This window comes from Heptranchias perlo, chromosome 43, assembly GCF_035084215.1.
Source record: "Heptranchias perlo isolate sHepPer1 chromosome 43, sHepPer1.hap1, whole genome shotgun sequence".
NCBI classification, from domain to species: domain Eukaryota; kingdom Metazoa; phylum Chordata; class Chondrichthyes; order Hexanchiformes; family Hexanchidae; genus Heptranchias; species Heptranchias perlo.
Window position 1 is genome coordinate 4,874,870 of NC_090367.1, and position 72,089 is coordinate 4,946,958.

At 44.6% G+C, this 72,089-nt stretch overlaps 1 protein-coding gene across 2 annotated transcripts; it reads right to left on the reverse strand.

The window, feature by feature from the left end:
• Positions 1–4,141: 4,141 nt before the first annotated feature.
• On the reverse strand, positions 4,142–50,523 carry ahnak (AHNAK nucleoprotein). 2 transcript variants are annotated; one of them, XM_067975673.1, is made up of 5 exons: positions 50,415–50,523; positions 27,014–27,120; positions 25,418–25,571; positions 22,760–22,950; positions 4,142–20,843 (listed from the first exon to the last, which is right to left on the reverse strand). In XM_067975673.1, the coding sequence occupies exons 3-5, from the start codon at positions 25,569–25,571 to the stop codon at positions 5,631–5,633; spliced, it is 15,558 nt and encodes a 5,185-aa protein (XP_067831774.1). In that variant the 5' UTR covers positions 27,014–27,120; positions 50,415–50,523; the 3' UTR covers positions 4,142–5,630. The 2 variants fall into 2 exon arrangements, with proteins under 2 accessions (XP_067831774.1, XP_067831775.1); XM_067975674.1 differs by lacking the exon at positions 50,415–50,523 and adding an exon at positions 49,625–49,785.
• Positions 50,524–72,089: the final 21,566 nt, after the last annotated feature.

The window sequence follows — 72,089 nt, forward strand, 5'->3', positions numbered from 1 at the left end:
GCTCACAACACGTTTGCCTTACGCTGCCTACTGCACATATGTGATGCATGCCCTGTGGCTGCAGCACAGGTAGTGGCAGGTTGAGTGAGGCTGACCATGAAAGAGATGCATGAGAGGGTGAGTATGTGATAGAGCCATGAGATTGTATGAGGATTGGGTTGAGTGGTAGTGGCGGGATGAGTACTGGCGAGGTGAGTAAGTGCAGGTAAGATGAGGATGAGCTTTGAGTGGGTGTGAGGGGTGATGTAAGAGTAGTGTTGGCAGTGCAAAAGGAGGTGTGGGGTGGGGGCAGTGATGTGGCAGATGGAGTGTAGGGGAATGAGTAAGTGTACTCACTTTGGCTGACCTACTTAGGTCATTGCAGCGCCTCCTGTATTGTATGCAGATGGGCGATATGTTGCTGGTGCAGGTGACCTCCTTTGCCACCTTGAGCCAGGCCTTCTTGGTGGAAGAGGCAGGCCGCTTCCTCCCGCCCGCCTGGGGGGAAGATCTCTGTCCTCCCCCTCCTCCTCACCCCATCCAGTAGGACCTGGAGTGAGGCATCATTAAACCTGGGAGCAGCCTTCCCCTTGGGCTGCTCCATGCTGTAATTTTTCCTATTTCTTGCAGCATCAGTCAGTGGAGGACTGCCCCTTTTAATAGAGCTCCTCCAGCTGACAGACCTTACTGCGCACGCGCAGACCGCCCGACGCGCAGCTCAGCAGCAGGGAACCCGGAAGACCAGGTAAGTGGATCCAATTAGGCTGCGATCGCACGCGGGGCAGACTGATTTCACCAGGCGCGTTACTCACGCGCCCAATCGCCCCCCCCCCCCCCCCCCCCGCCGCGAACCCGCAGCCCTGGTAATATCGAGCCCAAAGTATTTGTTTAATTTCTCTACCATTTCCTTATTCCCCATTATAAATTCTCCAGTCTCTGTCTATAAGGGACCCACATTTGCCTTCACCAGTCTTTTCCTTTTTACATACCTATAGAAGCTTTTACAGTCTGTTTTTATGTTTCTCACTAGTTTACTCTCATTCTATTTTCCCTTTCTTTATCAATTTCTTGGTCCTCCTTTGCTGAATTCTAAAATGCTCCCAATCCTCAGGCTTACTGCTTTTTCTAGCAACTTTATATGCCTCTTCCTTAGGGTTAGGGCTAATGGACGTTGCCTAGAGATTGGAAAAGGGTTGAAAGTGGTTTACCTCAGGGTTGGGTCCTCTCTTGTTCTCAGTAAATAAAGATAATTTGGACTTGGGCATAAGGAGCATGATAAATTTGCTGATGACACAAAAGTAGGGGGTTTGGCAAACAGCGAGGAGACTGTAAACGACTTGAGGAAGACAGGTTAGTGGAATGGGCAGGCAGTTGGCAGGTCCACTTAAATGCAGGGAAGTGTCAGGTAGTATGTTCTGGGAGGAAAAACAAGGAATGGGAATGTATCCTCAATGGTAAGACCTAAAGGCTGTGGATGAACAGAGACCTAGGGATTCAAATACATAAGTCCTTGAAAGTACTTGTGTGGATAAAGTCATAAAACAGTCCAAGGCAATTCAGGTTTTATAAATAGAGATATAGAATACAAGAGTAAAGAAGTAATGATAAATTTGTACAAGACAGTGGTTTTGCTATAGAGTACTGTGTGCAGTTTTGGGTACTCCATTATAGACAGTGTATGGCATAGATTCACCAGAATGATGCCAGTGATGGGAAACTATAGTTATGAGGAGAGACTTAAGATATTGGGGCTATTTCCACTAGAGTAGAGAAGGCTATCGGGAGATTTAATAAAGGTTTTTAAAATTATGAAGGGTTTTGATAGAGTGAATAGGGAAAGACTATTCCCTCTGGTTGGGAGTCATTGATGAGGGGACACCAATTTAAAATTGTCACTTAGAGCGAGGGGAGAGGTTAGGAGAATTTCTTTTTACACAGAGGATTGTTGGGAGCATGGAATGCTGTACCTCAATGAATGGTTGAAACAGAGACCTTTGAATCTTTTAAGGGAAAACGGCATAAATATTTAAAGCAGAGGTAGATACCGGGCTATGGGGATAGAGATGGAAGTGGGATTAGTTTTAGATTGCTCCAGCAAAGAGCTGGCACAGATATGACACGATGGGCCAAATGGCCTCCTTCTGTACTATAAACTTCTGTGGTTCTAAGTCAACAACAAATTACATTTATATAACACATTTAATATAGCAAAATGTCCCACGGTGTTTTGCCTTCATGGGCAAAGGGTAGGGGATGTGTGGAAAGGAAGTCAGTATCTGGTGCATGCACAGGTCCTGGGGCTTTGTTGATTATAGCCTAATTTTTCAAGTATGCTCCGGTGGCGGGAAATCTCATTCCCTGCCAGTGCTTATTGGAAAATTGCAGGAGCGTATACAGCTGGCAGGCAGGCAAGGTTCTTCGTTGCAGGCGTTAACTTGAAAAATTATCCCCACACATAAATTGCAACCTTACTTTTAGATGTGTTCTCTGCATTGATTAACCACTCAACTGCTCTGTTGTGTCGGGTGACTGAATCTTTATATTGTTGAAAATCTTGTGTATGCATGCACATCTTGTCCAACTTCCTGTTGTCACAATTTTTTTGTCATGCATTAATGTCAAAATTTAACATTAAAACTGCCTATGTAAACACAGAATGGAAAACCTGTATGTAAACAATTGCCTCTAATGATAGGCTCTGACGAGTAGGCGAGTGAGTTTCTGAAGTCTCTCAACTCTGTTATCTCTTGTCTATCAAAACAACTTATAGTCATCAACACCACTAGCAGTTTAGTTTGGAGATTCTTAAGTACGATAATGAATTTCTGCAAGTGTCAAGATATCTGGCTGATCAAAAACATACGTGGCACGTTGCTTTTGGAGTCCAACCATGGTGCCATCCCTTTCTGCCCCACTTTATAGCAACGTTGAGCTCCCTCGATTGGTCAATGGGTAAATGTATTTCCTGATGGGGTGTGGCACTGAGCTAAGCGGACGAGGAAGAACCCAGGTTTACGCTGAGATAGCTGATCTTAGCTAGAATTGGTCTCAATGAGGGCAACAAAAAAAATCAGCCAGGGTTCCTGTTTCTTGCACAAAGTTCCTGATCCTGATCTTTATCCAATGACCTCTGTTGGAAAGTGAGTGGAGGTCAGCTTATGGGCAAGATTGGACTTGGCCACAATGCCCTTCACAATAAAATAGCCTGCCAGTGCTCACTGTCTAGAATCACAGCTGAAGCGTGGCCAGGTCCCGAAGAGCAACCGTACCCCTCAAGGAGAAGAGAATACGATGGTGCTCCGCTTCACTTTTCTCCCTCAAATGGATACAACTTCCTTCTAAATTTATTATTCCCGCTGCACAGATATATCAGACATTTGCAACAGTCGAGTAGGGCAGTGCTGGAGCAGGTTCCAGTCTTCAAGCAGCCTTTCTTCAGGTCTGAGAGCGGACATTAGAGCCCTGAAATTCCTGGCCCTGAGAGGGCAGAAGAAGAATGCAGCTCTGGCAATGAGGGAAGGATGTCAATTAGGGGTGGGAACTGGTTTGGTGAGTCTCCACCCCTTCTTCCTCACGTTAGGAAATTCATGCCGGAGAGGTTGGGTACTTAATTTGTTTGTTCCATCTGTTGTGACGTCATTGAAAGAGACGGGACTGGCGGGATGACATTCGACCAGTTCCGCTGTTCTTGTGGCCAGCAAAAAGTATGCCTGCGGGATTTTTTCTGAAAAGATGACTTTTCGTCCAGAACAGTCAATCCCCCCACACACATTCTGGATCCTCCACATGGCAGATGTGGGTCCCTTTTATGTTCTTGACCCCCTCTCAGGGTTTGGGTTAGGATCAACACCGTGCCATGCCAGATGCTGCACTTCCGGTGGTGGAGTGGGGCTCCAGGAATCTCAGGGCCTAGGTGTTGGAAGGCACCTCATGAAGGGCACCACAGCCAACCCAATGCTCCCCTCATCCAACATTCACACGTGGATACACACTTTCCAGCAGAACTCAATGAATAGTGTTCAGAAGCAAGGGACCCTGCTTAAATTATTTTTTCCACACTTCATCCCACAGGACAACTGTCGCTTTCCTGCCACTCAAATCAAAGATTCATCCTTTTTTTACTTTACTTGGATAAAAACCGAAAGAGGGAAACACACCATCCTTTAATTCAGGGTAATGAACAATTTATTTGATTTTTACAAGGTACACACTTGTCTTACATTCCCATCGTCTACTGTTTGCCGCAAAAGTGCAGACAGAATTATGAAAAAAAGTTCTATTAACAACACTTGAGTGGAACAAAGAAATGGTAAGAAAAACCTAGCAAAGTCACAATTCTCGTCATTCATAACCAAAGGAAATTGCTTGTTATGTTACAAGGAGTATTGGTGCTATCTGTGGACTCAGGCAAGACAGTGCTTTACTGCAAGACAATGAATCCCCGTCATCCATACAGGAAGGTATGCTCTCGCATTCTGCTTTACAGCACTAGCAAATCGATTGTTACAGGCTCCTTTGCTGGCACGCTCATTCGTGCGATCAGCTAACTCTGCTCAGACCAGGCAATGAAACCTGAAATCTCCTTTGTTAGGCTCAGTTCCACTTGAGGCAGTGCACTTGTCAACTGAACCATACAGGGTGGAGGGGAGGGCGGGGGAAGAGAGGGTGGAGGGGGGATGGGGTATTTGAAATGCAACTAAATTGGATATTTAATTTAGTGTTTCAGATGTTTTAATACCTGTGGCTCACTCCAAACTACATGGTTGAGTATTGAGTAATTTCACACTTGTGGCTTTGGGAGAAAGGTCATGGGGATAAAAGATTACAGCAGCAGCACCACCGCCACGAGTTATGGTGGGGTGGGGGGGGGGTGGTGGTGTTAACACTCAAATTCACAGTGGAAACACGCCCTGACTAGATCCACAGACGACACGTACACATTTACAAAGCAGAAGAATTTAAGCTACCCAGAATAGTTTTTTTTTGCAGCCCTGTTAATTTACAGAGAAAGGAAATCGGCCAGACTGTTAACTGTACTTATTGCTGTTGGACCCTGGCAATACTGCACCGATCACTGGACGAATTGAATATATTTTGGCTACTGCCAAGTTTCACCGTATATAGATAGTAGGATGGCATCTATTTGTCTAAAGACAGCTTAAACTCTTCCTCTCCCACTGTCTCCATATCTGTTTTCCTCAGAAGTCAATGTTCAGTAAAACGTCTCATATATTAGCTGCAACTCTATATTGAATAAAGTAAGCTAGAGAGAGCACCAGTGATTACATGTCTTAACACCTCCATTTTACCAGTATATGAAAATAATAAACCGCTACATAGAAAATGTATCAAAATAGGTTTTATTTTTCCTGCTAGTAGGCTATTGCTCTCAGCATATAATAATAGAACTTTAGTTTGTTTCTTAGCTGGTACAGAAGTGTACTGAAATATCCGCAGGTCAAATCTGACTATGGTTCTATTCCTCGCATTGTGTAAAAAAAAAACCAATAGCTCAACACTTTAAATATTCCATCCTATTTTTGACCTGCAAATGAGATAGGGATGAAGTCTAATGATCTCCATGCCTTGGCTTATCAGTAAAAAGTAATGCAGTTAATTTCTATTTACAAGTATCAGCTCTATTTACAAAATTACGCTTTGTTTTTGTTGATATTTAGTTCTACTTTAGGAAGGCGGAATCCTGCTCTGGAACCGCTCTCATTGCTAGAAGAGGAGGACATGCGCGACTTTTTGGAAACTAGAGAGATTCCACTGCCTTCTACTTGTGCTGCCTCTCCTTCATTTAAAGTGACCTCGTAGGAGCCCTTTGACTTGGCCCCGAAGCCTCCAAACGTTCCAAATTTCAGCTTTGACTTTTTGCCTTTTGCACCCGCTGCCCCTTCTCCAAATTCTATTCTACCCTCTGGGGAAGAAGGTGAAAGTTCATGCTCATCACTCAGAGATGACGATCTGTGACGTTCTGACTTTTTGCCTTTAAACAATGAGAAATCTAGTGTGCCTGACTTCCCTTTTGGGGAAGTGCTTATGTCCAGACCAGAACCTTTCCCAGATGCTGACATTTCTGGTCCTCCTATCTCAATGTCACTGAAACCCAGGCTACCCTTTGAGCCCTTAATATCAATCTTTGGTGCAGATGCACTGAACTCCCCTCCTGATCCTTCAATGCTACTTTTCCCTTTAGACTTAGAGAAATTAAGTTTGGGCATTTTAATTTTGCTCTTTTTTATTCTGATCCCTGAACTTGCTACCTCCCCTTCTGGCAGGTTGACACTTGCCTGTGGTCCTTTAATGTTGACACTTGGACCTTGTGCACCTGAAATTAGCTGAGCATCTGGAACACCAACGCCCACTGCCATTTCTGGTCCTTCTAGATTCGGCCCTTTTATTTGAAATTGAGAATGTTTGAATTTAGGTATTGTCAGTTTGTCCAATGGAACATCAAAGTCAGCGATTGCTGCTTTAACATCTGCACCTATGTCAGGAGCTTTGAGATCTAACTCTGGACCTTTCAGATCACCTTTGGGACTGGACACCCCAACACCTCCTTTTATTGTAGGGCCTTTTGCATCAAACTTCACATCAGCTGTAGGGATTTTCACTTCAGGTCCCTTTACTTTAGCACTTAGATTGCCCAGGTTCACATCTGGTGCACTGACGTTTATGTCTCCCTCAAACTTTGGTTCAGAAAATCCAATGTTGGCTTTTGGTGCATTAAAATCAACACTGGGTCCTCTTCCTTTCAGACCACCAAAGCTGATGTCTGGACTGTCCATTTTCACATTTGGCCCTGTAATGTCTACTTTAGGGCATTTTATGTCAGTGTCTATCTTTGGGCCAGAAAGATCAGCAGCCAAATTCCCTTCTAGTTTAGGTCCCTTCACATTGATGCCGAAATCAGGTGCAGAGCCCCCAAATCCTGAAAAGTTGTTGCCTTTTATCTTCTGTCCTGCAATGTCAATATCAGCTTTTGGAAAGTTGATCTGAGGCATCTTTAGCTTTCCTCCTACACCTTTAATGTCAAAATCTGCAGCATCACCATCTATACTAGGTCCTTTTACATCCACATCTAGTCCTTTAAAGTCTCCTTTGACATTTGGACTGGAAATATTGACTTTACCTTTTAGTTGTGGATTCTTTAAATCTTTGTCCAAATTAGGTGCTGAGATGCCAACTGATGGCAATGCAATCTGGGGGCCTTTGAATTTACCATCAGCATTTATGTCCACACCGGGTGTCTCAACATTTACATCTAACCCTGGTGTCTTAAAGTCACCCACTATCTTTGGTGCATTTATGCCAAGATTCAGATCAGAACCTTGCAGTTTAGGACCAGAAATGTTAAATTCACGCATTTTCAGCTTTCCTTCTGGACCCTCAATACTAACATCTGGAGCCTTAAGATCCAACTTTGGTCCTTTCATGTCTATTTTAGGTCCTTTGATGTCACCTTTTAGATCAAAGTCAGGTGAGCTGATTTTGGGTCCTGAAATCTTCCACGATGGCATCTCAAAATTTGATCCTTTTACTTTAGCATCATGACCATCAATATTTACATCAGGAGCACCAATTTTGATATCTGCTGTAGGTATGTTAATGTCACCTTCTAGCTTTGGTCCTGAAAAATCTGCTTTTGGAAGGTTGACATCCATATCTGGCACTGCTGCTTTGTGGTCTATCCCAAAACTGGGGAGTTTCAGTTTAGGCATTTTCAACTTTCCTTCTGCACCTGCGATGTTAACATCGGATGTATCTAGGTTTACATTCGGCCCTTTGATGTCACATTCCATTGTTGGACCAGATACACTAACATCACTTTTCAGATTTGATCCTTTCAAATGTAGGTCTGGAGCAGAGATCTTGGGTTGAAGATCAATACTGGATGCATCAATGTTAACTTCGGGTCCTTTAATTCCACTCTCTAATTTTGGTGTACTAACATCAATGTCCACACCTGAACCTTTGAATTTAGGCCCTGAAATATTAAACTTTGGCTTCTTCATTTTCATTTTAAATTTACCTTCTGGTTTTTCAATGTCAACATTTGGCGCATCAACGTCAAAATCTATTTCTGGTCTCTTTATGTCGATCGTTGGCCCTTTTACATCTCCTGATATTTCACCTTTCAGGTTTGTGCCCTTCAAATTAATATCCAAATCTGGCTCAGACATTTTAGGCGACTTGATGTTTACTGAAGGAAATTTTAATTTTGTGCCTTTCGCTTTGAAACCAGATCCTTCCAAGTCAACATCGGTGTTGACATCTATTCCAGGTGCTCTAATGTCAACATGTGGACCTTTTATATCTGCAGATGAAAAATCAACATCAGGGGCTTGTAAATCTCCTTCAATCTTTGAACTAGGTAGTTCACCTTTAATTTTTGATGGTGCCAGATCAAACTCAACATCTGGAAATGACAATTTCATTTTTCCAAATAATGGTTTCTTTACTTTTGATGGCTTGATATTTAACTGCCCATCTGATGATCCAAGGCTTACATTTAGATCTGGGGACTTAATATCTACATCTGGCTTGGATAAGTCAAGGTCGCTCTTTGGAACGGTCACCTTCACATCTCCTGCGGGTTTTTTCGATTTAATGTTGAATTTAGGCATTTTAAATTTGCCCTTTTTTCCCTTCGTGCTAACATTTAAGTCTGGTGAATCAACATTTAGATCTACATTAGGACCTGTTACATCCAGAGATGGAGCATTTATGTCTCCTTGTGGCCCTTTAATTCCAAATCCAAATTTTGGCTTCTTCACTTTTGGCATTTTCAGATGTGCTCCTTGACCATCTATGTCCATCTCAGGTGCACTAACACCGATGCTAAAACTTGGAGATTTAATATCTGCAGCACCTTCCAGTTTTTGGCCTTTCAAATCAAGATTCATGTCTGGTGAAGATATGTTGGGAGCTGAAATGCCCAGTGAAGGCAATGAAAACTTGTGCCCATTTCCTTTTGCATCAGGCCCCTCAATGTTCATGTCAGGACCTTCGATATCTACTTTGGGACCTTTAAGATCAAAATTTGGGCCTTTGATGTCACCCTTCATGTTAATGTCAGGTGCACCAACACCACCTGTCAGCTCTGGACCTTTAAACCCAAGATCCAAATTGGGAGCTTTAACTTTTGGTAATGAAATATTGAATCCTGGCATTTGAAATCCAGGGCCTTTTATTTTACCATCAGTATCCATATCTACGTCAGGTACTTCAACCCCGCCTTTTATTTTTGGTCCAGAAATATTAATATCTGCCTCGGGAAGATTGGCATCAATGTTCAGATCTGGTCCTTCTACTTTCTGTCCACCCATTCGGAACTTGGGCATCTTGATTTTTGGCATGCGTAACTGTCCATGTGCACCCTCCAAGTCAACGTCTGGTGTTTCTACATCTACCTTTGGTCCTTTGACTTCTCCCTCTATATTTGGTGAAGAAACGTCTATATCCTGATCCCCTTTTAGTTTTGGGCCTTTAAAACTCAAATCAAAGTCTGGAGCCTTTATGTTGGGCATATGTATCGAAGGCTTTGAAAACTTAAGCCCACTCCCTTTTCCATCAGGCCCCACGATATCTACTTTGGGACCTTTAATATTCAAATTTGGGCCTTTCATATCACCCTCCAGATTGATGTCAGGGACGTCAACATCACCTGCCACGTTTGGACCTTTGAATTCCAGATCAAAATCAGGCTTTTGGATCTTCGGTGCTGAGATATTGAATTCTGGCATTTTAAATTTAGGGCCTTTGATTTTACCAGAAGGTCCTTCAACATCCACATCTACATCTGGCATTTCCAGACCGCCTTCTATCTTTGGTCCAGATAGCTTAATATCTGCCTCGGGAAAATTGGCATCAACGTTCAGATCTGGTCCTTCTACTTTAGGTCCACCCATTCGGAACTTGGGCATTTTAAATTTAGGCAGGTGGAACTTTCCTCCAGGAACTTTAATGTCAGCCTCTGCCGCATTTATATCTACCTTTGGTCCTTTGATCTCTCCCTCTATACTTGGAGAAGGAACATCGAAATCATGATCCCCTTTCAGTTTTGGGCCTTTAAGACTCAAATCAAGGTCTGGAGCCTTTATGTGGGGCATTTGTAGTGAAGGCATTGAAAACTTGAGCCCACTTCCTTTTCCATCAAGTCCCCCGATATCTACTTTAGGACCTTTAATATTCAAATTTGGGCCTTCGATGTCCTCCCCCAGATTGATGTTAGGGGCGTCAACATCACCTGTCAGTTTTGGACCTTTGAATTCCAGATCAAAATCAGGCTTTTGGATCTTCGGTGCTGAGATATTGAATTCTGGCATTTTAAATTTAGGGCCTTTGATTTTACCAGAAGGTCCTTCAACATCCACATCTACATCAGGCATTTCTATACCGCCTTCTATCTTTGGTCCAGATAGATTAACATCTGCTTCTGGAAGATTAGCATCAATGTTCAGATCTGGTCCTTCTACTTTAGGTCCACCCATTCGGAACTTGGGCATTTTGAATTTAGGGAGGTGGAACCTTCCATTGCCACCTTCAATTTCAGCCTCTGGCACATCTACATCTATATCTACCTTTGGTCCTTTCATCTCTCCCTGAATATTTGGAGCAGGAAGGTCAACATCATGGTCACCTTTCAGTTTGGGGCCCTTAAGACTCACATCAAAATCTGGAGCCTTTATGTGGGGCATATGCAGGGAAGGCATTGAAAACTTGAGCCCACTTCCTTTTCCATCAGGTCCCCCGAGATCGATTTTGGGTCCTTTAATATTCAAATTTGGGCCTTTCATGTCACCCTCCAGGTTGATGTCAGGGGCATCAACATCACCTGCCAGTTTTGGACCTTTGAATTCCAGATCAAAATCAGGCTTTTGGATCTTGGGTCCTGAGATATTGAATTCTGGCATTTTAAATTTAGGACCTTTGATTTTACCAGAAGGTCCTTCAACATCCACATCTACATCAGGCATTTCTATACCGCCTTCTATCTTTGGTCCAGATAGATTAACATCTGCTTCTGGAAGATTAGCATCAATGTTCAGATCTGGTCCTTCTACTTTAGGTCCACCCATTCGGAACTTGGGCATTTTGAATTTAGGGAGGTGGAACCTTCCATTGCCACCTTCAATTTCAGCCTCTGGCACATCTACATCTATATCTACCTTTGGTCCTTTGATCCCTCCCTCTATACTTGGAGAAGATAAATCAATATCGTGATCCCCTTTCAGTTTTGGGCCTTTAAGATTCAAGTCAAAATCTGGAGCCTTAATGTGGGGCAGTCCTATTGAAGGCATTGAAAACTTGAGCCCACTTCCTTTTCCATCAGGTCCCTCGAGATCAACTTTGGGACCTTTAATATTCAAATTTGGGCCTTTCATGCCACCCTCCAGATTGATGTCAGGGGCGTTAACATCACCTGCCACTTTTGGACCTTTGAATTCCAGATCAAAATCAGGCTTTTGGATCTTGGGTCCTGAGATATTGAATTCTGGCATTTTAAATTTAGGGCCTTTGATTTTACCAGAAGGTCCTTCAACATCCAAATCTACATCAGGCATTTCTACACTGCCTTCTATCTTTGGTCCAGATAGCTTAACATCTGCCTCAGGAACTTTAGCATCAATGTTCAGATCTGGTCCTTCTACTTTAGGTCCACCCATTCGGAACTTGGGCATTTTGAATTTAGGCAGGTGGAACCTTCCACTGCCACCTTCAATTTCAGCCTCTGGCACATCAACATCTATATCTACCTTTGGACCTTTGACCTCTCCCTGAATATTTGGAGCAGGAAGGTCAACATCATGGTCACCTTTCAGTTTGGGGCCCTTAAGACTCACGTCAAAATCTGGAGCCTTTATGTGGGGCATATGCAGGGAAGGCATTGAAAACTTGAGCCCACTTCCTTTTGCATCAGGTCCCCCGAGATCGATTTTGGGACCTTTAATATTTAAATTTGGGCCTTTCATGTCACCCTCCAGATTGATGTCAGGGGCGTCAACATCACCTGCCACTTTTGGACCTTTGAATTCCAGATCAAAATCAGGCTTTTGGATCTTGGGTCCTGAGATATTGAATTCTGGCATTTTAAATTTAGGACCTTTGATTTTACCAGAAGATCCTTCAACATCCACATCTACATCAGGCATTTCTACACCGCCTTCTATCTTTGGTCCAGATAGATTAACATCTGCCTCAGGAACTTTAGCATCAATATTCAGATCTGGTCCTTCTACTTTTGGTTCACCCATTCGGAACTTGGGCATTTTGAATTTAGGCAGGTGGAATTTTCCACTGCCACCTTCAATTTCAGCCTCTGGCACATCTACATCTATATCTACCTTTGGTCCTTTGATCCCTCCCTCTATACTTGGAGAAGATAAATCAATATCGTGATCCCCTTTCAGTTTTGGGCCTTTAAGATTCAAGTCAAAATCTGGAGCCTTAATGTGGGGCAGTCCTATTGAAGGCATTGAAAACTTGAGCCCACTTCCTTTTCCATCAGGTCTCTCGAGATCAACTTTGGGACCTTTAATATTCAAATTTGGGCCTTTCATGTCACCCTCCAGATTGATGTCAGGGGCGTCAACATCACCTGCCACTTTTGGACCTTTGAATTTCAGATCAAAATCAGGCTTTTGGATCTTGGGTCCTGAGATATTGAATTCTGGCATTTTAAATTTAGGGCCTTTGATTTTACCAGAAGGTCCTTCAACATCCACATCGACATCAGGCATTTCTATAACACCTTCTGTCTTTGGACCAGATACCTTAACATCTGCCTCAGGAACTTTAGCATCAATGTTCAGATCTGGTCCTTCTACTTTAGGTCCACCCATTCGGAACTTGGGCATTTTGAATTTAGGCAGGTGGAACCTTCCACTGCCACCTTCAATTTCAGCCTCTGGCACATCTACATCTATATCTACCTTTGGTCCTTTAATCTCCCCCTGAATATTTGGAGCAGGAAGGTCAACATCATGGTCACCTTTCAGTTTGGGGCCCTTAAGACTCACATCAAAATCTGGAGCCTTTATGTGGGGCATATGCAGGGAAGGCATTGAAAACTTGAGCCCACTTCCTTTTCCATCAGGTCCCCCGAGATCGATTTTGGGTCCTTTAATATTCAAATTTGGGCCTTTCATGTCACCCTCCAGGTTGATGTCAGGGGCATCAACCTCACCTGCCACTTTTGGACCTTTGAATTCCAGATCAAAATCAGGCTTTTGGATCTTGGGTCCTGAGATATTGAATTCTGGCATTTTAAATTTAGGACCTTTGATTTTACCAGAAGGTCCTTCAACATCCAAATCTACATCAGGCATTTCTATACCGCCTTCTATCTTTGGTCCAGATAGATTAACATCTGCTTCTGGAAGATTAGCATCAATGTTCAGATCTGGTCCTTCTACTTTAGGTCCACCCATTCGGAACTTGGGCATTTTGAATTTAGGCAGGTGGAACCGTCCATTGCCACCTTCAACTTCAGCCTCTGGCACATCTACATCTATATCTACCTTTGGTCCTTTGATCCCTCCTTCTATATTTGGAGAAGATAAATCAATATCGTGATCCCCTTTCAGTTTTGGGCCTTTAAGAGACAAGTCAAAATCTGGAGTCTTAATGTGGGGCAGTCCTATTGAAGGCATTGAAAACTTGAGCCCACTTCCTTTTCCATCAGGTCCCTCGAGATCAACTTTGGGACCTTTAATATTCAAATTTGGGCCTTTCATGTCACCCTCCAGATTGATGTCCGGGGCGTCAACATCACCTGCCACTTTTGGACTTTTGAATTTCAGATCAAAATCAGGTTTTTGGATCTTGGGTCCTGAGATATTGAATTCTGGCATTTTAAATTTAGGGCCTTTGATTTTACCAGAAGGTCCTTCAACATCCAAATCTACATCAGGCATTTCTATACCGCCTTCTATCTTTGGTCCAGATAGATTAACATCTGCTTCTGGAAGATTAGCATCAATGTTCAGATCTGGTCCTTCTACTTTAGGTCCACCCATTCGGAACTTGGGCATTTTGAATTTAGGTAGGTGGAACCGTCCATTGCCACCTTCAACTTCAGCCTCTGGCACATCTACATCTATATCTACCTTTGGTCCTTTGATCCCTCCTTCTATATTTGGAGAAGATAAATCAATATCGTGATCCCCTTTCAGTTTTGGGCCTTTAAGAGACAAGTCAAAATCTGGAGTCTTAATGTGGGGCAGTCCTATTGAAGGCATTGAAAACTTCAGCCCACTTCCTTTTCCATCAGGTCCCTCGAGATCAACTTTGGGGCCTTTAATATTCAAATTTGGGCCTTTCATGCCACCCTCCAGATTTATGTCAGGGGCATCAACATCACCTGCCACTTTTGGACTTTTGAATTTCAGATCAAAATCAGGCTTTTGGATCTTGGGTCCTGAGATATTGAATTCTGGCATTTTAAATTTAGGGCCTTTGATTTTACCAGAAGGTCCTTCAACATCCAAATCTACATCAGGCATTTCTACACCGCCTTCTATCTTTGGTCCAGATAGCTTAACATCTGCTTCTGGAAGATTAGCATCAATGTTCAGATCTGGTCCTTCTACTTTAGGTCCACCCATTCGGAACTTGGGCATTTTGAATTTAGGGAGGTGGAACCTTCCATTGCCACCTTCAATTTCAGCCTCTGGCACATCTACATCTATATCTACCTTTGGTCCTTTGATCCCTCCCTCTATACTTGGAGAAGATAAATCAATATCGTGATCCCCTTTCAGTTTTGGGCCTTTAAGATTCAAGTCAAAATCTGGAGCCTTAATGTGGGGCAGTCCTATTGAAGGCATTGAAAACTTGAGCCCACTTCCTTTTCCATCAGGTCCCTCGAGATCAACTTTGGGACCTTTAATATTCAAATTTGGGCCTTTCATGCCACCCTCCAGAGTGATGTCAGGGGCGTTAACATCACCTGCCACTTTTGGACCTTTGAATTCCAGATCAAAATCAGGCTTTTGGATCTTGGGTCCTGAGATATTGAATTCTGGCATTTTAAATTTAGGGCCTTTGATTTTACCAGAAGGTCCTTCAACATCCAAATCTACATCAGGCATTTCTACACCGCCTTCTATCTTTGGTCCAGATAGCTTAACATCTGCCTCGGGAAGATTGGCATCAATGTTCAGATCTGGTCCTTCTACTTTAGGTCCACCCATTCGGAACTTGGGCATTTTGAATTTAGGCAGGTGGAACCTTCCACTGCCACCTTCAATTTCAGCCTCTGGCACATCTACATCTATATCTACCTTTGGTCCTTTGATCTCTCCCTGAATATTTGGAGCAGGGAGGTCAATATCATGATCACCTTTCAGTTTGGGGCCCTTAAGATTCAAGTCAAGGCCTGGAGCTTTTATTTGCGGCATTTGTAGGGATGGCATTGAAAACTTGAACCCACTTCCTTTTCCATCAGGTCCCTCGAGATCCATTTTGGGACCTTTAATATTCAAATTTGGGCCTTTCATGTCACCCTCCAGATTGATGTTAGGGGTGTCAACATCACCTGCCACTTTTGGACCTTTGAATTCCAGATCAAAATCGGGCTTTTGGATCTTGGGTCCTGAGATATTGAATTCTGGCATTTTAAATTTAGGGCCTTTAATTTTACCAGAAGATCCTTCAACATCCACATCTACATCAGGCATTTCTACACCGCCTTCTATCTTTGGACCAGATAGCTTAACATCAGCCTCGGGAAGTTTAGCATCAATGTTCAGATCTGGTCCTTCTACTTTAGGTCCACCGATTTGGAACTTGGGCATTTTGAATTTAGGCAGGTGGAACCTTCCACTGCCACCTTCAATTTCAGCCTCTGGCACATCTACATCTATATCTACCTTTGGTCCTTTGATCTCTCCCTGAATATTTGGAGCAGGGAGGTCAATATCATGATCCCCTTTCAATTTGGGGCCTTTAAGACTCAAGTCAATATCTGGAGCCTTTATGTGGGGCATTTGTAATGAAGGCATTGAAAACTTGAGCCCACTTCCTTTTGCTTCAGGTCCTTCGATACCTACTTTGGGACCTTTAATATTCAAATTTGGGCCTTTCATGTCACCCTCCAGATTGATGTCAGGGGCGTCAACATCACCTGCCACTTTTGGACCTTTGAACTCCAGATCAAAATCAGGCTTTTGGATCTTGGGTCCGGAGCTAATGAATCCTGGCATTTTAAATTTAGGGCCTTTGATTTTACCAGAAGGTCCTTCAACATCCAAATCTACATCAGGCATTTCTACACCGCCTTCTATCTTTGGTCCAGATAGCTTAACATCTGCCTCGGGAAAAGTGGCATCAATGTTCAGATCTGGTCCTTCTACTTTAGGTCCACCCATTTGGAACTTGGGCATTTTGAATTTAGGCAGGTGGAATTTTCCACTGCCGCCTTCAATTTCAGCCTCTGGCACATCAACGTCTATATCTCCCTTTGGTCCTTTGATCCCACCCTCTATATTTGGGGAAGATAAATCAATATCGTGATCCCCTTTCAGTTTTGGGCCTTTAAGAGACAAGTCAAAATCTGGGGCCTTTATGTGGGGCATTTGTAATGAAGGCATTGAAAACTTGAGCCCTCTTCCTTTTGCTTCAGGTCCCTCGGGATCTACTTTGGGACCTTTAATATTCAAATTTGGGCCTTTCATGTCACCCTCCAGATTGATGTCAGGGACGTCAACATCACCTGCCACTTTTGGACCTTTGAACTCCAGATCAAAATCGGGCTTTTGGATCTTGGGTCCTGAGATATTGAATTCTGGCATTTTAAATTTAGGGCCTTTGATTTTACCAGAAGATCCTTCCATATCCACATCTACATCAGGCATTTCTACACCGCCTTCTATCTTTGGTGCAGATAGCTTAACATCTGCCTCGGGAAGTTTAGCATCAATGTTCAGATCTGGTCCTTCTACTTTAGGTCCACTCATTTGGAACTTGGGCATTTTGAATTTAGGCAGGTGGAATTTTCCACTGCCACCATCAATTTCAGCCTCTGGCATATCTACATCTATATCTACCTTTGGTCCTTTGATCCCACCATCTATATTTGGGGAAGATAAATCAATATCGTGATCTCCTTTCAGTTTTGGGCCTTTAAGAGACAAGTCAAAATCTGGGGCCTTTATGTGGGGCATTTGTAATGAAGGCATTGAAAACTTGAGCCCTCTTCCTTTTGCTTCAGATCGCTCGAGATCTACTTTGGGACCTTTAATATTCAAATTTGGTCCTTTCATGTCACCATCCAAATTGATGTCAGGGGCATCAACATCACCTGCCACTTTTGGACCTTTGAATTCCAGATCAAAATCGGGCTTTTGGATCTTGGGTCCTGAGATATTGAATTCTGGCATTTTAAACTTAGGGCCTTTGATTTTACCAGAAGATCCTTCAACATCCACATCTACATCAGGCATTTCTACACCGCCTTCTATCTTTGGTCCAGAAAGCTTAACATCTGCCTCGGGAAGTTTAGCATCAATGTTCAGATCTGGTCCTTCTACTTTAGGTCCACTCATTTGGAACTTGGGCATTTTGAATTTAGGCAGGTGGAATTTTCCACTGCCACCATCAATTTCAGCCTCTGGCATATCTACATCTATATCTACCTTTGGTCCTTTGATCCCACCATCTATATTTGGGGAAGATAAATCAATATCGTGATCTCCTTTCAGTTTTGGGCCTTTAAGAGACAAGTCAAAATCTGGGGCCTTTATGTGGGGCATTTGTAATGAAGGCATTGAAAACTTGAGCCCTCTTCCTTTTGCTTCAGGTCGCTCGAGATCTACTTTGGGACCTTTAATATTCAAATTTGGTCCTTTCATGTCACCATCCAAATTGATGTCAGGGGCATCAACATCACCTGCCACTTTTGGACCTTTGAATTCCAGATCAAAATCGGGCTTTTGGATCTTGGGTCCTGAGATATTGAATTCTGGCATTTTAAACTTAGGGCCTTTGATTTTACCAGAAGATCCTTCAACATCCACATCTACATCAGGCATTTCTACACCGCCTTCTATCTTTGGTCCAGAAAGCTTAACATCTGCCTCGGGAAGTTTAGCATCAATGTTCAGATCTGGTCCTTCTACTTTAGGTCCACTCATTTGGAACTTGGGCATTTTGAATTTAGGCAGGTGGAATTTTCCACTGCCACCTTCAATTTCAGCCTCTGGCACATCAACATCAATATCTACCTTTGGTCCTTTGATCCTACCATCTATATTTGGGGAAGATAAATCAATATCGTGATCCCCTTTCAGTTTTGGGCCTTTAAGAGTCAAGTCTAAATCTGGACCCTTTACATGGGGCATTTGTAATGAAGGCATTGAAAACTTGAGCCCTCTTCCTTTTGCATCAGGTCCCTCGAGATCTACTTTGGGACCTTTAATATTCAAATTTGGGCCTTTCATGTCACCCTCCAGATTGATGTCAGGGGCGTTAACATCACCTGCCACTTTTGGACCTTTGAATTCCAGATCAAAATCAGGCTTTTGGATCTTGGGTCCTGAGATATTGAATTCTGGCATTTTAAATTTTGCGCCTTTGATTTTACCAGAAGATCCTTCAACATCCAAATCTACATTAGGCATTTCTACACCGCCTTCTATCTTTGGTGCAGATAGCTTAACATCTGCCTCGGGAAGTTTAGCATCAATGTTCAGATCTGGTCCTTCTACTTTAGGTCCACTCATTTGGAACTTGGGCATTTTGAATTTCGGCAGGTGGAATTTTCCAATGCCACCTTCAATTTCAGCCTCTGGCACATCAACGTCTATATCTACCTTTGGTCCTTTGATCCCTCCCTCTATACTTGGAGAAGATAAATCAATATCGTGATCCCCTTTCAGTTTTGGGCCTTTAAGAGACAAGTCAAAATCTGGGGCCTTTATGTGGGGCATTTGTAATGAAGGCATTGAAAACTTGATCCCTCTTCCTTTTGCATCAGGTCCCTCGAGATCAACTTTGCGACCTTTAATATTCAAATTTGGGCCTTTCATGTCACCCTCCAGATTGATGTCAGGGACCTCAACATCACCTGCCAATTCTGGACCTTTGAATTCCAGATCGAAATCAGGCTTTTGGATCTTGGGTCCTGAGATATTGAATTCTGGCATTTTAAATTTAGGGCCTTTGATTTTACCAGAAGATCCTTCAACATCCACATCTACATCAGGCATTTCTATACCGCCTTCTATCTTTGGTCCAGATACCTTAACATCTGCCTTGGAAGGTTTAGCATCAATGTTCAGATCTGGTCCTTCTGCTTTTGGTTCACCCATTCGGAACTTGGGCATTTTGAATTTAGGGAGGTGAAACCTTCCATTGCCACCTTCAATTTCAGCCTCTGGCACATCTACATCTATATCTACCTTTGGTCCTTTGATCTCTCCCTGAATATTTGGAGCACGAATGTCGATATCATGGTCGCCTTTTAGGTTTGGACCTTTAAGACTCAAGTCAAGGTCTGGAGCCTTTATTTGGGGCATTTGTATTGAAGGCTTCGAAAACTTGAACCCACTTCCTTTTCCATCACGTCCCTCGAGATCTACTTTGGGACCTGTAATATTCCAATTTGGGCCTTTTATCTCACCCTCCAGATTGATGTCAGGTGTGTCAACATCACCTGCCACTTTTGGACCTTTGAATTCCAGATCAAAATCAGGCTTTTGGATCTTAGGTCCTGAGATTTTGAATCCTGGCATTGTAAATTTAGGGCCTTTGAGTTGACCGTAACCTTCTTCAACATCTATATCAGGCATTTCAACACCACCTTCTATCTTTGGTCCAGATAGCTTATCATCTGCCTTGGGAAATTTGGCATCGATGTTCAGATCTGGTCTTTCAACTTTTGTCCACTTATTCGTAACTTGGGCATCTGGAATCTCTTTTGCATTGGAACCTGAAATATTGTAGTTTCGTGTCTTCATTTTGATATTTAGTTTCCCATCTTGCGTATTGAAAGCTGATCCATCAATATGTATTTTTGACGTTTGAGCATCAATCTTTGGACCTTTTAAATCATCGTGATTTCCAGATACATTAAAGTTGGCATCGATCTTGGGACCAGAAATATCTGTTTTTGGTGCACTTGTGTTAATATCAACAACTGGACCTCTCACTTTTGACCCAGAAATACTGAACTCTGGCATCTTGATTGAAGGCATTTTGATTTTCCCACCTGTACCTTGAATATCAACATCTAGTCTTGTTGTTCTTGTATCAATAACAGGTATTTGCATATCTGTTGTAACTTCTGGAGCGGAAACATCAATACTTGCATCAGGGAATTTGACATTAGACGCCGCGAGATCAACATTTGGTGAAGAAATATCCACATTTGTCTTTGCAAGTTTGACATCAAGATCGGATGTTTGCACTGTTGCTCCTGATAAATTGATCTGTGGCATATGGAAAGTAGCCTGTCCATGTTCTGTATCCGGTCCAGATACTTCTACAACTTTTGTTTTCACAATATGCATTGTCTGCGTTGTCCGTTGGCCGTCACCCATTTGAAATTTCCGACCTTCAGCGCCTGAGAGATTAACATCTACATCCATCTCTGACTTTTCCAGTTTTGGTCCTGATCTCTCAATGGTGACTTGCTCATATCTTGGAACTTTTATTTTAAATTCTGGATTCTGGATGTCCATGTCTGTTGTGACTGTGGGGCTAGACGTGTGAACTGTACGTGTAATGACCTTTCTGGTGATGTGTACACTGGAAGATCTGTCACCTTGATCTGATGCCTCTATGCCATCTTCTGACTTCAGACGAGGCTTGATTTTCGTTCTATAAATCCTCTGATAATCTTCATCATCTCCACTCTAGAGGAAATATAAGATCTGTGTCATATCCAGCTTCATGCTTTAGTTTTTATTTAAGGGGAACTGTAAGGCTCCCCTGCTGGCTCACTCTGTGGTACTGAGCCATGCTGGCCAGGAAAGACCAGTCTTAGGCCTGTGCTGAGCTAAACGATCTCAGCTAGTGCGGCAGTACGAGCGCTATGAAGGGGATAGAAGATCAAGCAGAATACCTACTTCTGATCCCTGACCAGTATTTCTGCTGAAAAGCGCTTACGTGCACATCCAATGAGGATAGGATCAGGCTTATCTGTGACGCCCTCCCTTGCCCACAGTTGAACTATCTACCAATATTCATTGCCTAGGCTCACCCACCCTAACTCTGCAACCTCCTCCAGTCTTATGTCCCATCCCATTCCCTTTGTGTTCCAAATCCAGTCTCTGGTGCTTCCTCCCCTACCACCTCTCCCCTTTCTACGATTAGTGGCAGAGCCTTCAAGCCTCCCAGAGCTATTCTCTCCTTACACCCCTCTGCCTTACTACCTCTCTCCACATGTAAAAGCCTTTTTAAAACCTATGTATTCGACCACACTTTCAGTCAGCTCTTCTAACTCTCCCACTGCTATTTGGCATCTGTGTTCTCCAATGTGAATGAAGTGCTCAAGACGTTTTTTGCATTAAAGCTGCTTATATAAATGCGGTGTTGCTGATGTTTTTGCTGTCTTATATGTGATGAATGACCACTTGAGATAGGTACTGAGGATTGCATATGGTAGGAAGAGTCAGTTGTTCAAAGATTGTAAAAGGTAAATATGATATTGTACTAGTTGGTCACCCATGATGCTGCAGCACCTCCATTGGTGGGAGGGTGTAATTACAGTGTGATAAATTTACATTGGCATTTTCCCGTTTAAATGTGAATTTAGGAATTTATAATAGAAAACACTGATGTGAAGTATGCATGGATGTTAGTGAAGTGCTATAAGCAAAGTGGGATTAGTCAGGGATTTTGTTTTTACAGAGAAAGATATATATGTGTTATATTATGTTACCTTTAACTCACAGCTCTGACATCTGTGGTAGCATTGTAAGGCAAATGAGGAGGTGCAACCACCTGTGTGAGCACTGAGACCCCACTGAAGAGGTAGTTTTCCCTGGTGCCTCCAGAGGGCAGCATCTGGAGCAGAGGAAACAGTAAGCCCTTGCCTCCCCAGTTATTGGGAAAGAACATAGGAATTTTTAAGGATAGGATTTTAGGCCATAAACTCCATCCTTTTAGTTCTTTTATTGTTTGTCTCTACAATTTTCTCCCCGCCCTTCTTCTCCAAGAGGTGTTGTGTCCCTTACTGGGACTCAAGTGACCAATTAATATGTTTGTCTAGCTGTGGGTGAGCAGACTATACAACTGTGGATGGCATCACAGCCAAGCCCGATCCTGTCCTCATGCACATGCTCACTTCTAGTAGAGGTTGCATATTTCCATCAGGAGTAGGAATCCTGGCCAATTTTCCCTCCCCTAATCGAAGGCGCTGAGACCAACTGAGCCCCCTACCACTGTCCCAGTTCAGGTCAGCTAACTCAGCACAGTCAATGATGAAATCTTGATTCTTCCTGGCCTGCATCACCTCTAAGTCATTGGGGAGTCGACCTGTCCTTTATTTCATAGATCAACTCCACATTCTCACCAGCTACATCCAGCTGTCAGAAAATAAAGCTGCCAAATGCCGCTTTCAAACTCTAGGCCTGCGTGTGCTGGCTACTCCTGTGCCATGGAATGTGTCATACAATGTAAATGGGCATATTCCACAACACCAGTAGCCCTGGAATGTTCCAGATCCACTCTTTCTTGAAGCAGTTGAAGGTGGCATCATTCTGTAATTCCAAATTGTAAAAAAAAGTTCCTTTTAATGTGACTTTACTCAACACTGCACTACACGTACCAGTACAGCATCTGGACTTGTGGCTCCAAGCCGTTCTGGGTCCCAAGAATAACTGCCCCCAGGAGAAAGCTTTTCTCCTTTCCGGTGTAACTTCAGTCCCACCGTGTGTCGGTCCACAGTCTGTAGTATTTTCTGTGCTTCTTCGTATCCCATTTCATCAAAGTAAATTGTTGCACTCACGATTTGGTCACCTAAAAGGAAGGGAAAAATAGCTCATATTCATATAGCGCCTTTCAGGTTCTCAGGACATTTAAAACACTTCAACGGCAATTAATTACTTTCTGAAGTGCAATCACTGTGGTTATGTAGGCAAACGTGGTAGCCGATTTGTGCAGAGCAAGGTTCTGCAAACAGCAAATGAAATGAATGACTAGTTAATCTTTTTTGGTGGTACTGATTGAGGGAGGAATGTTGACCAGGACACCTGAAGAACTCCCAGCTCTTTGAATAGTGCCATAGGATCTTTAGCATCCACTGTCAGAGCCTTGGATAATGCCTCATCTAAAAGACGGCACCTCCAACAATGCAACACTCCCTCAGTACTGCACCGAAGTGTCATCCTAGATTATGTGCTAGAGTGGGGATTGAACCCATCACCTTTTGATTCGAGATAAGAGTGCTACCCACTGAGCTGGAAGAAAAAAGTGTTGAGACTTGAAATAGCGATGTAAAAGCCAAGCTCAGCCATGAGTTAAACAAGAGCGGGCTGCACAGAAAGAAAGAGGGCGCTATGGACAGAAACACAGTTGTCAATCCTGCAAAAGCTCATCTGGTACATGCACAGCCCAATGTGGAACTGAGGCATACAGTAATGTCTCAGGTTTGATCCCTGGTCGGTGCTGAGTTAGCTGATCTCAGCTGAGGCAGCAGCAGTGATGCTATAATTGGCCTCAGTGCCCCAGTATTTGAGTGGCTGAACTCTATTCAGTGACCCCTGCTGGAAAGTCCATGTGTTTCTGGACATTGATTGTGTTTGGATTCGGGCTTGGCTGTGATGCCCACCCATCACAGTAAAATTCCTTGCCGACACTCATTGGGCTTGATTTTACAATGGTGGCAGGTTGGCAGCTGGGGGGTGAAGGTGTGTGTGGCAAACCCGCATGAACAAAACTTACCGTTTCTGACGCAATCGCACGCTGATTGATAGTGATTGACGTCCTCTCCAGGTTGCGCGCCTGGCAGCTAGCCTGATTGACAGGTTGGATGCCGTCAGGAGCTGCAACGCAAGGGGGGGAGGGGCGAGAAAGAGAGAGCGAGACGTCATCCGGCACTGGAACAGAAAACCGGGGTGGGGGAGAATGGACCATCTGGTGCTGGACTGGAAGACTGGGGGGGGGGGGTTGGAGATCGGGAGGGTGAAGATGGGGACCATCGTGGGGGGCGGTGGTGAAGAGGGGACATCGCAGCGGGAGACAATGGTCACCGGAGCAGGTTTCAAAGGTAGGTTCATTTAGTGATTTCACTTCCTTCCATGGTTCTTAATTTATTTAGTTTCTTTCTGCCTGATCCGGCCCTCATGTTTCACCAGGCGTGAATCAGAAGCAGTGGATAAGCCACCCAGATAAGTTAAAAATCGTTCTAATCCCTTCATCTGTCACAGGTAAAGTGTCTTAAGTACCTCAGGTACATTTGGCTCTATTACTGTCATCCCGCCAGCTTTAACTGCCGGCGGTACTTCCGTTTTTAAGTCTCCCGCACGCACACAGGTGGGTCCCTGGAAAACTCAGAAGTCAGCAGGTTGGAGCCGGCTTCCGAACCCGAATGGGATTTCCGCGATTTTCGGAGCCCCCAATGCACCCGCAATTGCCTCCTAAAATCACCCCCATTGTCTGAGTGCACTCATGTAAAGTCGCCACATGGGTAAGTTACTGGAGGCAGCCTGGTGCCGTTGAAACCTGTACCTGAGCAAGAATCAATGTCTTCAGGAAAGAAAATTGGCCATGGAAATTAAAAAACAACAGTGCATCTGCTAACTCGTAATTATTTCTGACACTTTGACAAAAGAACTTAGCTCCTTTTGTCCATCAGCAGAGGAAAATGAATAATTTAAACTTACTGATACAGGTGACATGGAAGCCGATGTATAAAACAATTTTATAATGATGCGTATCTTTGAGCTGCAGCCTGAAACTGACTTAACACGTTTCAAAGTTCCCTGACCAAATAGCAATTACACTCTGAGTGACCTCAGCCGCATTTACCTAACAACAATTAGCCTTTGTAGCCTTAAAGGGACATAACTACCGTAGTAAAATAACATGTTGTGTAATGTATGTATAACAGCCCTGTTCTTATAAAGCAGTGCATCATCCAACTTATGGTAAGCATAGCCATGGGAGATGCATCAATATATCTTAAATTCTGTAATGGTGACTATGGGACTGTATGAACCTGGAAGACTAGGTTTCTAAGCGCCCTTCCTGCACTTAGGGGATTTTAAATAAGCTATTTTTAAATTAATCACAGCAAGTTTTCCAAGAGTGAAGGTAATTGTGAATTAAACATTTTTTTTTTACAAATTGCAAAATAAAATATGGGACTAGGAGGCTGCCTTTGTTTAAGAATCAGACCATCAGTTCAGAGTGTTACGGTTCAACCTTAACTACTGGGGTATAGTGTGCGAAAGGAAGAAGACCAATTGAGAGGCAGGGACCATACCTTCCTTCATCACCCCACTCTTTCCTACTGGAGAATTCTGCACCACGTCCTTGATGAAGATCCCATCATCGTTACCACTTATACTGAACCCGTGTGCAGCAGCTCCTGACCAGTTCGGGAGCAGCACGTCTAGATCATCGTCCTTTTTAGCCATCTGTCGAAATCAGCAGAAAAGTATTAGTCAACCCTTTTCCACTGCAGGAAGAATGCTGACTGAAAGGTCAGAGTTTATCACTGTCAGGATGTCACCAGCTCGGTGAAGCAGTCTGAACTCTAACAATGGATTGTCCACTGCTGCATTGTTTTTTAGAAACCAAATTCAGCTCCCTTCCACCTAGATGGCTCAGTGGGTGAATGTGCCGCCTGTGCGGTACTGAGCCATATAGACCAGGAAGGTCTTAGGTTCCAGTCCTGCCTGAGCTAAGTTAACTTATCTTGGTCATGGTGACAATAGTGGTATTACATTTGGCAGTAGTACTCTTGAACTAGGGTGGAGGGAGTATCCAACTGCTGATCGCTATGCAGTTGATAGTGCACGTTTGTCGATACTGGATATGGACAGTTATCAGGCTTGAGAGTGATGCCTCCACGATTGAAAAGCCAGCCAACACACAGCCCCTATGCTTAAACATGAAGAATGACCACTTGGACAAAGTGCCAGAGAGTGTCAATGGTTGTGCAACAACACCCTAGCAACAATTGGCACCTTCAACAGAGGAAAGGACAAAGAGAAATTGCAGAGTGACAAGTTTACATAGGCAGTTTCCATTACAAATGTGGACATAGGAAATCATAAAGGAGAAAGTTAACTCAAAAGTATGACAAAAATGTGACAACAGGAAGTAAGGTTTTGAGAACAGGAATTGCACACAGATATTAGATATTACATGGCATTTCAAATGGGGAATCAAGACCAAGTATGGTCTTCGGGTAAAGTGGGATTAAAGGGCAGGCTGCACAGACATAATTCAGTCCCCATTTTAAAGGATACTTTCTAGCTTTGTTTTGTATGATTTTATATTATTACTTATAGTTAATTAGCAAAATTTAAAGGAATTTTGGAAGTAGAGTTGGTTGAAGCACCAGAGTTTCTGTCCAGTACAGGCTGAGGAGCCAGGAGACATAAAACTGAGGCGATACAGCAACACCACTGACAGGAGGATGCATCTGTCTCTCTCTAGTTTTGAGATATGTCTGTTACAGTTCAGATATTATGCTTTGCATCACACATTTTACAAATTTCCCCAGCAACAAAAAATACTCTCTAATTGGCTTCAGGGTGTTCCTGGAGATGAGCCATTTTCAGCAATTAGACTCCGGGGACTGATCAGGTACACACAGATGCTCGTTAGCAGCAGAATAATACAATGTGCATCACACGGAACAATGCTTCTGTTCTTCTTAGGCTGTGCATCATCTGACTTACTGTATGCAAAGCTACAGGAGATCCACTGGAATTTATTAATTATGCAACGACTTTAATAACTATGTGTTCATTTATTAACTATGCAACTACTTTAATAACTATGTGTTCGCAAACTCTTTTCTGCATCACTACACTTACAGGGTGGTGGGTGACAATGAGAAAGGACATACCTTTGTGTAGATTCCCCGTCTCTGAAAGTATAAAACAAAATCGCTGCTGTTTCTTTGGCTGGTGCAAGGTCTGTTACTTCACTTGTGCTTGCTTCAGGCTCACAGCACTGGAAGAGAGAAGGAGCAATAGTCAGACTCAGCAAACATCAGGAGCTGTGAGGTTTATTCCAAGCCCTGTGCACCATCCATAAATCTGGTCATTTGTGGGCTGGCACCAGAAAAATGACTGCGAACATAAAACCCAACCAGTTCAGGAAAGGGAACCTGCCACCCCTGCCCGGTCTGGCCGACATGTGACTCAGTCCCACCCTACTTGGTACTTGATGCTCTCTGAAGTGACCTAGCAAGTCGCTTAAGGAGAAGATCCACCATCAATTTCTCAGGGGCAATATGACAGATCCTAAGTTTCAAATGGTTTCCTTGTACTGTACAATTCTCCTGGTCTATTAGAAAGGGCACTGAATTCTCTGCCGGATCCTGGCACCGCAAGAAAAATTTCCCAACTGAGCTGTCCCACTACACCAAAAGAGCCAAAAGAAGCAATGACTTGTAGGCTATAAAATCTGCATCTGACTTTCTGTCAGATTAATGATGATAACTGATGCCCCCCTCCCTCGATGGCTGAGTGATTAAATGAGCCAAACAGACCCAGGTATGAACTCCAGGAAATACTGAGTTAACTGATCTCAGCAGTTAGGCTTCTGCGATTGGTCTCGATGTGCCCAGCCAAGGGAAGGCTAAGTCAACCAAGGATCGTTTTCCTACGTGTTATACTTCTGGAATGTGAATGAGGACAGGATCAGGCTCGGCTACAATGGCCACCACGGTTTATTGGCCTGCTGATAGTCACATCCATAGGTTCTCTTGTAAAGAAAAGCCGCTCAGGTGAAGCGCGATAGGTGGAAGAACATCCAAGGAATCGTTCGCCAGTATGAATCAGTGCCTGCGGGAGAAGGAAATGCTTGATGTTGACATTGGGTGGGGGGCTAAAATTCCATGGGAGTTTCACTGGACTCCTGCCATAACTCTGGTGGGAGATTGGAAAGCCCTTGCAGATTTCAGCATCTGGGTATCTGAAATGGCAATTGTTGTTTTCCCTAGTTTGAACATCCCTCATACTGATGAGCATAAAAGTTTCAAAAAGACTCTAGACCAGAACAATCTGCTTTGGAAACATAATTATTTTTTGCACTAGACATATTCTAAAGCATAAAAGGCTTGTGTTTTGACAGCTGTGAAGGAAGTGCAGTTTTCAAAGGGTCAAATCCAGTTCTATCCAGTGATTATCCAGCAACTCATCCCTCATACACAACGTGCTGGGGCCAGTCTCACATTACTGCCAACATTAAGTCAACGACTGCTCTTCTAATGTGACAAAGCTATGCTTTAATCTGATTTGAAACCTCTTTCTGACTATCACAAAAAGAAAAAGAACAATCTTTCAACAACTAGTGAGTTTGCAACCTCCCAGCCAAGTCACTGATTTGAGATCTAGGGCTGCCTCACTCTCTGATTAGTTTTGTCAATTCCTGCCTCTCCAATCTGCCAGTCTCACCCAGTGAATTTTATCACGCTTTTGAAAAACCCTCCACTACGGAGGAGATCGGCCTTCCCCGGAGAAGGAATGCGTGCTCAGTGGCGAAACATATCTTGCTCATTCAGTTCACTCCACCAGGATCTGCAATAGTAAGCGTGTGTCCCTTTTCACACCTGTTAGTTTGCAAGCAGTCTTTGAGTGGTGAGGAAACTTGTAGCAAACGGACAGAAACAAAAAACAATCTAAAAGGGCTCCGCTCCCTCAATCTTTCAATGCACTGTCTAGGTGTGGAATTGGGCCATGTAGACCAGGATAGTTCCAGAATCGATTTGCAGTCTGTTCCGAGTTAGCAGACTTCAGCCGGAACAACAGTCAGCACTACAACCAGCCTCAATGGCCCTGGGTAGGAAGGGGGAAAAATTAGATGGGATTTCCACTCTTGATCTCTAATCAGGAATAGAAAGTGCTGTGTGGATATCAGGAGAGGACATGATCAGGTTTGCCTCCCTGCAGTCAAACAACTTGCCAACACTCACTATCTAGGCCCATATATGAAGAAGTAGTTGAGGTATCGAAGGGCTCCCTGTGGATCTGTACCTCGGCACGAGAGGGGGAGAAGAGCCTTGAAATGTTTAAGAAGTTTAAAAAAAACTTAATGTTGGCAAGCATCAAAATAAATAAATAAAAATGGTTTTGTGGCTGAGCTGCCCAGAATCTTGTTCCCAATTATTTTGGGAATTGTACAAGATTGGTTTTTACCCGTTTCAAATGGGAAAGGTCACCTGAGTCGGTATACCTTCCTACCACTGGGTGGCAGTTTGCTTTTCTTGTCAGCCTTGGCTCGGTGGTAGCACTCCCACCTCTGAGTCAGAAGGTCATGCTTTCAAACCCCACTCCGGAGACTTGAGCCTACAACCTAGGCTGACACTCCAGCGCAGGAGTGTTGCATTGTCAGATGAGACGTTAAACCACCTGTTAGGTGAAAGCAAAAGATCCCATGGTACTATTTGAAGAGCAGAGAGTTCCCACTGGTGTCTTGGTCAACATTCCTCCCTCAATGAACTGCACCAAAAAACAGATTAACTGGCCATTCATCTCAGTTGTTGTTTGTGGGATCGGTCTGTGTGTATTTGACTGCCATGTTTGCCTACAAAACAACACTTCTAAAGTAATTCATTGGTTGTGAAGCGCTTTGAGATGCCCCAAGGGTGCGATAAAATGTTACATAAATGCAAGTTTGATCTTTATTATGCTATGTTTGCTTGTCCAGCCTTGTCAAGGTCCCACCTGCTAACATAGGATTTCAGTCCGTCTGCCCTAGGACTACAAATCCACCCAAAACCACATTCCTATAGAGTGACCAAAGCCTTAAAGAGCTTTAGTCATGCATCAGCAACAATGAATTATCTCAATGGAGCATTAAAGGTGCAACAGCTGTAAGGGGCTGGCTCCTTTCACAACAAGGCATGACCAAATGCCCCTCCCCCTTGACTGTGACATGCACAAGAGGACAAAGCACGTCCAAAGCCATACTCTGTGTACAGTATAACTGAGGGGTTCTAAACCACACAAAACAATGCTCCAGGTTTGTTCATCCCTCTCCCCCCCAAACCTCGGTCTGTGCTGAGTCAGAAGATCTCGACCCAAGTGAATGTTGTGGGGTGGTGGCTGCTACAGTTTTCTTCTAGGCTAGGGAGGAGGGGAAAAACATCCAGGGCCCCACTACTGATCACTGGTCCAGTGATCCCATGGAGAAAGTGCATATGCGTAGAGGTTGGGCGATGACAGGATCAGGCAGAACTGTTATGCCCTCTGCAGTCGAATATCCAGACTTAAAGAACAAGAATGTCCACTTAGGTGAGGGGGGAAGCAAACAGAGTGGAAATTCGACAAATAGTAATTCCTCTTAGGACCTATTATGGATTTGTTGCCTCTGCCTCTGGCTGAGATAAAACTGCATTGTTCCTGTAAGGTGGGTGTGCTCTCACAAAGGCACTACTATACATACAGGGTGCGGCCACCACCTGAAAAGAAACATAGGCTGCTGCTGAGCGACGGTTCACTCAGGTAAAATATCTTTCGCTGATCAAAGATAAACAGAACAGGAATTTGTTGATAGGCCTGTGTCAACATGAGGCACAAAGAAAAATAAATGAAACAGCAAAAACAAGTGAAATCGCGAACAATGGCATGGTCTCCAAGATACTCTGGTAGAAAGTGAACAGATCAAAGTACCCAGCACCCACCCCTCCCCATGCATAACTGTACTTTCTGGTGTGAATACTGAGCCATACAGACCAGAGGGGCCCCAGGTTCGAATTGGTGTGAACATCTGGTCGGAGGGCTTGCTGTGATCCCCACCCCATGGATGAATTGCCTGCTGCCACTCGCTGCCTGGGCTAATGCTTGGATGAGTTACTTGGGCTATTAAATAAGGTGTGAAATGCATTCAATGGCTTCAAAGCTGATCCAGGCAAATGGTTCACATTAGCGAAGGGTTCAAATCCCAGGGTATATGAGTTTGAAAATGAGGAAGTTAGGAGTAAGAAGAGAAGTCAATTACCTTAAGAGTAATAGAGTTGTGGAGTAAGTTATTAAAGGACAATATCTATAATATATTATGTCTGTCAACTTTTCCCATATAAATTTCAGTGTCCACACTTATAATGGAAACTGACTATATAAATCTTATCAGGCTGTAAGTACATCATCCCAATGGAGGCATTGCAGCACGACTACTGCCAGGAGGGTGCAATTACAGCATGACACACTTACACAGGCAGTTTTCATTAAAAATGTATACAGAGGAATTTATAATGGCATTACAAAAATATGAACAGAATGTGTGACTTCAAAATGGGGACTGAATTATATCTGCGCACCCTGGTCCAATTATCCCCCACCCTCTAACCCTGCTTCAACTTGAAGACTACACTTGGTCTTACTCCCCAGGGCTGATTTTAACTTTCGACTTCACTGGAAAGAAAAATTGGGCAGGTGTATAATGGGCGGCCAATTCGCTATCGCCAGTTTTCCGCCACCGCTGAGAGTTAAAATCAGCTCTCCCTTGTGCAATGCCACTGGTAATTTAAAATATACTTTCACTGAAGTGGGTGGAATAAATGTTTTTTTTAATTATTTTTTTTTGCTAACTCTCTCCCTGCCTATGCTGAAAGTGCCAGCTCTTGCTGGGACGTGGTCCTATGGACGCCTGCATTCTTCTGCTACCTCATCCAAGTGGCAATCATTCTTCGTGGGTGAGTCTAGGCAGGCTGTTTGATCATGGGGGAGCCCAATCTCCTGACATCCACTTTCCAGCAGGAGACACTGAATAGCAATACAGAGTGGGAACCTTGGGTGATTTTTCCCCTCCCTAACCCACCCTACCCTCCCTGGCTGAAATCACCTAGCTCAGTACAGAATGGGAATCAAACCTGAGTTCCCAACAAAAGTTCTAATGTTCTTATTTGTTTAAAAGGAGTGGATGACAAATCTTCATTTGGCTTACACCTGTACAGTCTGCTGGAAATTCTGAGCTTCACCTATCAAATAGACTTCAGAGCAAGATTTCTTGCTGAAACTGTAACAGACAAATCCAAAAACACACAGAGTATGGATTGCATAGTGATCTGGGGATATAAAATGGTGTTGAATCTGGCCAGGGTACAACCCTGTGGATGCCTGCCACCCCCTCAAACTTCAGCCAACCGGCCGTTCCTTCTATGTGTGTAGGCTATTCAACCATGGGGGCATCAGGTCCATGCCCAATTGAGCCCTTAGCAATACATACACACTTGCTTTCCAGCAGGAGTCACTGGATAGCAATCAGGAAGCCTGGTTGATTTTTCTTCTCTCTAGACCAATGGTTGGTTCTAAGGCCACCCTGACCAAGATCAGCACAGACTGTATGACTCAGTACCACACTGGGAATGGCTTTACTCACTCATCCTATCAGGAAATTCCAACTATAAAATTGGGTGGATTGCATCAAGGTCTCATTGTTTGCTGTGAAAGGTTATCTCTTATTCCTCTAATTGTTTAATAACTGATTGTATAGACCTTTGAAGAAGTAACTGCAAACAACATAATGACTGCTTTATTGCACAATCATGTTGGTGAGGATGAAAGATATCCGTGATTAAGACACACTAACCTTCATGGCATCAAAGCATATTACACTGAGTACTCATGGAAAACCATCATAGCTATAATTGTCAAACACACAGCCACTTATTGCTTAAGTTATTATCCACTGTGCCAGCTGTCCCAATGTGCTCCAACATGCATGTCCTAACAAATCTACCTTAAGATTTGAACACTGATGCCACATTGAGAGGCTCTTCAACACCCCTCTTGCATTCATCATCCGATAGGTCATCCATCCTTCCCTCACCTTGCACCCCCGATGCACCTTTCTTGTCTGCCTACCAATGGTGCTGTGGTCATTGCATTTCCGCATGTTCCGCTCTCATTCCTCCTAAGCTCTGAACACACTGTCGCACCCTTCTTCCATCTTGCACCCTTGCTGTGTTGTAATTAAGACTCGTTGCATTGCTTCCTTTTCTAACTCTTCACTTCCTAGAACCTCAAAACTAGGAACTCCCAATGTTATCCAGCGATCAGCTGAGCCACAGACCAAGAAGGTCCCAGGGTCCATCCCCGACCAGTGCAATGGACGTAGCTGATCTCAGCTTGTGGGGTGGTACTGCTGCTATAATTGGCCTCAGTGCCACAGGGGTTGGGGAGGAAATTTAGCCAGCGTTCCCACTCTTGAATGTTATTCAATTAAACCCTCACCCACCCCCCACACACACAATTGAGTGTGCCCATGTGTGGAGATTGGGCTCAGCTATAATGCCCCAATAGTCCAACAGTCTGGCCGTGCTTCCTTTTCAGACTCACATGTGAATGATGGCCACTTAGGCATGGTGATAAGGGACAAGCAAGGCTGCTAAAACCCTAACCCAGCAAGGAGTCAACATCTTTAGAGCAAGGGGGAGACAGTTGTTGAGAAAAATGTCTTCCCTTCCTCCTACAATCTATAAGCCTTTAAAATCAAAGCTTGGCATCACCTAAGCACTACTTCTTGATTTATGTTGTCTTCTCTTTTGAACCTTGATGGTGTCCTGCCCTGTGGCCCTTGGCCTTTCACCTGGATTTCTCCTTTCCTTTCCCCTCTTCCTCTCCTGCAGAGACTGATCCTTGCTGCCAACAGTCCCACCAGCCTCAGGTACATCCATCATAGGTAACCCTAGACAATTGAATGTTGACTGGCTATTTGACCACTGAGAGCATCACAAACAAGGATGATCCTGTTCTCACCTGATCCTGTTCTCACACATGCATTTTCCAGGGATGGATTTGGGTCCTCTGGTCACTATAGCTCAATGTTATACTGGACAATATGTTTGCTGTGCTTTGATATAGTTTCCTTAGGTATACAGTCACTCTCAACATAACCATATAGCCACCTCCATTAGCTGTTCTCCTCCCTCTCTGCTCACCTTTATTAGACTGTACTCCCTGAATTCCCTTTCCACTGACACATGCAAAGGACAGCAGTTAACACTCAGTATAACACTCTCTGAAATACCCCACATCCCTCACTATAACACTCTCTGAAATACCCCACACCCCTCACTGTAACACTCTCTGAAATACCCCACACCCCTCACTGTAACACTGATATTTCCCACACCCCTTACTGAAACATTCCTCCATATACACCACAACCTTCACTGTGACTCTGAAATACCCCGCATCCCTCAGTGTGACACTGTAATACACCCCACACCCCTTACTGTAACATTCCTCCATACACCCCACAACCCTTCACTGTAACTCTGATATAACCAACATACCTCACTAACATTATGAAATACCCCTCACTATAATACACATATATTATACACCCCTCTCTATTACACTCTGATGTAAGCCACACCTCTATATGTCCTAATTAACAAACTGTTTTTCAATATTGAAACAAGTTACTTTGTTTTTGGGTTAAAAGTAACTTTCAAACCAGGTTTGGACCCTTGTGACAGGGTCTGTTAGGTTTAATCACAAAGCAGATGGTCTGTACTGTAACACAAGATCATTGTGTATGTTAGAGAGGCTTATTAGCCACATGACCTGAGGCACTGAGTGTTTAAAAGTAAGGATTGGGAACAAAACCTCCAAAAAGAGAGACAGGAAAAGAAAAAGTCACAGCAAGAGAGATAAACAGATACAGAGTGATAGAGAGAAATAGAGAAACACAGACAGTGAGCTAGAAATAAACAGATCATGATAGAGAAAAATAGAAAAACAGACCGTGAGGTACATGGATAGTTAAACATTGAGAGAAAGATAAACAGATAGACAGTAATAGATAGAGAAAAAGAAAAAAGATAGTGAGAGAGAGAAAGATAAACAGAGGAAAAGAGTGAGAGCCAGACAGCAGGAGGGGAAACGATCAACAGAGGGAGATGGCAGGAATAAAACTGAGGCAGTAAAACAAGGGGTGGAAAGGAAGAGGGATAGGGGATAGGATAGAGTGCTGTAAGAGTGACTTGGTTTATGAGTGGGAATGTTAAAGAATGGGGGAGATAGTAAGGAGGGGTCAGGGAGTAGGTGAGGGAGAGAGGAAATAGACACGGTGGTTGAGAGGGAGATGTTTTCTGACCTCAAAAGCACTACATCCACAAGAGACCGAAAAACAAGCTTCTTTTTGAAGAAGAGCAGGTCTGATAGACCCCACGTGTTTCTCTGATGAATCATCTGAATTGGTTTCAGGGTCTCATTATTCCAATTAATCTCATTCTGTTTCACATGTCCCAGAAAAATGCCCACATTAGCTTCTCTTGGGGTAACACAGAGGCCAATCTGTCAAAACAGTTCCATGCATTTGCTCTGGAAAAGTCAGTAGGACAACAGCAGGCTTAACCAGAGAGTATCCTCTTTTGTTAGCAGATAATTCGTTGAATTGAATTTTTTTAATTCTTTTTAAAAACAGGATATGTATCACCCGCAGCCCTCAATTCAATATCATTTGACACACAGCATTCTGTCACTTTTATTTATTTTTAGATTTTCTCCCCTTCTGCCCCAAAATCACAGGTTCTACACCTGGCAGCTGCCCTCCAGTACCTCCCCCAATGTGGTCATTCTTCTCCTGCATGACTAGACGATTAGTATCAGCAGACTATTCCACTGTGGAGGGCATTGCAGCTAGGCTAATCCTATCCTCTCTTGAGACTCACACATAGAGACTCATAGAATTTTACAACATAGAAATAGGTCATTCAGCCCATCGTGCCTGTGCCAGCTTTCTGAAAGAGCTATCCCCTTACTGCATTTGCCTTGCCCGTTCCCCATACCCTTCAAATATTTATCTACTTCCCTTTTAAAATCTACTATGGATTCTGCACCTGCCACTGTTTCTGATTGAGCATTCCATGTCCCAACAACCCACTGCTTAAAAAAATTTCTCCTATCGTCTCCCGTCATTCTTTAGGTGATGATGTTAAATTTATGCCCTCTACTTACTGACTTACAACTAGTGAAAATAGTTTTTCCCTAGTTACCCCCATAATTCTGAACACTTCTAGCATATCTCCAATGACAAGAGCCCCAGTTTCTCTAGTCTCCCCTCTTAACTAAAGCCTCTCGTCGTTGGTATCATCTTAATGATTGTCTTCTACTCCCTTTCCACATGCACTTTCCAGAAGAGGGGCACTGAATGGTGATTAGAAGCGAGAACTGTGGCCAGTTATTCCCTCTCTCTAGGCCAGGCTGTTATAGCAACCGTTACTGCAGGCAGGGTTGCTGCTCCTGATCACTATCCAGTGACCCCCGCTGCATGTACGCACACGTGAGTGTCAAGTGATTTGATGTTTGATTCAAGGACACGGTTTTGATGCCCACTCCAATCAAATAGCCTACTGACACTCACTGTCTAGGCTCACACTTGAAAAATGGCCAGTTAGGTGAGGGACAGGAGATGTGCTGATGTCCATGGAACTGCACCCCAGCCCCATTTAGCACCTTCAGAAGAAAACCTAGCAGTGAGGGGCTGAAAATAGCTCTGTTTAGACAATGCCCTGGAAATTGGTCCGCCGGCCTCTTTAGGATAGTACCGGCAAGCTGCAGGCATCACTCGCGGCCCCAGAGACAGCGCGCCGATAGCGGGAGGAGTATATTTGGCTGGGTAGGAAGCCAGCCGAGGGCCTCAATTGAGTCCGAGAGGAAGGTTTTAATGTGGAGCCAGGAGGAGAACTCCTGCTCCTCCCCACTCCACATTCAGGTACCTTTTTTTAAAACTTACCTTATTGGTAAGGTCCCTTTGAGGACGGCTGGTTAGGCCGCCTGAAGACCAGGTAATCCCGAATGCCGCAGACCCGACAGCTGATGCGTTCAGGGTAAACCAATTTCTGGACTGATCCCAAAATAGGCATTAGGGCCCGGAATAGTATATTCAAGGAACCTAATGCCTGTTTTAGGTGGCCGTCAGGAACGCCTCTACAGCTCCAGAACCAATATCATGTCAGACATGTTTCCGACACTATCCCAGAGTGGGAGATTGGCCTCTTTAATTGGACCTCTTTGCACCTGTTTTCCACGAGGTCCAATTTCACCTCCAGTGAGTTTCTAGTTGAGAACTGATGGGGGTTTTAACTGAATGTAGCCAAGGGTTTGATTTAGACTCAGGATGTGATTTTCCTCTACTGTCTGCTCCTGTGTAAACAGCAAGGGCAATCAGTAGCTTCAAAGGAAATCAGCAGATCTGGAACCTGCACTCATAACATTCTCTGCTGCATTCCACAGATTCTTGGGCCTGTCTGAAGGATGCCTCAGGCAGATGGGGGTCTTTGCCTTCTACATTGAATAGCTGCGCAGATAAACATAATCCCATCAAATCAAAGACTTTCTTGTCTCCTCAATCCCTGGATTGGATAGTCCCACTCACCTTCATTGACTCCCGGTCCCCTAACGCAGCAAATATAAAATTTTCATTCTCGTGTTTAAATCCCTCCATGGTCTCACCCCTCTTTAGCTCTGTAACCTCCTCCAGCCCTACAACCCCCTCCACCCCGAACTGTCCGTTCCTCTGATTCTGGCCCCCTATCCACTCGCTTCTCTTTGCCCCATGATTGGCGGCTGTGCCTTCAGCCACCTAGACTCCGCACTCTCAAATTCCCTCTCTAAACCTCTCTACCTTTCTTTTCTCATTTAAGACCCTCTTTAAAGCCCATCCCATCTCTTGATCAAGCTTTTGGTCACCTCTCCTAATATCTCCTTCTTTGGCTTAGCCACCATTTATTTCTTTACGGCTCTGTGAAGCGCCTTGGGACCTCTCTGCGTTAAAGGCGCTTATATAAATGCAAGTTGTTGTTTTGGTTACACACAGAACTGATAGTGGTTTATGATAATTAAAATAAAAGCAAAATACTGCAGATTCTGGAAATCTGAAATAAAAACAGAAAGTGCTACTCAGCAGGCCAGGCAGCATCTGTGAGGAGAGAAACAGAGTTAACGTTTCAGTTCAGTGACCTTGTCAGAACTGGAAGAAATAAATATTTAACAGTTTTAAAGCAAGTACAGAGCCAGGGAAAGAGGGTGGTGGGGGGGAAGGAGGAGAGGGGAGGAAAGAACGAAAGAGAAGGTCTGTGATAGGGTGGAGGGCAGGAGTGATTAAATGACAAAAGGGATGATGGTGCAAGGCAAAGGGGGCGGTAGAGGGACAAGTAAAGAAACAAAAGATGGGTCTAGAGGAGCTCTAAATGGCAACAGCAGAATCATTACCAGCACCTGCTGTCTGAAAAAATAGGAGCAGTGGTTATGATCTGAAGTTATTGAAATCAGTGTTGAGTCCGGAAGGTTGTAAATTGCCTAACTGAAAGATGAGGTGCTGTTCCTCAAGCTTCCGTTGAGCTTCAATGGAACAGTGTAGGAGGCCGAGGTCAGAAAGAACAAAGCGGGAGTGGGACGGAGAATTAAAATGGCAAGTGACTAAAAGCTCGGGGTCATGCTTGCGGACTGAACGGAGTTGTTCAGCAATGCGATCAAGCAATCTGCATTTGGTCTCCCCAATGTAGAGGAGACTGCATTGTGAGCAGCAAATACAGTATACTAAATTGAAAGAAGTACAAGTAAATCTCTGTTTCACCTGGAAGGAGTCTTTGGGGCCCTAGATGGTTTATGGTGTTCGGGAAGGTTATCGAGCAGACAGCATAGCTACATTTGATGAAGACTAGTAATGAGTTGATTCAGATCACGACCAGTTCCAATGAAAACGCCCACCTTTGTGGAAATACACAGAAGCCATGATGACCATCTAAAACCCCAAGGCTTCATTGGATTCAGCCAGCTTGGAGGAAGATTTAAATTGCAGGATTCACCCCAACAGGTCATTATCCTCAAACACGTAATTGTACCAATCCCAAAACAATGAACGATTCTTTATTTCTATCAAAGGAAAACAAATCTTTTCCCTGCACTCACACCAGTAAGAGTGATTTTCTCCTTACATTAGGGAGCAATTGTAAAACCGGCCCTACTCTAGACCTAGGCTGACTCCAGGCCTAGCCTGGCTTCAGAGCCCAAGGCTTAGACCAATTCAGTTTAAGACTCCAGAATTATCAGGCCATGCTCACCCTACTGTAGGTCTCATGCCATATATGTGATGCAGGGCATCTTAAGTGCCATCTCCCATTGCCAGAAGGGATGCTCGAGAAGGGAGAAATATAGCAAGCTGGAGTAAGACCACAGGAGCCAAAGGGGCGAATCTTCAATCCAGTAAAACAAACTCATACTGCGCAGCTCACTTTAACATGGAGTCACCAGAACTGCACCATAGCAAGAGTCTGACCTTTCAGGAAAACAAAATTGAAGGGGGTGGGGGGGCGGAGAGACATTATTTTTCCTTCATTTTTTTTTGTTCCTCATTGGAAAAAGTCGGTGTGAGCCATGTCACGCGGAACAGGAATCTCCTGGCTCTGCGCACGAGAAAAAAAGGTGAATAGAATTCAACGACAGCCCGTTAATAAAAAAAATTCCACAGAAAAAGAAACAACTTTCTTCTTCTCTGCTTCCTCAGAATTATGAGCTCCTTCTCTGCCAGTTTCCTAAGCTCCCCCTGAAGGGAGAGCAAACTGCACTCCTCCAGCTAATATCAACAGGGATTTGAGCGATGGAGCCAAGAAAAATAACACAGCTCCTTTCAGTTTAGCCGAGCCACAGACTCCCTTGACCTACATACAATTTGGGGCAGAGCGGTTACTTGTTTACTGCATTTTAGACTTAATTCAAATTGAGAGCTGAGTTGAGCAATTAGCCAAATTCTATTAAGGAAAAGCAATCTAGCTGTTCTTGCAATCTACTATGCTTCCCCTGTGAAGGCATCAATTCTTGAGAAGTTTTAGTTCTGCCAGCTGTCTCCCAGTATCTCACCACAGATGATCTAGTCATTATCACATTACTGTTTGTGGGAGCTTGCTGTGCGCAAATTGGCTGCTGCGCTTCCTACATTACAACAGTGAACTACACTTCAAAAGTACTTCACTGGCTGTAAAGCATTTAGGATGTCCTGAGGTCGTGAAAGGCTCTTTATGAATGCATATTCTTTCTTTTCTTTCACCCAGATGCTTTCACATTGGCCAGGACACTCAGATTCCGGGGGAAAGGCGTCTGTGAGCTGACTCCCAGCTCCCTCAAGCCGGAGTCCAAACTACATCGCATTTAAATTTAAAAAATGGTTTAAGGCTTATCTTGCTCAGGCAGTGCTGGGGCGCCAGAATTTGCCCCAACACTGCATAGGAAAAGCAGCCCGGGGTTCCTGCTCCCGAAAGGTACGATTGTTGAAAAGTGCGAAGGTGTGGACTTTGGGTTAGTTGGGCAATCAGACTAGGCCGTGCGCCCCATAACCTCCCCCCCGCCATACATTATTCATAGTCTAGCCTCACACATGAAGAATGGGCACTTATGTGAGACACAGGGGGTTGGCCAGCGCTCCCAGAAGCCAAACCTCAGCGAGAGACAGGATCTTCAGGCGTAAATTGAGGGAGAAACACACCTTAAACGCACTGAAAGCCAGTCGGCAAAAGACTTGGAAAGTTGCAATTAAAAAACACAGAAAATACATTGTTCATGCAAATATTTGTAAGCAAATATTCAGATGGTTTACATCTTAGCAAGTTATCCTTTTTCTCTGCCTCAGCACTAAAGCCCAGAGATTCTGCCAACATCCAAAGCAGCAGCAGCCAAATGGTGCATTGTGTTCCCACACAACTTTTCAAAGGCTCTTAATGAGACCCCACAGGAAAGTATCAGATCCCAACCAGAGATGGGGGATGGAAATCAGCCAGCATTCCCAGTCCAGATTGCCATCTAGTGAACACCTGGCTGGAAAGTACGTGTGGATTTCGGGTGAAGACCAGGATCGAGCTATCACTTTCCCATGTGGATGAATAGACACGAACACTTGTTGTCAAGGTTCACACACGAGGAGGAATGATTCCCTTGGGAGAGATACTGCCTGTGAGGCCAGACATCGAGGAAAGAGTCAATGTTCTCAGAAGAGAAATACTAATGGACAAAAACGACAAGGAACAAGGGCAGGAATGTCATTGGAACACCATCACCTCCAGTTGCCCTCCAAGTCACACACCACCCTGACTTGGGCATATAATCGCTGTTCCTTCAATGTGGCTTGGGTCCATATCCTGGGATTCCCTATCTAATACCATATTGAGAGCACTGTCACCAAAGGAGTGCAACAGTTCAAGAAGAAGGCCACCACCACCTTCTCAGGGCAACGCAGGACGGCCAATAAATGCGGTCCTGCCACATCTCGAGAACAAATAATTAAAAAAAACCAAATGGATTTTATGTAAACAGGTGGACGCTCAGTATTCCAGCCATATGCCCCATCCCAACCAAGCAGTGGGAATTGCAGGCAATGGCCCCCAGGATGATCTTAAACACCTCCCATTGGATGGCTGAAGGGCAGGACTTCAGGAGCAGATCATCCACTGTCTCATTTAGAAAACTGACAAACGATTGGGTTAAAAAAAAAGTGCCTTCACTTTTATGGCTTGGCGGCTTCATCCAGCTGAGCCGCGCAGACCAGGAAGGTCCCAGATTTGATCCCCAGTCTGTGCTGAGTTTCCTGAGTACCCCTATGGCAACAATTGGGTGCAGTGCTCACCAAGTTGGGAGGAGAACAAATTCAGCTTGGGAGCTGCTCCCAATCACTATACAGTGACCCCCTGCTCCAAAGTGCATATACACAGATATTGGGTGAGGACAGGATTGCAATGCCCTACAGAGTAGAATAGCCTGCTGTGTGGCTCTGATTCCAACCGCCCCCATTTTGGGGCAATACATTTATTGCTGAAAAAAACTAGTGAAGCTGGGACCCTCCAAAGGGCCCAGTATGGTGACGCTCGACTACATCACAGCTCTCCCAAACAGACTTTGTGCTTGCAAGTAAATTTCAGGACACAGCCCCAAGCCCATACAGGCAAGCAATCTTGAATTATCTGTGAGTTAACAGTACTCCAGTAATAGCATTAGCCGATGGACTCTCTGTTACTGAGATAATGACTGCAGCAGCTGCATTTTGCAGTTTCTCTTGGTCTCTCTTGTGACTTGTCGATATGTTGTCCCAATTTCATCTCCTCCTCTCCTGAAGGTTCTAACTGCTGCTCAGGTGCAGGTCCCTGGGCCCCGGCTGTACCCAATGGGCCATTCTTCATGCTTCGGTAGAGTATACCATCATGGGGGGCATCACAGCTGAGGCTAATCATGTTCTCATCCCACATCCACACACATACATCTTCCAACATACAGTGATCAGGAGCAAGAACTATCCCTAATGTTTTCCCCCTCATTAGCCAGGCTGCGATGAGCTAACTAATCACATACCAGGAACTGAACCTTGGATTGGTCTTTCTGTATGGCTATAGCATAGATTCTCAAACTGGAGGTCCCTGGAACTTAGGGGAGTCTGTGAACAGATCGAATGGGATGTAAATATTTGAATGGGATCCACAGGAGAGTGTCATTATGTACAGAGGGTCTCCAGGTGTGTGTTGATATTTGAATGGGGTCCACAGAAGGATGTCAGCATTTGCTGGGGGTCCCTTGGAGGGTATCAGTTTTATCAGGGGGTCCTTCGGAATGCATCATTATTTGGAGGGCATCATCGGGAGTGTGTCAGTATTTGCAGGGGGTCCCCAGAAGGGCATCAGTATTTGCAGGGGGGTCTCCAGACAGAAAAATTTGAAATCACTGGGCTATCATGTAAAATATAAACTATCACTGTTTGTTACTGTGTGTTATTAACGGTCTTACAAAGGCTCTGAATTGCATGTGCACTTCACCTAGTGCACTGTGTGTGCACAAGTCTATCAGTGCTTATACACAATTTGTCACCATTCCAGGTTACTTAAATTATTCAATAAAGGATTATATATTCATTATACAAATTATTTTGTTAATGAATTATAATTAATTATTTATAAAATTGTGTCTATTATAGGGCTGTCAGTTTATGTTTAACATTCCCTGCACCGAGCTTTTACACAACTTTACATAAGTTGCATATATATAGCACCTCATCTTTTCTCAGAAACTTGTCAGTGTTTTGTATATGAGTTCCTTTTGAAGAACAGTCACTGTTGGTATGCAAGCAAACCATGGCAGCCATTTAGTGGACAGCACTAAAATGAATGGCCAGTTAATCTGTCTTTGGTAATGTTTGTTGATGGAGGAATGTTGGCCGGGATACCAGGAAAACTCCCCTCCTGTTCTTCCAATAGTGCCATGGGATCTTTAACATCCACACGATCAGATAGATGGGGCCTCGGTCTCATCCGAAAAACAGCACCTCCGACAATGCAGTACTCCCTCACTACTGCACTGGAGTGTCAGCCTAGATTTATGGGCTCAAGTTTTTTAGAGAAACAGTTATAAAGATCCCCACTTCTACCCAGTAGTAAAGGAAATGACTGTCCAACACCATGCACATGGTGGGGATAGTATTTTGATATTCACAGTAAAAGGCTAAAAACTTAACAAGCTCAACAGCCTTTTAAGCACCTCTTTATGACTATCTCTCTTTTATTTTGATAGAACATGCTAGGTGCTCTCTTCCCTAACTGCAATGGTTCAAGAAGGCGGCTCACCACCACCTTCTCAAGGGCAATTAGGGATGGGCAATAAATGCTGGCCTTGCAGCGATGCCCACATCCCATGAATGAATGAATTTTAAAAAAACACACCGACCCCGTTACCTCAGCCCAGTCCCTGCAGTTAAGTTCTATTCTCTCGAGTGTTTTCAGTGTGACCAAATGATCTGCACTCCTAAAATTGGGGGTTTTGAGAATGCTGCTGAAACAATTCTGCCGAAACAATTCTGCCAGCCGCATCCTTTGCTTCGTTTTACTGCTGCCCTCTGGCCCAAGGGATGGTTCTTTAACGCTGTTTACAGCCCAGTAGCTATCTGCAGTTCTTTCCTACATTGAATGGTGCAGTCTGCGCTGAGTCAGCAGATCTCAGTATGAGCCGCTGTGATTTCCTCAATGCCCACTGGGGAGAGGGGGGAAAAACGGCCAGGAACCTCTGCTCCCGGTCACCATCTCGTGACGCCTACCGGATAGAGCTTGTGGAAGTGGGCCTCGGAGGAAGACAAGACCAGGCTTGGCCGCAACCCCCTACTTTTCGGGTGAATAGTCTGCCAACACTCACTGTCTAGGCTGCTACGATGAAGAAGAGTAACTTGGCCTGTAGGCGACCGACCATTTTCTATCCCATTCTCAAGGAGAGTGGGAGAGAAAATGGACAAAAACAAAATGGAGCCCACATCTTCAAAGTGCCACCATTTTGTCATGTTAATGAGAAAGCTGTAACCATGGCAAAACTACAGCTTGCTCTTAACCTAGTCAAATCAGGTTTTCCTCATTTCAGATCTATTTATACCTCGTTTCCATTTTGTGCAAACTTAGATGAGATTCAGATCTCCTTCTCTTTGTTCCTTAAAAAACTGAAATGTTATCACAGGCAGAAAAGCTGCACAAACTCTTGGGGATACAGGTTACTCTGAGCCCAGTTCTTGCTATACCCACTCGTGTAAAATTCCTGTTTGCTATTTCAAAAACATTCACTAACCCACTTTAAACGGGTTAAAATAGTGAGCAGGAATTTTACATGAGCACATAAACCAAGTAGCTAAAAGAAAATGGTATCTAAAATCATCCCCCCACCCCCCCAGAGTTTAACAAGCCCTGGGGACACGGTTCTACAAAAGTTTCCTCACCAGAAACTGGCAGTAAATGTTTGCAAATTGTTTCCCACAGTCAATGTTCCAGAATATTCTCAAGCAATGTACTTTCTAAAAAAAATTTAAGAATCAATTGCTATGCGTTGCTAGTTGTTTTCTACATTCTCAGAGTTAACTTGACAGATTCTAAAATGGACAGCAGGGAATCTGAGTTTTATTTTTTCTGTTTTTTTAATAACTCTGTTCCCTTCCCACGTCTGTACAAATGTTGTCACATTCCCAAATCGGCTTGTTAAAATATCTTCTCTTTTGAACCCAGTGCATTTTTTAAAGAAAACCTTAAAGAATGCATTTAATACAGCACATTATCCCATATCTCAGATGCCTCAAAGTACTTCACATGCAATGAATTAACTTTGAACTGTTATTATGTCAGTAAACACAATAGCTATTTTTGCACACAGCAAGATCAGTAAAAACAACAGCAACAACATCTATTTATGTAGGGCCCTTAATGTAGAAAAATGTCCCATGGCGCTTCACAGGACCGTAACCAAAAATTGACACCAAACCAACGGAGATATTAAATGGGATGGCTAAAAGCACCCAATAAGATAAGTGACTAGTTAATCTGTTTTTGGTGGTGTTAGTTGAGGGATGAATGTTGGCCCAGGGCACCAGGAGAACTCCCCTGCTCTTCTTCCAATAATATCCATTTGAACAAGGGCCTCATTTTAAAATATGGTTCAAAGAACATTACCCCCCTCAACAAGTACACTCCCTCAGTATTGCACGCTCAGTACTAGAAACATATATTTTATATACATCTTTTTTTGACAACTTCATTTAAACAATTGAGTTCACATTTTTTTCACAAGCAAGATATGTTAAGTGTGTTCTCATTTTGACCCTCCAGTTGAAAGATTGTTGTGCCAAAGTTGTTAGTAAAGGTTTTTTCTCCTTTTGTTGATAAAACAAAAACAGAGTCCAGACTTTTTTAAAAATCACATCTTTGGTCTACATCTTTATGTGAAAATGATCATTAGCAAAACTACTCAGCCTCATTACTCCCAGCTTACCCATTATGCTTAAAATTGGCACCGTGTTTAATACATTTAGCTTCTCCCTGTGCACGTCTCACTAGTGCCTCAGTATTTCTCTGTATCTTTCAGTGTGTTTGTCTCTCAGTGTTTCTGTGTGTCTCAAGTGCCTGTGTTTCTGAGTTTTTGTGTGTCTCTCAGTAACTGTGTGTTTCAGTATGTTTCTTAGTGTCTGTATCTCTTAGTTTCAGTGTGTGTCTCAGTGTCTGCGTCTCTCAGTAAATGTGTGTCTCAGTATGTCTCTGCATCTCTCAGTATTTGCATGGTTGTGTGTCCGTATCTCTCAGTATCTGTGTGTCTTAGTGTCTGTCTATCCGTGTGTGCCTGTATCTTTCAGTATCTGTGTGTCTCAGTGTCTATCCGTGTTTCTAAGTAACAGTATCTCAGCATGTCTCTCAGTGTCTGTCTGTGTCCCTCAGTAACTGTGTGTCTTAGTATGTCTCTCAGTGCTCCATCACTGTCTTTCATTGTGATCCCTCACTGAAAATGTAATAATCTTACACTCTCAAGATTACTTTTTGGGAAAGGAGAGGTGGGGTGGGGGGAGGCTGAGATCCCACTGTACACTTAAAAAAAAGCACGGAAACAAAGGATCAGGCCAGAACCTAATCCACAGAAACATTTCTCAAAATTTCCTGGAACGGATCAGACTTGAGCCTGGGGACTGAAAATACCAAAGGCTCAGCGATATTAACACTGCAAGACATGGCTGCCAATGCTGGGCGGTGTTACTTTCTGGTGTGTGTGTGTGTGTGTGTGTGTGTTTAATCACACAAGTAAGAAATTCAGCAACTCGCTGGCAAAAATGTATAAATGTGATTTGGCATGCCAAACTTCTCAAAATATCTATATTCAAAATTTCACATCTATGGACACTTCCTGTTAATTTTTTTTATTATAACTTCCTATGACCACATGTATAACGAGAACTACCTATGTAAACTTGTCACGCTGTCATTACACCCTCAGGCCAGTGGAGGTGCAGCACTGCGCCCCCCCCCCCAACAGGCTGGAGGGTGTAATTACAATGTGACACATTTGACTTTAAAATGGGGAGTGAATTCCATCTGCACCCTGGATCACCCGAGGACTACACTTTGATTTGACTCCTTATGTGCGATGTCATGGCACGTATATTTTAAAGCTGAGATGAGGGTCAATGACCTACTGAATGATCCTTGAAAATCACTCTAATCCTGGGTCAGGCCCCTGGTTTGCAATTTTCATGGAAAGTGAATGGAATCGTGGCACGGGATTCTCCAAAACACAAGCGGTCATGACATGGAGCAAAGACAGAATGTAAGGTGTTGTGTAACTAACTCACGTGGTCCCTTGTCAGTCAGTGATATTTCACGATGTGGAGATGCCGGTGATGGACTGGGGTGGACAAATGTAAGGAATCTTACAACACCAGGTTATAGTCACTCACCTGACGAAGGAGAAAGCCTCCGAAAGCTTGTGATTTTCAAATAAAACTGTTGGACTATAACCTAGCGATATTTCACACAGACAGGCTTGGCAGGGACTGAAACCAGAATGCAATTCAACAGGATCTCTATGCAAAATTGTCTTTTAAAATACACATACAAGCATCTCCCTAAGCCCAGCTGCACAGAGAGACACCCACATCTACAAGCATTAGCCCCACTGGCTCAGCCTCCAGTAAGAGAGTAACTTCCTTCCAGTAAAAATATTTTGTCAAAAGTTTACGTTTCCTTCTGACAAAGCAATAATTTTCACTTAAGACGTGTCACTCACATTGCAGAAACATCACCGTGTCACTCCTGCGTGACATCAAGACGTGCAACTCTTTCTCTTAAAATGGTGACCATTCACTCTCTTCCCCCAACCCATCCCTCTTAGTTTCCCAACTCTATGGAGGGCCAGCTTTCAATACCACGTGTGTGACATTCCTGGAGCAACTTTGGAGTCCGAATATTTGCGGGCAGTTTTGCATTTCTCTTTTCAAACTCTCTCTCCCTCCCTCCCCTCATCACTTTTCTCCGCTCCTCATATAAGGTGAGGGTGCTCCTCGGTGGGTTATGGCTCCACAAGTATCTGGCGCGTAAATCTGAAAAGTAGGCGACATGTAGGCTATTTGGCTAATGGGGGCATCGCGTCCGAGCCTGATCCTGCCCTCACCTGACACCCTCGCACCAGCACTTGCCAACAGAGGGGTCTCTGGATGGCGACGAGAAGTGGGATTCCCCCCACCACCCCACCTTCCTAGTTCAGGGGCGCTGAACTTATCTGTGGTGCCTCCTACTGCCACGGGCCCAGTTGTAGATCAGCTGAGTCAGTTTAAAACGGGGTGGGGGGAGTGTATCTACGATCGTCTTGCATGGCTTAGTAGCACACCGGGCGTTGCATTTACCTACTGAACTATTGAAAATGTGCTTTTAAAATAATATGAACCACTCCCCTTTCAAACACAAAATAATCAATTGGATATTTCCATTGCCCAGTCGCGCACAATCGAACCACCGTTTCAAAATAAAAGTGTCGACAAGAACGTTATCTGCAAAAAGGTAAATAGGAACGTGCCATGTAGCATCCGGAGTTTTAATGCAAAAACCATCCCCACACCCCCCCACCCCGCCTCCATCCCAGTCAGGATCGGGATGGTTAACAGATGCAAAATACAAAGGTAGCGCCCACTCTGCAAGTTGCAGGGTTTCTGCAAACACGGCCCCACCCGAAGAATACTTCGCTAAGCGCCTCCTTTCTGAGCCTGTGAGGGAGCTCCTCAAACAGCCCTACTTTGCAAGTCACCTTCTTTTGCAGCTGAGCCTCTCTGACCACCTCGTGTGTGGGGGGGGCGGGGGGCTAATCTTGCTTTTAGAAAACTGGATTCCGTCTCGACTCGATTGCGAAGGTGTTTAATTTTAATCCATCACCCTCCCCCCCCTTCAAAAAAAAGGATCTTTTTAATTACAAAAAGAGACAATTCTCTGAAAATTATTTTGATTTTTCAAAAGGATTTCGATTATTTTGTTAAAACCATGTCCTGATCGGATGGGCTACACCCCTTTGCACAAACACAGGCGGGTACACACTCCTTACACACTTACAGCTTTCACGGTTGCACAACTGAACCATTCGACGCGCACACATGCACAAGTGACACACCCTTACACATAAGGGGACTTACTTTCCTCCTGCTTAACACGTCTGTGTAGAAGTGTTTTATGTATTATTTTTAACAGCTGAGCTAAAACAGGGCATACATAAAACATACATAAAACTGATATGTATTAATGCATACTCTGCCATGGGCATTAAGCCAAAGATGCAGTGTGAATGTGGAACCAGCAAGTCAACCGGCTACAAGGTGAACACTTCACAGTGACCGAACCGTTTCACGAAATACAAACGATACCCAATCGTGATTCCAAAAGCTTACATTCGATTCCTGAACATTCACCAACACAGTTTAAAAAAAAACAAACACCACTTAAAGAAGGGGTTGGGGTGATAGAATAAAATGTATAACTTTAAAACTCCTTTAAACGTTTCCCAGTCTGCCTGGACAGAGAAAAAAATATTAGCCTGCTATATTTTTGGAGATGCATTCAGACAGGAGAGTGTTGCCTCTTTTTTAAAAAAAACTCCTTCCCACGGTCTTCAAATAATATTTTCAGCTGGGGGATTTGACAAAAAAATCAGTCTGATACTGGTGTTCTATTTGTTTAATCTTCAAATAAACTCACCACACCCAGCCTAGATTTCTTTTCACTCCTGTTTCGCCCATATTTAAAAATCACTCTTGTGCTCTCGTCTCGTTCCTTCATCATATATAAAGATCCAAAGTTCTGGCAGTAGTTACATTTTTTTCTCTCTTCCCCTCCCGTGTCCTCTTTTCTCAAAAGTCTGCTTTGAGTTACCCTGTCTTTCCAACCACAGCCAGAAATTCCAAGGTTCGACCCTGGCTCGGTGCCCAGAGGCTGGGGGGAGGGAAAGCGAAGCGTTTTTTTTCTTTTCCACACCCATATCAAACACGATGCAGAAACTTTTTTTAAAAAAAAAGTTAAAACTTGTCAACATTTATCTTTTTCCCTTTTTTTTTGAATTAGAGCTCCACGTCTACTTTTTTTTGGAATTACGAAAATAAACACTTGCGTGCAACTTTTAAAAAACTATATTTATACATTTGGATATTCAGATTGCTGCAGGTTTGATGTCTTCGCCTGCTCGATCTCCAAACCTTTTGAGCGTTTCGTTCATTTTTTCTCCATGCAGGAAAGCAGCGATCCCGAAGGCAGTTCAAAGGATCCACGTTAAAACTTTCGTCTATCCAATACAGCCGCCAACAGCTGGAAACTACTTTTTTTTTCGCTTGCAAAACTTTGCAAATAAACTTTCTGAAAAGTATACAACTCGAGAACCAGCCACTGACTGCACTTAGCAACACTTCTTTTTGCAAATCAAATCAAATCAAATATTTCTGCAGTAATATTCCACCCTTTAAACATGTCTCTTATAGATTAATATTTGTTTTACCTGGTGGCAGCGATTTATGAGCTAAAGCCCCCGCCGTCTCATGGTGCCGGGGCACCCAATGCCTGGTGTGGAATAGCCCGTTATTGAATGCAGCACTCAAGTGTAGCTCCAGCCTTCAAATACTCGATAATAAAGCTCTTCTGTTACAGGGCTGGGCTCTTGTACACGGTCGGGTGTGTCCTTTAGGGGTGGAGATTTGCTTCGAGTTGAGAGAGAAAAAAAAAGAGTAGACGCTTACATCAGGGATGTGTCAGAGCAATTATGCGTCTTGGCAAGCCTACTTCTCCAACACTGCTGCAGAAACACCAACAGAGAGCACCATACAAGATCCGAGGGGCACAGTACTGACTGGGTCCAGCCATGTCTATCAGAGCAGAGGGGCACAGTACCCTCTGGTTCAGTGATGCCTATCAGAGCTGTTGGGCACAGTACAATCTGGATTCAGCTATGCTTATTAGAGCTGGCGTCCAATGATGCCTATCAGAACTGAGGGACACACTACAGTCTAGTCCAGCCATTCCTATCAGAGCTGTTGGGCACATTTCAGGCTTGGTCCAGCCATGTCTCCAAGATCTGTTGGGTGCAGTATAGTCTGGGTCCAGCCAGATCTACCTGGCCTGTTTGGCACAGTTCAGTGTAATCTAGCCATGTCGACATTGGGCGAGGGCTGTAATGCCCCAGGATTCAAAACTCTGCTTCCTGTATCCCTTGTGCACAGCAAGGTCCCACAATCAGCAATGTGATACATGAGCAGATCATTTTTTTGGGGGGATGTTGGTTGAGGGATAAATATTGGCCAGGACACCGGGGAGAACTCCCCTGCTGTTCTTCCAATAGTGCCGTGGGATCTTTTACGTCCACCTGAGAGGGCAGATGGGGCTTTGGTTTAACATCTCATCTGAAAGACAGTACCTCTGACAGTGCAGCACTCCCTCAGTACTGCATTGGGAGTGTCGGCCTGGATAATGTGCTCCAGTCTCAGGACTGGTGCTTGAACCCACAACCTTCTGACTCAGAGGTGAAGGTTGTGGGATTAAGCCCCACTCCAGAGATCTCACTGCAGACATCTCACCCAAAGTGACCATTCTTCAGGTTTGAATCCAGACAGCCAGTGGTCACAGGCTACTTGAGGGCCCCCAGTGTTCTGCCATTCTGCGGCACAGAACCCTTAGGGCCCTGGCTGTATGCAAAGCGTTGAAGGGTAGTTAGACCTATTAAGAGATAAGCTCGGGAGGAGGATGGGGAGAAGTCAGGCAAATTCCAGTTCCAATCAACCTTGTCTAGTTAATATTTTCAAGAGCTCTTCAAATACTGAGGCTGTAATCAAGACTGAAGAGTGGATTACTTAATTCTGATAGTCAAGGAAAGCACAGAGACTTAATCAGAAATTACACAGAAAGGCCATCCCGGCCTTCGGCTGAGATGTTAAACCGGGGTCCCATTTGCACATTCAAGTAGACATTAAAGACTCCATGGCGCCATTTGAAGAAGAGCAGGGAGTTCTCCCAGTGTCCTGGCCAATAATCCTCCCTCAGCCAACCCCACCAAAAGAAAAACAACAGATAAACTGATCATTCCTCATAGTTGTTTGTGGGATCTTGCTAAGTGCAAAATGGCTGCGAGATATAACAACAGAAACCACGCCCCAAAGTAATTCGTGGTATGTGAAGTGCTTTGAGATGTTTTTGAGAGATGTGACAAGACGCTCAATTAAATGCCAGTCTTCCTCTTTTTGCCAGCCTTGGTACTGGAGAAACTGCTTGAGGTCATTTTATGGCACGCTGCCAATATTTATTTCCAGAGGAGAGACCCCTTAAAGGGAATTAGTACTGTCTCGTTACAGGCAAATGTTTACATGCAGGATTTCCATTCTAAATGTTTACATAGTCAATTTCAATGTTAAATGTTGACATTAAAGTGTGACTAAAAATTGTGATAACAGGAAGTTAGACAGGAACTGCGCACATACACAAGAATTATACATCTCAAATACACTGATTTACTTTGAAATGCAGTTATTGTTGCTTTGTAGGCAAATGCATAGGAAGACGTCACAAACAGTGATGAGATGAATGACCAGTTAATTTTTTTCGGTGATATTAGTTGAAGGAAGAATGTTGGCCCAGGACATCAGGAGAACTTTCTTGTCATGAAGATGCCATGGGATCTTTAACTTCCACCAGAAAAGGGACTTGGTTTAACATCTCATCTGAAAGATGGCACCCCCAATAGCGCAGCACTCCCTCAGTACTGCACTCAAGTTTCGGCCTAGATGAGCGGAGCAGGCTCGAGGGGCCGAATGGTCTACTCCTGCTCCTATCTCTTATGAAGTGCTTGTGTCCTGGAGTGGGGCACAAATACATGACCTTCTGACTCAGGGGTGAGAGTGATGCTAACCGAGAAGCAGTTAGAAGAGGCAGCGCACAAATGTTGAACTGTCGGTAATCGGTGCATCAATACAGAGCCCAAGGATAGAGCAATGCTCTTATTTTCCTAACTGTAACTCTTGAGCTGCTGCCCCTGTCATAAACTCACTGATGACTGACAGCCTAGACACATCTCTTTGATGGTGGAGGAGTTGGACATGCAACAGATCATCCTCATCAAGTCCATTGGATTGCATGCATGGCTTTGGGCAGTGCCGAGTCCAGGAGCGACAGATGGGTTTCCTCCACAGCCCAGCTAATAATCACTGGGTGGATGTCGGCTCCGCTAAACACAGAGGTTGCCAAGACTGACAAGTAGGGCTATGTGTTCTTGAGGATTCCCACTCTCCATTTCCCCATGCATCTTGACCATTCATTTGGCCCTAGACCAGATGTGACTGGTAAGCCAAGGAACTGAATGATTATAGCTGGAGAGTAGAGGTGGGTGGGCAACAGGGCAGTCAATCTTTCTCAACAGCTGTTGATTTCGTCCTTGCATTTTAAAGGCCTCTCATCATTTGGCCACCCAATGTCCAATCTTGTCAACAACATCCTTGGTGGATAAGACCTGTCAGTGCCTATAGCTTACCCGAATTTTCAGAATGCATTTGATAAAGTCCACACGGGAGACTTTTTGAGAAGATAAAGCTCGGTGGAATTAAGGGCAAATTAACCGGGTTGCACGTTGGTTTGGCAATGGGGGCTGATAAATGGACAAGCCTGTACCAGCTAGGGATCAGCTAACTCAGCATAGATTGGAGGTTGAACCTGAGATCCTGCATGGCTCAATTCCATAGTAGGCAGTAAAATTACCATCTGTGCCATCAAGAAGCTCCCTTTATTGTCGATTAGGTGGCATAACAATAAGGTGAAGCCAGACACAACCATAACCTCAAACTGGTAGTTCTTGAGGCTGCAGGAACAATATTGCAACTATTACAATTCTGTTTCAGGTCCTTTGATGAATATGGGGCAGGGTGCATCTTGTAACATTACAAGTTTCGGTGATGACACCAAGCTATGTGCCCAGGTGATGAGTACAAGAAAGACTGGTAAGTGTTAAAAGTATCTGGATGAATTCAATGAGCCAAGGAATGGTATGCAGGACCTAAGGAAACCCTTACTGATGGCGCAGGAACTAGGGAATTTGCGACAAAATGGACAAGTCCAATGACTGTCCAATCAACTGTGATGCCCATTCTCCCCACCCATGATTTTTTTTTTTATTTGTTCACGGGATGTGGGTGTTGCTGGCAAGGCTGGCATTTATTGCCCATCCCTAAGAGGGCAATTAAGAATCAACCACATTGCTGTGGGTCTGGAGTCACATATAGGCCAGACCGGGTAAGGACGGCAGGTTTCCTTCCCTAAAGGACATTAGTGAACCAGATGGGTTTTTACGACAATCCGGTAGTTTCATGGCTATCATTACTGATACTAGTATTTTAATTCCAGATTTTTTAATTTAATTAATTGAATTTAAATTCGCCAGCTGCCATGGCAGGACTTGAACTCATGACTCTGGATTTTAGTCCAGGCCTCTGGATTACTAGCCCAGTAACAGAACCACTACGCTACCGTACCCTTGGAATAGCTTGCCAGTACTCACTGTCTGGATTCATACATGGCTACTTGGGTGAGGTACCAGTGTCCATGGAATATGGACCCCTGATTGATTTATTCCCTCTCTAATCCAGAGGCCTTGTAACGCTCCTTATAGTATCCCTACTGCCACCCAAGCTGGGATCAGGTAAACAAAAGGATTTGCATTTATATAGCGCCTTTCACGACCTCAGGATGCCCCGAAGTGCTTTACATCTAATGAAGTACTTTTGAAGTGTAGTCACTGTTGTAATGTAGGGAAACACAGCAGCCAATTTGCGCACAGCAAGGTTCAACAAACAGCAATGAGATACGTGACCAAACAATCTGTTTTTAATTATGTTTGTTGAGGGATGAATATTACTCAGGACACTGAGGAGAACTCCCTCGCTCTTCGAAATAGTGCCCAGGGATCTTTTACGTCCTCCTGAGAGGGGCCTCGGTTTAACATCTCATCTGAGAGGCGGCACCTCCGACAGTGCAGAACTCCCTTAGTGCTGCGCTGGGAGTATCAGCCCGAATCTCGTGCTCAAGATAACAGAGTGTAGAACCGAACCTTGGTTCTTTCTGGTCTGTTTGACTCAGTATTACACTTACCAACTGAGCCATCGGGGCAGCTGTTAATGGTGCACCAACTGATGTCATTAAAAAGAAGCTGGACAGCTATCTGGTTATGCAAAGGACCAAAGGTTCATAGGGTCAGAACAAGCAGAAGTAATAAATACTCAACGCAATGCTGACCGAAAAGAATGTCATCTGTGGAATGCAACAGGTCAGGATTGAAAAATGTTACACTGATATATCGGAGATTGTCAACTTGATTGCCTTCAGGGTGAGGGAGGTTCATCTTCTCGAATGCTTTACCTGGGTTGCTTCACCCTTCCGTAAAAAAATGACCTACTTCATCACACAAAGTGGAAATCTGGAACTCTCTCCCCGATAAAGCTGTTGAGGCTGGGGGGGTCAATTGAAAATCTCAAAACTAAGGTAGATAGATTTTTGTGAGCCAAGGGTATTAAGGGTTACGGAACCAAGGCAGTTAAATGGAGTTAAAATACAGATCAGCCATGATCTAATTGACTGGCAGAATAGGGTCGAGGGGCTAAATGGCCGACTCCTGTTCCTACGTTGCTGTGTTCCGATGTTCCTATGTTCCTGTGTTCCTATGTTCCTGTGTTCCTATGTTCCTGTGTTCCTATGTTCCTGTGTTCTTATGTTTCTGTTCCTGTGTTCCGATATTCCTGTGTTCCTATGTTCCTGCTCCTATGTTCCTGTGTTCTTATGTTTCTGTTCCTGTGTTCCGATATTCCTGTGTTCCTATGTTCCTGCTCCTATGTTCCTGTGTTCTTATGTTTCTGTTCCTATGTTCCGATATTCCTGTGTTCCTATGTTCCTGTTCCTATTCCTATGTTCTTGTACCTGTGTTCCTATGTTCCTGTTCCTATGGTCCTATTGTCTCAGCCTGTGGCTGGTTGCTGCACAGGAGAAGGTGAGGATAGTGACGTCCACATGATCAGTAGTGGGAAGTCGGGCTGCTTTTTTCCGCCCCTCCCGGGGTGTTGAGGCCAACCTGCAACTTTCCTCTACAACCAAGATCAGCTAGCTCAGCACGGCCCCGAGGAATTGAAACCGAGGACCTCCCTGGTCTGTAGATCTTTATACCAAACCAGCCAGTGCAGCTACCAAACCAGCCATTGAGGGAACCTGTATTGACTTGTAACCATATGCCCTCGAGCTACTGCCAACAATTAATTAAAACTAGTATGTTCTAGACAGTGGGAGCTCAATGTCTTGGCTGACAGACTCACTAAGAGAAGGGAAACTATTGAGTTCAAATCCTTGGGCGGCAGACTCCCACAGTGACAGATAGAAAGAACCTGCATTTCTACAGCGCCTTTCACCACCCCAAGAACCCCCCGAATACCCACTACAGAAGGACTTTAAGAACCCAGTGTGCTTTCATTGTCTTGTAAACTTTAATGGCAGCCCGTGCCTTTCAGGCCTCCGATTCTGACCTCCTTCCGCTCCAACACTTGGAGCAGAGCCTTCAGTCATCTCACTTCCACTCTCCACAACGTCCTGTAATTCTCTTTGCCAGAGTAGTAACCCATGTCCACGTATCACCCTCATTCCTCCACTGGTCATACGGTTCATACTCCAAGAACATCGGAAGGAAATCGTGCCACGACGATTTAAACTTGCTTTCTGCCATTTTTTAAAAATTCGTTCATGGGATGTGGACGTCGCTGGCGAGGCCGGCATTTATTGCCCATCCCTAATTGCCCTTGAGAAGGTGGTGGTGAGCCGCCTTCTTGAACCGCTGCAGTCCGTGTGGTGACATTTCTCCCACAGTGCTGTTAGGAAGGGAGTTCCAGGATTTTGACCCAGCGACGATGAAGGAACGGCGATATATTTCCAAGTCGGGATGGTGCGTGACTTAGAGGGGAACGTGCAGGTGGTGTTGTTCCCATGTGCCTGCTGCTCTTGTCCTTCTAGGTGGTAGAGGTCGCGGGTTTGGGAGGTGCTGTCGAAGAAGCCTTGGCGAGTTGCTGCAGTGCATCCTGTGGATGGTACACACTGCAGCCACAGTGCGCCGGTGGTGAAGGGAGTGAATGTTTAGGGTGGTGGATGGGGTGCCAATCAAGCGGGCTGCTTTATCTTGGATGGTGTCGAGCTTCTTGAGTGTTGTTGGAGCTGCACTCATCCAAGCAAGTGGAGAGTATTCCATCACACTCCTGACTTGTGCCTTGTAGATGGTGGAAAGGCTTTAGGGAGTCAGGAGGTGAGTCACTCGCCGCAGAATACCCAGCCTCTGACCTGCTCTCATAGCCACAGTATTTATATGGCTGGTCCAGTTAAGTTTCTGGTCAATGGTGACCCCCAGGATGTTGATGGTGGGGGATTCGGCAATGGTAATGCCATTGAATGTCAAGGGGAGGTGGTTAGACTCTCTCTTGTTGGAGATGGTCATTGCCTGGCACTTATCTGGCGCGAATGTTACTTGCCACTTATGAGCCCTAGCCTGGATGTTGTCCAGGTCTTGCTGCATGCGGGCTCGGACTGCTTCATTATTTGAGGGGTTGCGAATGGAACTGAACGCTGTGCAATCATCAGCGAACATCCCCATTTCTGACCTTATGATGGAGGGAAGGTCATTGATGAAGCAGCTGAAGATGGTTGGGCCTAGGACAATGCCCTGAGGAACTCCTGCAGCAATGTCCTGGGGCTGAGATGATTGGCCTCCAACAACCACTACCATCTTCCTTTGCGCTAGGTATGACTCCAGCCACTGGAGAGTTTTCCCCCTGATTCCCATTAACTTCAATTTTACCAGGGCTCCTTGGTGCCACACTCGGTCAAATGCTGCCTTGATGTCAAGGGCAGTCACTCTCACCTCACCTCTGGAATTCAGCTCTTTTGTCCATGTTTGGACCAAGGCTGTAATGAGGCCTGGAGCCGAGTGGTCCTGGCGGAACCCAAACTGAGCATTGGTGAGCAGGTTATTGGTGAGTAAGTGCCGCTTGATAGCACTGTCGACGACACCTTCCATCACTTTGCTGATGATTGAGAGTAGACTGATGGGGCGGTAATTGGCCGGATTGGATTTGTTCTGCTTTTTGTGGACAGGACATACCTGGGCAATTTTCCACATTGTCGGGTGGATGCCAGTGTTGTAGCTGTACTGGAACAGCTTGGCTAGAGGCGCAGCTAGTTCTGGAGCACAAGTCTTCATTACTACAGCTGGGATGTTGTCGGGGCCCATAGCCTTTGCTGTATCCAGTGCACTCAGCCGTTTCTTGATATCACGTGGAGTGAATCGAATTGGCTGTAGACTGGCTTCTGTGATGGTGGGGATATAGGGAGGAGGCCGAGATGGATCATCCACTCGGCACTTCTGGCTGATGATGGTTGCAAACGCTTCAGCCTTGTCTTTTGCACTCACGTGCTGGACTCCGCCATCATTGAGGATGGGGATGTTTGCAGAGCCTCCTCCTCCCGTTAGTTGTTTAATTGTCCACCACCATTCACGACTGGATGTGGCAGGACTGCAGAGCTTTGATCTGATCCGTTGGTTGTGGAATCGCTTAGCAATGGCCACTAGGTTTTCAAGGTTTTTTTTATGTCCAAAAAAAACATAGTTTCCAACCTCCATCTTTAGGCAACCATTCTCTGCTACCATGTAATAAATTGGATAACCAGGAGGTGAAGGATAGAATACTAGAGCCTGGTCTTCAATTGCTTCCAAGCCTTTATTCACAGAGATCCACATTACCCACTCCACACCCTAAATAAACTTTCATATAAATGGATACAAGAGAGTCCCCAATTGATATGCACCACCTGAATACAATTAACACTAATTGATATAAATCATATGGATATAATTAACACTTCCTCCCTAAACCTTTCAGTCTAGCTGCTTCTCTCTCCTCCTTTAAGGGCCTCCTGAGAACCTCTCAGTTATGTGGAGAGACTAGAGAAGCTGGGATTGTTCTCCTTAAAGCAAAGAAGGTTGAGGGGAGATTTAACTGAGGTGTTCAAAATTACAAGGGGTTTTGATAGAGTAAATAAGGAGAAACGGTTTCCACTGGTGGGAGGGTTAGTAACCAGAGGACACAGATTCAAGATAATTGGCAAAAGACCCAGCGGGGAGATGAGGAGAAATTTTTTTACGCAGTGAGTTGTTATAATCTGGAATTCATTGCCTGAAAGGGCGGTGGAAGCAGATTCAATAGGAACTTTCAAAAGGGAATTGGATAAATACTTGGAGGGGAACAATTTGCAGGGCTATGGGGAAGAGCGGGGGAGTGGAACTAATTGGATAGCTCTTTCAAAGAGCCGATGGGCATGATGGGCCGAATGGCCTCCTTCTGTGATGTATCATTCTAGGATTTTCTCTCTTCAACTGTGCTTTCAGTTACCTCCCAAACTGTTCCATTGCCGCTTGGCGCCTCTTTCTCCTCTGGGAAGCACCTGGGGAGCTTTACTACATTGAAGGAGCTATATAGACGTGAGTCGTGTTCGTCATTCAGGTCAGAGGCAGCACGTAAAGAGAGGGGGAGAGAAAGAGACACAGCAGTGTAGACTACATGGCTTACCTGAAACGTGAGCCCATCCAGGTGGCTCAGGGTTCATCACCACCTCTGAGCCAAAACTCCGCGGCCCGTATCCTAACTCGCACCAAGTCCCGCTCACTCATCACCCCTGAACTCGCTGACCGACATCGGCTCCCGGTCCAGCAACGCCTCGAATTTAAAATTCTCATCCGTGTGATCAAATCCCTCCGTGGCCTGGCCCCTCCCTATTTCTGTAACCCCCTACAACCCTCCAAGATCTCTGCGTTCCTCCAATTCTGGCCTCTTGTGCATCCCCGATTTCTTTCGCCCCGACAGCTGCCTCGGCCCTAAGCTCTGGAATTCCCTCTCTAAACCTCTCCGCCTCTACATCTCTCTCTCCTCATTTAAGTCGCAACCTTTTTGACTCCTGTGAAGCACCTTGAGCCTTTTTTGCTATGATAAAGTCACTATTTATACCCCTCCTGGTCTGTATAGCTCACATACAGACATTCGTTTTACATATAACGAATGGGCACTTGCATGAGGTAAGTGACATGGTATTGCCTTCAGGAGAAGAGAGGAGAAGGCGAAAAAAAAAGGAAACATGACACAGAGAAGGAAATGGGCACTTTTCATTTGGACGCATCAGAATTTTATATTGGGACCAGCCCTGCTTTTATTTGCAGCAGTCTATAATCAGAATGGGACCGAGCCTCCTTCATTTCTTCACAGAGTTGCCAAACCAGGATAACCGCCCGCCACAAACTGAATGACTTCCTGGCATAATTTATTCTGAGACAGTTTCAGATTTTCCTCAGGCATCCTCTCCTGTCGTTGCGTCCTGCGCTGACTTTGAAGCACGCCACCTCAGCTGGCTCTGTTGCTAAATGCACCAACCCCGGTGTGACACCCAGCCGCACATGGAACAGGCATGTCGCAGATCTGATCCCTCCCCCAGCCTGTGCTGAGTCAGTTGATCTCAGCCAGGATGGTGATCAGGGTGAAGACTTTACCCTCTGAATCCCGTGAGCCAAGAAGGGCAAAGAATGGACCCTGCTCCTTATCGCTATCCAGTGACTCCATGCTGGATGAAGAGGGAGAACTCGTGTTTATATAGTGCTTTTCACGGCCTCAGGATATCCTGAGGGCAACCAGCGAATTACTTTTGAAGTGCAGTCACTTGTTGTTATGTGGGCCAAGGCAGCAGCCAACTGGTGCAGAGCAAGATCCCACAAACAGCAAATGAGATAAATGATAACAGACAACTAATCTATTTCGATGATGTTGGTAGAGGGAGGAATGGAGGTTGAGGGAGGTATTAGGACAGGTGTCCAAATGTTTGGTCAAAGAGGGAGGTTCTAAGGAGCCTCTTCAAGGAGGAGAGAGGCGGTGAGGTTTAGGGAGGGAATTCCAGAGCTTAGGGCCCAGACAGCTGAAGGCACGGCCGTCAATGGTGGAGCGAAGGAAATTGGGGATGCGCAAGAGGTCAGAATTGGAGGAGCGCAGAGATCTCAGAGGGTGTAGGGTTGGGGGAGGTTACAGAGAGCGGGAGGGGCGAGGGCCATGGAGGGATTTGAACACAAGGATGAGAATTTTAAATTAGAAGGGAAGAAAACTAGTGCAAGGACTAAAGCAGTGAGGTCAGCCGCCCCCTCGACTCATGTGGTGAATTTCTTTTTCTCCGGGTGTCTCATTTCATCACTGTGTCGCCAGGTTACTAACCTGTAGTGTCACATAGTGATGTATAAACAGTCGGGGAGGGGGAGGAAGTAGCGATTTGCATTTGCGATTTAAATCGGCCACAGATGGCCTTCTATCGTTGGGATGGGAGGTGCTCTGGTTATGGATGGATCAGGGCGGTGTCAAACAGATGGGCTTTCCCCCTTCATTTAGCCAGCGAGGCTATTCAGTCGTGGGGAGCATCACAGCCCGGCCCAATCCATTCCTCACCCGATATCCACAAATGCATGGCCCAGCAGCGACCATTGCACAATGATCAGGAATGGGGAACCCTGGCTGATTTTTCTCCTCCTTAACTCAAAGGTGTCAGCTGTGGTTCAGTAGGTAGCATTCTTGCCTCTGAGGCAAAGGGTTGTGAGTTCAAGTCCCAATCCACAGACCTAAGCATTTAATGCAGTACTGAGGGAGTGCTGCACTGTTGGAAGTGCTGTCTTTCAGATGAGATGTTAAACAGAGGCCCTGTCTGACACCTCAGGTGGATATAAAAGATCCCCAGCCATTATCTTAAACACAAGTTTTATAAATACATAAAGAGCAAGAGAATAACTAAGGAAAGAGTGAGGCCTATTGGAAACCAAAATGGTGACCTGTGTGTGGAGATGGAAGATATGGGTATGGTTCTTAATGAATACTTTGCGTCTGTCTTCACAAAAGACGGGGACGATGCAGAGATTATAGTTAAGGAGGAGGAGTGTGAAATATTGGATGGGATAAACATAGTGAGAGAGGAAGTATTAAGGGGTTTAGCATCTTTGAAAGTAGATAAATCGCCAGGCCCAGGCTGTTCAGAGAAGCAAGGGAGGAAATAGCGGAGGCTCTGACTATCATTTTCCAATCCTCCATGGCTACAGATATGGTGCTGGAGGATTGGAGGACTGCTAACTTTGTACAGTTGCTTAAAAAGCGAGAAAGGGTTAGACTGAGTAATTATAGGCCAGTCAGTCTAACTTCGGTGATGGGCAAATTATTGGAATCAATTCTGACGGCAGCATAAATTGTCATTTAGAAAGGCACGGGTTAATCAAGGACAGTCAGCATGGATTTGTTCAGGGAAGGTCTTGTCTGACTAACTTGATTGAATTTTTCGAGCGGGTAACAAGGAGGGTCGATGAGGGTAACGCATTTGATGTAATGTATATAGATTTTAGCAAGGCTTTTTACAAGGTCCCACATGGCAGACTGGTCAAAAAAGTAAAAGCCCTTTGGATCCAAGGGAAAGTGGCAAGTTGGATCTAAAATTGGCTCAGTGGCAGGAAGCAAAGGGTAATGGTCGATGGGTGTTTTTGTGACTGGAAGGATGTTTCCAGTGGGGTTTCGCAGGGCTCAGCACTAGGTCCCTTGCTTTTTGTGGTATGTATTAATGATTTGGACTTGAATGTAGGGGACATGATCAAGAAGTTTGCAGATGATACAAATATTGGCGTGTGGTTGATAGTGAGGAGGAAAGCTGTAGACTGCAGGAAGATATCAATGGACTGGTCAGGTGGGCAGAAAAGTGGCAAATGGAACTCAATCCAGAGAAGTGTGAGGTAATGCATTTGGGGAGGGCAAACAAGGCAAGGGAATACACAATAAATGGGAGGATACTGAGAGGTGTAGAGGAATAGAGGGACCTTGGAGTGCATGTCCACAGATCCCTGAAGATAGCAGGACAGGTAGATAAGGTGGTTAAGAAGGCATACAGGATACTTTCCTTTATTTGACGAGGCATAGAATATAAGAGCAGGGACGTTATGCTAGAACTGTATAAAACACTAGTTAGGCTACAGCTTGAGTACTGTGTACAGTTCTAGTCACCACATTACAGGAAAGATGTGATTGCACTAGAGAGGGTACAGAGGAGATTTACAAGGATGTTGCCTGGGCTGGAAAAGTTTAGCTATGAGAAAAGATTGGATAGGCTGGGGTTGTTTTCTTTGGAACAAAGGAGGCTGAGGGGAGATTTAATTGAGGTGTATAAAATTATGAGGGGCCTAGACAGAGTGGGTAGGGAGGACCTATTACCCTCAGCAGAGGGATCCAGGGGGCATAGATTTAAAGTAATTGGTAGAAGGATTAGAGGGGAGCTGAGGAGAAATTTTTTCACCTAGAGGATGGTGGGGGTCTGGAACTCACTGCCTGAAAGGGTGGTAGAGGCAGAAACCCTCAACTCATTTAAAAAGTACTTGGATGTGCACTTGAAGTGCCGTAACCTACAGGGCTACAGACCAAGTGCTGGAAAGTGGGATTAAGCTGGATAGTTCTTTTTTTGGCCGGCACGGACACGATGGACCGAATGGCCTCCTGTGCCATAACTTTCTATGATTCTATGATTATTTTGAAGAAGATTGGGGGTGTTCGTCCTGGTATCCTGGCTGATACTTATCCCTCAAAAAACACCTGAAGTCAAATTACCTGGTCATTAGCACATTGCTGTTTGTGGGAGCTTGCTGTGTGCAAATTGGCAAATTGGCACATTTCTTACATTACAACAGTGACTACACTTCAAAAGTACTTCATTGGCTGTAAACGCTTTGGGACGTCCTGAGATTATGAAAGATGCTGTATAAATCCAAGTCTTTCTTTTCTTTAAAGGTGCTGAGGCCAAGTGTAGCAGCCCCCGCTGCAACCCTGGCTGAGGTCAGCACAGGCAAGGGTGGGGGGATCGAATTTGGGACCTTCCTGGTCAGTTCTACCTGCGACGTTGTATTTCCCGACTCAGCTGTTGGTGGAGCAGGTCTTAATGCCTGGGGCACTACCAGAGAGTGCTGAACAAAGAACAAAAAACACCACAGATGCTGGAAATCTGAAACAAAAACAGAAAATGTTGGAAACACTCAGCAAGTCAGGCAGCACCTGTCAAGAGAACACAAGTAGTAGGATCATAGGAACAGGAGAAGGCCATTCAGCCCCTCGAGCCTGTTCCGACAGTCAATTAGATCAGGGTTGATCTGTATCTTAATTCCATCTACCCGCCTTGGTTCCATATCCCTTAATACCCTTACCGAACAAAAATCTAATCTCAGTTTTGAAATTTTCAATTGACCCCCAGCCTCACCAGCTTTTTGGGAGAGAGTTCCAGATTTCCACTACTCTTTGTGTGAAGAAGTTTTCCCTGACATCACCCCTGAACGGCCTGGCTCTAATTTTAAAGTTAGGCCTCCTTGTTTTGGATTCCCCCCCACCAGCGGAAATAGTTTCTCTCTATCTATCCTATCAACTCCTTTAATCATCTTAAACACTTCAAGTAGATCACCCCTTAATCTTCTATACTCAGGGGAATACAAGCCTAGTCTACGCAACCTGTCCTCGTAATTTAACCCTTGTAGCCCAGATACCATTCTGGTGAATCTGTGCTGCACCCCCTCCAAGGCCAATATGTTCTTCCTGAGGTGAGTGGGCAGTTTTGGGTATGGAAGCGTTCATCAGAACACCAGAGAGTGCTGAAATGCGCGATGGTGCACATGGATTTAATTACCTGTTAAGACGTCTGCATAATTTTGTGTCTGCGCTATTTTAATACATTTGTGAAACCTGTTAAACAATGAATTTGCCATCTATTCATATTGTACCAGAGACTGTGTTATTTCGCTTGCATTATGTACATTTTATTTTTAACTTACTCTCTTTTTCAATGTAAGGAATCTTACAACACCAGGTTATAGTCCAACAAATTTATTTTAAAATCACAAGCTTTCGGAGATTATCTCCTTCGTCAGATGAATGAATGAAAAGGTTCTCAAATCGCATATCTTATACTATGTTGGGACAGCATCACACCAATCAAAAGGTGTCGTTGTTATTCAAACAGGCCAGTCACGGAGAACAGCACGTCCCAGTACACTAGATATACATTGTGTCTATTACACAGGCAGGCAGAAAGAAACTCAAAATGGCAGAGAGAGAGAGAGAGAGAGAATTTTTAAAAACATATAAATTTTTCCCCCCTTTTTGCTGGTGGGGTTACGTGTAGCGTGACATGAACCCAAGATCCCGGTTGAGGCCATCCTCATGGGTGCGGAACTTGGCTATCAACTTCTGCTCGACGATTTTGCGTTGTCGTGTGTCTCGAAGGCCGCCTTGGAGAACGCTGACCCGAAGATCGGTGGCTGAATGTCCTTGACTGCTAAAGTGTTCAATGAGCTCAGATCCCATCCTTGGCGAGTGAATGAACCGCCTGGTGCGGTAGGTGAGGTCCAAACCCTGCTCTGTGATGAGTTAGTTGGTGTCCTGGGTAGGAGTGGTTGGGGAGAGGAATGATTGCTACATTTCGGAGGCGCAAAATCAGCCAGGGCACCCACTCCTGGTCATTATCCAGTGACCCCTGCTGGAAAATGGAAGTGTCTGGATGTTGGGGAAAGGAAAGATCTTGCCTTTATATTATGCTTTTCACAACGTCCCAAAGCGCTTTACAGCCAATTAAGTACTTTTTGAAATGTACTGTAGGAAACGTGTCAGCCAATTTGCACACAGCAATGTGATAATGATCATATAATCTGTTTTATAGTGATGTTGGTTGAGGGATAAATATTGGCCAGAATATGGGGAAAACTCCCATGCTCTTCAAATAGTGCCAGGGGATCTTTTATAGAAACATAGGAACATAGGAACAGGAGTAGGCCATTCAGCCCCTCGTGCCTGCTCCACCGTTTGATAAGATCATGGCTGATCTTTGATCTAACTCCATATACCTGCCTTTGGCCCATATCCCTTAATACCTTTGGTTGCCAAAAAGCTATCTATCTCAGATTTAAATTTAGCAATTGAGCTAGTATCAATTGCCGTTTGCGGAAGAGAGTTCCAAACTTCTACCACCCTTTGTGTGCAGAAATGTTTTCTAATCTCACTCCTGAAAGGTCTGGCTCTAATTTTTAGACTGTGCCCCCTACTCCTAGAATCCCCAACCAGCAGAAATAGTTTCTCTCTATCCACCCTATCTGTTCCCCTTTTATGTCCACCTGAGAAGGCTGATAGGGCCTCAGTTTAACATCTCATCTGAAAGACGGCACCTCCGACAATACAGCACTCCCTCAGTTCTGGCACTGGGAGTGTCAGCCTAGATCACCTCTAGAAGCTCGAATTTCTGAAATGGGACTTGAACACACAGCCTTCTGACTCAGAGGCGAGAGTGCAACCCACTGAGTCATGGCTGACAAATTAACGTCAGGTGCCAGTCTCTGTAGCCCTGCTGGGCTCGTGGAGACCCGATCGCTGGAGAATGCAAACAAATGGGCCCGTCTCGCCGTGTTTACAGGAGGCCTTCATCTGACAGCACATTTGCCTGCGACGCTGCCAGTCCCGTGTGACCATAGCAACTTGTTCCCAGGGTAGGAGGGGGGGGCGGGGTGGGGTGCGGGCTGCGTGTGTCAGCAGTTCGTGAGGCATAACAGAGATGAAGTAAACGAGGAAGTAGCGATCGGCTGGGTTTTAAAACGAGAGGGCTGTTGGAGGATAGTCTGGAGTTAATCCAGCCACACCCAGCAGAGCGAGCAGCTCCAGTAGCAGCTTCAGGGCCCGCAGGTGCTGCTGCTTCACAAAGCTGCTTGTGTCTGAGGTTCAGCCAAGTCAAATGGTCTGCGCTAGGCAAGCCAGGTATCTCCTCAGTCTCTTTTGCTCTTGTTTGTACCAACATTGTCCTTTTCGGTGTTCGGATCACCAAACTGAACAAGGTGCACTCAGTCACACAACATGATTGGCATTTTTCCCAGTTTTCTCCCCTTTAAAAAATAAGGAACTTGCATTTATATAGCGCCTTTCACGACCTCAGGACATTCCAAAGCGCTTTACAGCCAATGAAGTACTTTTGAAGTGTAGTCACTGTTGTAATGTAGGAAACATGGCAGACAATTTACGCACAGCAAGATCCCACAAACAGCAATGTAACAGTTGAGGGATAAATATTGGTCAGGACACTGGGGAGAATCCCCTGCTCTTCTTCGAAATAGTGCCATGGGATCTTTTACATCCACCTGAGAGGGCAGACGGAGCCTCGGATCAATGTCTCATCCGAAGGATGCCACCTCCAACAGTGCAGCACTCCCTCAGTACTGGCACCAGCAGTGTCAGCCTGAATTAAGGCGTTGGCTCATGCTTGGATAGGGTGCCACGCACGCTGGCTGCCCTCCAGTATCCTGCCCAGCTGGCCATTACTCACGTTTGAGCCTTGGCAGACTATTCAACCCGTGTAGTGAGCCTGATCCTGCCCCCACCTCTAGTCCTGTGCCAATTGTCCAAGACCTGGATCATGTCCCCTCTCAGCCTTTCTCCAGCAGAAATAAGTTTAACCGCTAGAGCCTCTCTTCATAATTCGGTCCCCTCAGGTCAGGAATCACCCTGCTCTCTCCTCGCTGAATCCTTTCCAATCCATGTGTCCTTTGTAAAGTTGGGTGACCAAAGCCAGACTCCAGAATTGGCCTCTCCATTGATCTGCACCATTTCTGATTTGTAGCCCAGTGCCCACACACCATACCCACTTGGCCTTATTAATAACTGCTTCACACTGACACCCAATGCTTTCAGCATATGATCAATGATCACTGCCAAATCCGCTGACAGTAGAAACCCTTTTGTATTGTACAAATATTAATTGTTGCCTGATTCTATAGGCATGATCTTTGATTTATCCACATTAAAATCCATCTAATTTTAAATACATTAAAATCTGCTACATCTCATCATTAGTCCAAGTCGCTCTGAAGATAATCTATTGTTCTACTTGTCACCTGCCCACAGAGCTTTGTGTCATTAGTAAATGTACTAACACTATGACACCCTGTCCCATTTCATTCACAAATCACAGGGGTCATAGGAACAGGAGGCGGCCATTCAGCCCCTCGAGCCTGTTCCGCCATTCAGTTAGATCAGGGCTGATCTGTATCTTAACTCCATCTACCCGCCTTGGGTTCCATATCCCTGCTTAACAAAAATTTATCAATGTCAGTTTTGAAATTTTCTGACAACGCTGCACTCTTTCATTACTGCACTTGGAGTATCAGCCTAGATTATGGACTCAAGTCTCTGGAGTGGGACTTGAACCCACAACCTTCTGGCTTAGAGGAAAGAGCCACAGCTGACACTGACAGATTGGAAAGGGACAATAATAGGTACCTAAGCAACAATAACAACTTGCATTTATATTACATAGTAACAGGAGTAAGCCATTCAGCCCCTCAAACCTGTTCCGACGTTCAGTTAGATCATGGCTTATCTGTATGTTAACTCCATCTACCCGCCTTGGTTCTATATCTCTTAATACCCTTGCCTAACAAAAATCTATCAATCTCAGTTTTGAAATTTTCAATTGACCCCCAGCCTCAAGAGCTTTTTGGGAGAGAGAGTTCCAGATTTCCACTACCCTTTGTGTGAAGAAGTGCTTAGAATCATAGAATCATAGAAAGGTTACAGCACGGAAGGAGGCCATTCGGCCCATCTAGTCCGTGCCGGCTCTATGCAAGGGCAATCCAGCTAGTCCCACTCCCCCGCCCTATCCCCGTAGCCCTGCAAATTTTTTCCTTTCAAGTGCTTCCTGACATCACCCCTGAATGGCCTAGCTCTAATTTTAAGGATGTGTCCCCTTGTCCTGGACTCCCCCACAAGAGGAAATGGTTTCTCTCTATCTACCCTATCAAACCTTTAATCATCTTAAACACCTCAATTAGATCACCCTTTTAACACATCCTCGTGGAACTCCATTGGTTACTTTCTTCCCTAGGGAGTGCATCTTCCATTTATCGCCACCCTCTTGTCTTCTGTCACCAGCCCAGTTCTCAATCCATCGAGACAACATGCCAACTATTCCATGAGCCAAATTTCCTCATGTGAGGAGCTTTGTCAGACGCTTTTGAAAATCCAAGTAAACTATATCCTGTCCACTAGTTTAGTTAACCCCTCAAAAGGTTCAGATAGGGTTGCCAAGATATGACCTATTACTTCGAAAACCATGCTGATCAATCCCTCCGATACCAATTCTATTTAAATGCTCATTTATCGCGACCTGTATGCCTTCAAGCATTTTTCTCAATATGCATGTTAATCTAACTGGTCCATAATTCCCAGGTCTGTGCCGTAATCTTCTATGATAGTCATTAATCAATCCAATAGGAAATTCAGGAGAAACTTCTTTACCCAGAGAGTGGTGAGAATGTGGAATTCGCTACCACACGAAATAGTTGAGGCGAATAACAGAGATACATTTAAGGGGCAGTTGGACAAACACATGAGGGAGAAAGGAATAGAAGGATATGGTGATAGGGTGAGATGAAGTAAAGTGGAAGGAGGCTCATGTGGAGCATAAACACTGGCATATACTTGTTGGGCCAACTGGCCTGTTTTAGTCTGTAAATTCAATGTAATTCTCCAGACCCCAGGCACTTCTGTATTTATGAAGCTCTGAAAAATATCAACCAAAGCATGACTAATTTTCTCCTTTAGTTCTTTGATGATTTTAGGTCTTATACCATCTGGCCCTGGAACCATATTTAACACATTCTTCACTGACTTCTGCTGCCCGTTTTCTAACTCACATCAAGTCCTGTTCATCCTTCACCCCTGTGCTCACTGACCTACATTGGCTCCCAGTTGTCAACGCCTCGATTTTAAAAGTCTCATCCTTGATTTCAAATCCCTTCATGGCCTCGCCTCTCCCTATCTCTAACTTTCTCCAGCCCTACAACCCTCCGAGATCTCTGCGCTCCTCCAATTCTGGCCTTTTGCGCATCCACGATTTTAATCGCTCCACCATTGGCGGCCGTGCCTTTAGCTGCCTAGATCCCAAGCTCTGGAATTCCCTCCCTAAACCTCTCTACCTCTCTACCTCTCTCTCCTTCTTTAAGACACTACTTAAAACTTACCTCTTTCACCAAGCTTTTGGCCATCTGTCCTAATATCTCCTAATTTAGCTCAGTGTCAAATTTTGATAAATAACGCTCCTGTGAAGCGCCTTGGGACATTTTATTACGTAAAAGGCACTACATAAATGCAAGTTGTTGTTATAAATACTATGGACTGTTTAGCCCCATTTACCATGACTAGAATTTGTCTACAGTCCTCCACCCCCCTGAGTCATAAGGTCGTGGGTTTGAGCCCCATTCCAGGACTCGAGCCCATAATCCAGGCTTCAGTGCACTACTGAGGGAGTGCTGCACTGTCAGAGGTGCCGATTTTCAGATGAGTTAAACTGAGGCTCTTTGTGCATGTGCAGGTGAATGTTAAAGAGCCCTTGGCACTATGTGTCAGCTGTGGCTCAGATGGGCAGCACTCTCACTTCTCAGTTTGCAGGTTGTGGGTTCAAGTCCCACTCCAGAGACTTGGGCACGTAATCTAGGCTGACACTCCAGTGCAATACTGAGGGAGTGCTGCACTATCAGAGGTGCTGTCTTTTGGTTGAGACGTTAAACTGAGACCCTGTCTGCCCTCTCAGATGGATATAAGAGACCCCATGGCACTATTTGAAGAAAAGCAGGGGAGATCCGTCTGGTGTCTTGGCCAATATTTATCAATCAACCAACATCACTTAAACCAGATGATCTGGTCATTATCTCATTGCTGTTTGTGGGATCTTGCTGTGCGCAAATTGGCTGCCGCGTCTCCTACATTGCATCAGTGACTACTTCATTGGCTGTAATCGCTTTGGGACATCCTGAGGTCGTGAAAGTTCTTTATTCAAAGAAGAGCAGGGGCGTTTTCCCCGTGTTCCGGCCAATATTCCTCCCTCAACCAACACTACCAAAAACAGATTCACCTTATTGCTGTGCACAAAATGGCTGCAAGGCAACAGTGACTGCACTTCACAGTAATTCATTGTTTGTGGAGTGATTTGGGATGATTCTGAGATAGGATAACTGCAAGTCTTTCATCTCTCTTTCATTACAACTCCTTTCGTCCGTCTTCTGATTGTTTCGAATGTCGCTCGTTTGCACCCAGTTTGGCTGTGTTCCTACTCTTCCTGACTACCGAGTACAGGGAACGATGCTATACAAATGCAAGTTCTTTCTTTTCTCTAGAAAGCGTGTGTTTGTTTAAGTCGGGTTGGTTTGGCGGTGATCGAGGTCAAACCACCCTGCCGACCCTCACGGCCAAAGCTTACGGGTGAAAAACGGCCTTACGAGCGAGATGGCGGTCAGTACCCGTAGAATTATCAACACCATCAGCAAAGGAGTGGAGAAATGGAGAAGGGGAATCTGGGGGAAAGAAAGGAGATGGTGACAGAACAAACTGGTCGGTAACCGGAGGACACAGATTTAAGGTATTTGGCAAAAGAACTAGAGGACACAGACTGGGGGATGATGAGGGACTGGAGAAGCTGGGGTTGTTCTCCTTAGAGCAGAGAAGGTTAAGGGGAGATTTAATAGAGGCGTTCAAAATTATGAAGGGTGTTGATAGCGTAGATAAGGAGAAACTGTTCCCACTGGCAGGAGGGTCAGTAACCAGAGGCCACAGAATTAAGATAATTGGCAAAAGAACCAGAGGGGAGAATGGGAGATTTTTTTTTACACAGCGAGTTGTTCTGATCTGGAATGCGCTGCCTGAAAGGGCGGTGGAAGCAGATTCAATAATAACTTTCAAAAGGGATACTTGAAAAGGAAAAATCTGTAGGGCTGTGGGGAGAGAGCAGGGGATTGGGACTAATCGGATAGTTCTTTCAAAGAGCTGGCACAGGCACGATGGGCCGAACGGCCTCCTTCTGTGATGTATGATTCTATAACTGGTTCGGGAGAGATGCGGCCCCTTCACAGGTTTCCACCACATTCTTTGGCATGACTGTGCTTTGATGTGGTTGCTTTGAGTCTTTTTTTCCCTTACTGGTGGTTCAAGGCAGAAATAGCGAGTTTTGTGATATTAAAAGAAAGTGGCATTATCGTCATCAAATTGAC

Excerpts from the sequence above, each read along its gene's own strand:
- ahnak (XM_067975673.1), bottom strand. The coding sequence starts at position 25,571 with ATGGCTAAAAAGGACGATGATCTAGACGTGCTGCTCCCGAACTGGTCA. Across the intron at positions 22,951-25,417 it reads GAGTGGGGTGATGAAGGAAG|GTGACCAAATCGTGAGTGCA; the intron begins GTATGGTCCCTG and ends CCTTCCTTTTAG. Across the intron at positions 20,844-22,759 it reads CAAGTCCAGATGCTGTACTG|AGTGGAGATGATGAAGATTA; the intron begins GTACGTGTAGTG and ends TATTTCCTCTAG.